General features: G+C 38.9%; 1 protein-coding gene across 1 annotated transcript; it reads right to left on the bottom strand.

Moving 5' to 3' along the window:
* Window positions 1–15,056: 15,056 nt before the first annotated feature.
* Window positions 15,057–51,565, bottom strand: wnt4 (wingless-type MMTV integration site family, member 4). The gene is made up of 6 exons (XM_059330032.1): window positions 51,360–51,565; window positions 21,581–21,662; window positions 20,516–20,669; window positions 18,579–18,710; window positions 17,052–17,194; window positions 15,057–15,941 (listed from the first exon to the last, which is right to left on the bottom strand). Exons 1-6 carry the CDS (start codon window positions 51,563–51,565, stop codon window positions 15,471–15,473), a joined length of 1,188 nt encoding a protein of 395 aa, XP_059186015.1. The 3' UTR covers window positions 15,057–15,470.
* Between the last annotated feature and the right edge of the window lie 20,524 nt (window positions 51,566–72,089).

Below are 72,089 nucleotides of genomic sequence, written 5' to 3'. Positions count from 1 at the left end.
CAGCGAGGTCATCAATTTAGTGAAAAAACAGGTGTGAGTCAGGTGGCCTCTATTTAAGGATGAAGCCAGCACTTGTTGAACATGCATTTCTCTTTGAAAGCCTGAGGAGAATGGGTCGTTGAAGACATTGTTCAGAAGAACAGCGTACTTTGATTAAAAAGTTGATTGGAGAGGGGAAAACTTGGAGAGCAAAACCAGAGACACATGGCAGAAAACGGAAGACAACCATCAAAATGGATGTAAGAATAAGCAGAATGGCAAAGGCTCAGCCAATGATCAACTCCAGGATGATCAAAGACAGTCTGGAGTTTCCTGTAAGTGCTGTGACAGTTAGAAGACGTCTGTGTGAAGATAATCTATTTACAAGAATCCCCCGCAAAGTCCCTCTGTTTAAAAAAAGGCATGTGCAGAAGAGGTTACAATTTGCCAAAGAACACATCAACTGGCCTAAAGAGAAATTGAGGAACATTTTGTGGACTGATGAGAGTAAAATTGTTCTTTTTGGGTCCAAGGGCCGCAGACAGTTTGTGAGACGAGCCCCAAACTGTGAATTCAAGCCACAGTACACAGTGAAGACAGTGAAGCATGGTAGTGCAAGCATCATGATATGGGCATGTTTCTCCTACTATGGTGTTGGGCCTATTTATCACATACCAGGGATCATGGATCAGTTTGCATGTGTCTAAATACTTGAAGAGGTCATGTTGCCTCATGCTGAAGAGGTCATGCCCTTGAAATGGGTGTTTCAACAAGACAATGAGCCCAAACACACTAGTAAACCAGCAACATCTTGGTTCCAAACCAACAACATTGATGTTATGGAGTGGACCTTAATCCAATTGAGAACTTGTGTGGATGACATCAAAAATGCTGTTTCTGAAGCAAAACCAAGAAATGTAAATTAATTGTGGAATGTTGTTAAAGAATCTTGGAGTGGAATAACAGCTGAAAGTTGCCACAAGTTGGTTGACTCCATGCCACACAGATGTGAAGCAGTTATAAGTTATAGTTTAGTGATCACAGGATTGATAAATCATAGAAACAAAAAAGTTTGTACAAAAAAGTTTTGAGTTTGTAAAGTCAACGGCAGACACTGCTATTTTTTTTAACACACCCCTTTCAACTAGTTGCCCAATTGCACAGCCTTAATAGCTGCATATCACCAATGCTGGGTCTTGTTGGTTTTCTGAGAATCTACTACACCTACTGGTACCTTGTTTACCATGTAGCAATAAAAATATACTAAAAACCTGGATTAATCTGGTTAGTCACATGGGACTGCTATTATTTTGAACACTACTGTATGTACACTCACTGGCCACTGTAGTGTACACCTGTTCAACTGCTCCATAACTCAAATCTCTAATCAGCCAATCACATGGCAGCAACTCAATGCATTTAGGCATGTAGTGGTGAAGATCAAAGTGAGCATCAGGATGAAGAAGAAAGGTGATTTAAGTTACTTTGAACGTGGCATGGTTGTTGTGCCAGAAGGGCTGCTCTGAGTATTTCACAAACTGTTGATCTAACAACCATCTCTAGGGTTTACAGAGAATGGTCCGAAAAAGAGAAAATATCCAGTGAGCCTTGATGTCAGAGGAGAATTACCAGACTGGTTCAGCAGCGACTGAAATAACCAGTTACAACCAAGGTATGCAGAAGACCTGCAGAAGAAGAAAAAAGGGCTTAAAACTTTTTTGTTGAGGCAGGCATCTTTAGTGTCCCTAGATGTTTTTATTATTGTCTCTGCACCTTAATCTCCTCCTTTAGCTGATTTCTTTAATGTACGTTATTATTTATCTTCTGTTTTTCTGTAGAGGAGGCGTGGTCTACGATCATCCAGAGCTGTTTATTAGGGGCAACGAATGTCTATCATAAGCGTCTGTACATAGCTCTTAGCCAATCGTATCAGTTATACGACAACGACCGGGGTCTCGCTAAACCTCATTAGCTTAGCCACTAACGGGGCTAGTTGGTAGATTAGGCTTTCGCTAAATCCTGTTGGAAGCAAGGCTAAAACATCCTTTTTGGTAGGAGTGTAAAGCCAAACGTTGTTCTTCTTTAAAAATAAACTTTCGCTCTAACCTATCTAGAGTCCGGAGCGGACTTTATCAGGACTTTTTTAGTCCCTGTAGAAGAGCAGGGTCTTTTTTCTCCCCTGAAAACAGCCTGGTTACTGATTGGATAGATCGCTAAGTAGGATGTGACGTAATACTCTAAACGACAACCATTTGTAAAAGCCGGCAAAGCAGTGTTCCCAACTTAGCGACTTTGTTGCTAAATTTAGACTCCGTTAGCGGCAGTTAGCTACAGTTAGCTCTGTAGCAGTACAGTGTGTATGTGCTGCTGCTACAGGAGGTGTTCACTTAGCGATCTCTGTTTGTTTACAACAAGCACCGGACACTCTGTGCACAGTTAGCGAAGCCGTTAATTCACAATCACTATGTTTATGATCAGTGGAGACTCTGTGCATAATTAGCCATGCTGCTTTCAGCTGCTGACGTTGTGCACAGTTAGCGACGGTGAAAACGATACGTCACCTCCAGAGTCTCTAAATACCTCTGGGGGCTAACTTGTAGTGGAGACACACACAGAGTGAGAGGACTTTTGAGAGGGTGTGGCCTGAGACTTTCCCTGTGGCCACTTTCCCCCTAGTCGAAACACGGCTATTTTCTGTCAATTTGTGGAGCGCCATGAAAATGTTCATAATCTGTCATCAGGGAGAACCATCAATGAAAATATGCTGCTATTAGTTTGCGAATCAAATCAGTTTAGTGGTCCAGCTTACTTATCCTTGTAGAACCTGATAATGTAATAAATTCCCGATAATGTAATAACCCCGATAATGTAATAAAAATCTGCACTTGAGTCCATTGAAAATGTAATAAAACCTGATAATGTAATAACTTCCCCATAATGTAATAAAGTGCATTTCCCAATAATGTAATACACTTTTTACCAATAATGTAATAAAGTATAACACCAAGCACCTTTAGATTTCAAGAAGCTGTTGAATGCATTTGTGTGTCATGGATACCTCGTTTGTGAAAAACGGATGAACGGGTCAAAAGTGAATAAACATTCAACTTTGACCTGTTGGTGGCGCTAGAGCTCTTGAGCTAGAGTTGCCTACACAGTATCACCACTTGAACCCAAGTAATGGGTGGTCTGCTGTTAAATTATTACAATATTGGGGAATTATTACATTATCACGAAATGAAGGCTAATCTGATAATGTAATAACCTCCCATTTATGTTATACTTTATAACATTATTGGTAAAAAAAAAAGTGTATTACATTATTGAGAAATGCACTTTATTACATTATTGGAAAGTTATTACATTATCAGGTTTTATTACATTTTCAATGGACTCAAGTGCAGATTTTTATTACATTATTGGGGTTGTTACATTATCGGGGAATGTATTACATTATCAGGTTCTACAATCCTTTTCTTCCACACAAACTCAGTCATACTTTATCTAACAGTGAGCTGCTGTGATGTTGGTGTTGACAGATCAGTATGGCTCTCACACAGCTTACGCAGATGTCCAGGAATTCCTCCAATGGCTGCAAATGAGGGTGATATCCCAGGTTTGATGACCTAGATCATCTGCAACAGACAGTTGGGATGGATGTTGCTCTGCACCCTCTCCCCTCCACCCTCATCCACCCCTGTGAGGCATTCACACATTCCCTGCGTTTCTGGAGTGCTGTCTGTCAGCACCTTCTTCCGCTAAAGAGACGCTGACAGCTATTAATTATCACACAGGCTGAACGAAGGGCATTCCTCTCTGCTGAAATATTGGTGTACACACACACACACACATGCTCTTCAGAACTCTGTGTCCATACACACATGCAGAAAGACACCACCTGGCCTCCATTGGTCTTCATCAAGTTTGACAAATGAGTCTAAATGTTTTGTCCTCTGAGGTCGTCCAATCAGCGTCCAGCTTGGCGTAGTGTCTCCTCTGGGTGGGACGAGCAGGCAGAAGGTGGGGATGTAATGACCAGGCCACCCTCCAGGACACACACATACACACACACACACACACACACACACACACACGCTGCTGTGTGTGTGTGCTGCACCCACTTTTATGAGACAATTTTATGATGATCTGCCTGATACTGACTTGTGATGAAAAACACGCTGAGGATTTAAACAGTTTATCGGAGCTCTGCAGTATATCAGTGTTCAGGCATCCCAGCTACTCTGCCCTACAAAGTCTAACAGCAGTAACTAGCAAAGGGTAAAACTGAGAAAAACTGCTTTAAAGTTTTTTAATGTTTTTTAATTGGCCAGCGAAATGGGTTATAGGTATGTCAGTGATATGACACTTATTTCTCCATGTATTGATTATGTCATTTTTATGCTCAAAAATCATGATGATTTATTTGACCTTTGACCCCAAAAATGTAGTTACTGCACTCTGGTTTTGCTGTAAAAGGATCTAATAGTAATGATAAACAGAGTGCAGTAACTACAATGTTGTTGTCTTCTTTCATCTTTTATATTTTGTTTTCAGTGAATAAACATTTTCAAACTGATTTTGTTATCAGTTTTTAACAACTCTATTCAAAGATTTGCATATTTTAGACTTAATATTATAAAGAAATGTTATATTTCAGTCTTAATATGAATTGATCTCATTTTTTTACTTCATAACTATCTAGTAAATATAGTATAATAATTTCCCTTTCAAATAAACTTAGAACTTCTATTATTTTTATGTTTAAATTAGTATATAAATCCAAAGCAGACTGTGGTAAGTACAATTACTGCTCGGTTTTGAGTTGGATTTTGTGGTTTTTAATATTTATTTCTCTGAAAAATAAAGCAAAATTGAAATCTAAAACTTTGTCACAAGGTAGACCAGACATCAAGGAGTTCATTTTTAGTTATAACTCAACTTTTACGAAAAATGTAGTTACTGCAGTGAGGCTTTGTAGGGCAGTATATACTGTGTGAGGGCATGGCTGCTATGTGTGTGCATGAAAATAAATGTGGGTGCTGGTTGGAGTTAGGACGCAGCCTGCTTAGCCGTGCCTGCACTGAACCTTTGACAGTCTCTGCAGTTCCAGTGTCCAAAGCTCCTGCCAACACATGGAACACAATGTGGTTTTCATGTAGATGTTGGCTGTGGTGTAGAGGTGCAGGTTTGGCTCAGTCCACCTGGTCTAAATGCTCTCCAGCAGGTAGGAGGAGGTGAACGAGTAAGAGAAAATGGAGAGGGGCCATCTCTATTTTTAACTCATTGTAAATCATGGGGGGAGAGTTATCTCTCCACTACAGTATGAAGTGAAAGATGTCCAGTCCTCTGAGCTGTCTTACATCTCACATTACAATGTGCATTTAAGTTCGAGAAAAGCTCTGTGCACTTGGATATGTTGCGGTAGTATAGTTGTCCTACATCCCTTCAAATCAAGATGGCCTCGCAACCCACTGTGAAGCTTTGGCAACCCGTAGTTAAGGTTGGGACCCTCAGGTTGGGAACCAGTGCTTTAAGGTATCGGTAACACTTTACAATAACCATCTAAGTTATGTTTATAGATGGTTTATAAACCAAATATTAACAATTCTACAAATAGGTCTACATATTTAATCTTTATAGATGTTTTACAACCAATTTCTTAAAGCTATATAAATCATTTGGAAATCAAACAATTGCTTCATATAGTGTTAAAAATGTTAGGAGTGCAAACCGTTGATAAATAGTCCATTACTAAACATTATTAATTATAATTTAATTGTTTGTTAATGGTAAAGTAACTATTAACTTACATTAATATACTATCTATTTGCCATTTATAAATGATGGTTATTGTAAAGTGTTACCAAGGTATCCCTCTCAGAGATTCAAATATAGATAATACATGTGAGGAATGATTTGTTATTTGTGGTGCTCAAACCTGTATGTCATGTTTAATCAACATGAAAATGGTTTCTGACGAGAGATTTTGCTGTTGATTCTTTTTCAACACTGTTAGCAACACAACAAGGTTATTATAGTTAACGAAAACCAAAGAAATAAGGGAAGCTAGAATTGAAAAACATATTTTCGTTAACTGAAATACAAATAAAAACAAGAGTTTAAAAAAAGAAAAAAACGATAACTAACTGAAACTGTTTTGTGTGGTTACTAAAACTAACTAAAATTATAGTGAAAATGTCCATTTTCCTCTTTGTCAACTTTTTTCATACGTAAACCTTTTTGGTTGATATCAAATCTATTTAGTCTATCTATTTTTTATGACTTAATAAACTTATTTATTTCCTTTGTCTTATCCATCTCAGCCCCAATAAGGTTATTAAGTCATAAAACCAGATAGATGAAATAGATTTCATATCAACCAAAAAGGTTTATGTATGAAAAAAGTTGACAAAGACAAAAACTGAGGACATTTTCACTAAACTTTTAGTTTTTAGTTAGTTTTGTAACCACAAAATACATTTTCAGTTAGTTATTGTTTTTTTAAAAACTCTTTTTCAATTTTTTTTTCTCAAAATTTTTATTTCAGTTAATAAAAATGTTTTTTCAATTCTAGTTTTAGTTATTTCATTAGTTTTCGTTTACTATAATAACCTTGCATGCTACACATCAAATAAATGTTTCCCAAAGATGGTTTCTGTCGATAGTTCTCATTTCACTGTGTATGGTTTTTCTTACTTCTGGCTCTGGCTCCAAATGACATCCCAGTGCAATATGGCAGTGGCCATATCCTGGATATTTTGGCTTCACTTTTGAACAGTGGAAGGAAGCGGAGACACATTGTCTATGCTTTATACAGTATACGATTTTGACATGTCAGACATTTGTATGAAATATTGTCATAATTAGCACATGATTTTTGAGCTATGGCCAAAAACTAATAATGTGAGGTCATAGCGACCCTGACCTTTGAACTCCATAACCTTATCAGTTCACTAAGGAAATCCTGGATGTCTCATTCACAAGAATGGATGAATGGACAGACGAACAATCTGCTGTCATCGGCATATAAAATCCCTTCATCAAGATGAAAGGCAGTTTGTTAGATGTGTGTTCTTTCCTCTGCTATGTGTGCCTTATATTAGCCAAATAGTCAAGTGATGCCACATGAAAACCCACTCGTATGCTATATTTAATTAGATTTTCTCAACTACTGTTTTTTTGCACTCAATACATTCATGCTGTTTATTCTTCCATCTCCAACTTTTCTTTCTTTTTCTTTTTTTAAATGTAACAATAGTGTTGTGGTTGTGTTTGCATTGTGTTGCTGCTGTAAGAGAGATGTTAATCTTTGATCCTTGTCTCATCATGATGTCTTTACATGTCTGACAAGCAGGCAACCATCAAGTGACACTGACACTGGTCACTGCAAGGATTATTTTGACACGGCAAGTTGCTGTTAGCGAACAGATACATGTAACACACACGCTCCAACCCCTTTCACCCGCATACACACACCGGCATGCACACATGTTCAGGTAGGTGTGTATGTGTGTGTGTCCAGGTGTTAAGGGAAAGTTCTTTGCAGTTCAGTTGAAATCTCTCTGATGACAGACACATGGCTATAACCATCAACAGAGAGTGTGTGCTAGTGTGTGTGGAGAGGTAAGCTCACAGTGATCCTCTATACCAGCATCCAGAGATGAAGCTGTGGCAGCTAAAGCCCTCATCAACAGCCTGATCCACCGTGTGTCACTTTCACTCCTCCTGACCGATCTGTTCTTATCTGATCTGTCCATGCTGGGGTAGAATGTTGCCTGAGCCTCAAGATGAGTGCTTGGAATTCACCAAAATCAGAAGCTCCCTGAGTTTGTATGGATAGATGTGAAAAACAGAGCTGCTTCACTTTCAGTCAGTGCGTTTATATGCACAGTTTAATCGAGCTATGCTTAAAAATCAATATTGGTGTCTAACAGGACTTCTGTCCTTGACCCAGTTTACATGCAACTGAGAAAATCTAATAACTGATGGGAATGTGTCCTCCTCCTCAACACTGGGTGGCAATTTGCGTTGTTTTAGCGGGATAATATGGCGCCCTTTCTGTTGACCTCAGTTCAACACTTTGTGCCATCGCTACTGACCGGTGAGCGGCTAATGCGACCGGTTATTGCGACCAGCTAATGTGCGACCGGTTAATCCAGATGTTCTTCGCAGAAAATTTAAATTGAATTTTACGAACTGAATTTGAATTGTGAGAACTGAATGTTCAGTTCCAAACTAATAAACCAAATTCAAAATTATAATTCAGTTTTTCAATGCAATGACTAAAGTTGAACAATACAAAATCATATAATGTGATTTTAATTCAGGTTTTTTTATTGCAATTATTCAAGTTAAGCAATTCAAATTAAAATATAAATAATTGAAATTCAGTTTTTGGTGGCACATATTTCAGCTCATAGAATGCTGCTTACATAAATGCATCAATAATGCAATTAATAGTGGATGGAATGCTTCAGGGTTAGGGCAAACTTTTTGTTTGGACTTGTTCTACAACTGTAACTTACCATTCTTTTTTGTGTGTGGCATTTTTACAGCTTTATTAGATAGTGACAGATAGAAATGGGGAGACAGAGGGGAAGACATGCAGCAAAGGGACCTGGTAACACTTTACAATAACCATCATTTATAAATGGTAAACAGATAGTTTATTAGTGTTTAATCATCATTTATAAACCATATATAGGCAATTTAGAATGGTAAATACATCATTTATTAATGTTTAACTAACTAAATAATTTATAAATGGCAAATAGATGGTATATTAATGTAAGTTTATAGTTACTTTACCATTAACAAACAATCAAATTATAATGAATAGCTCATCAGTAGTTTTAGTTGCACTCATAACATTTTTAACACCTTATTAAGTATGTTAATGATTTTGAAATGATTCATAAACCTTTAAGAAATTGGTTGAAAACATTTAAGTATAGCACTTTGTAAATGGTTAATAATTGCTTTATAAAGCATCTATAAACATTACTTAGTTGGTAAGTGTTACCAGGGACCTCAGAACGGATGCAAACCGGGGTCCGCCGCAGCAAGGACTCAGCCTTAATGGTACGCGCTCTACCAGTGTGAGCCACTTGTCTGTCTAACTGCAGTAACTATGCACAAGGTAAAACTGAGAAAACCGCTTTAAAGTTTTTTCAACGTGTTTTAACTGGCCAGCCAAATGGGCTAAATGTAGGTAAGTGATATGACACTTATTTCTACATGTATTGATGATGTCATTTTTATGCTAAAAAATAATCATGATTTATTTGACCTTTGACCCCAAAAATGTAGTTACTACACTCTGGTTTTGCATTGCTGTAAAAGGTTCTAATAGCAATTAAAAAACAGAGTGCAGTAACAACAATGTTTTTGTTTTCTTTCAGCTTTTATATTTTGTTTTCAGTGAATAAACATTTTCAAATAGATTTGTGTAGTGTATTTAAGTGTAGTCTATTCAAAGATTTGTGTATTTTAGACCTAATATTATGAAGTAATGTTAGGTTTTAGTCTTAATATAATTTTATCTCACTTTTTTACTTCATCACTATCTAGATAATTTCCCTGTCAAATAAACTTATACTTTCTATTATTTTGATGTTTAAATTAGTTTATATATCGAAAGCAGACCATGGTAAGTGCAATTACTGCTTGGTTTTGAGTTAGATTTTGCTGTTTTTATATCATTATTTCTCTAAAATAAAGCAAAATTGAAGTTATGTGACAATAACCCTTTTTCTCCATAACATATGATCATATGCAACTAATCAGTGTTTGTGAGTTACCTGTGCAGCTGCAGGAAATGGCATCATCCGTATAGCTCATATCAAGGTTCAAGGTTCATGTACTTGTTATTTGTGCTCCCAAAATATTTTAATAATGCAAACTGTAGCGTAATAATTCATCGATAATGTTGTGTATGCAGGGATAGAAAAGATTGAGAACACTGGAGGTCCCAGGTTGCCCACCCTTTGATTGACTGAATGTGCATATACATATAACTTACAATGTAAAGTACAGTCAGTGAATAAGAAGTCCTGTGCACCAGTATGTTGGCATGTTAGATTCTGGTAGAGCCTGGTGGAGCCTGGTGTCCGCGTCTCATTGCCCACGAGCCCTCCCGACCGATCCGCTCGTGTTGCACAACGTGGCTGTTTGAGGGCAAAGAATGGCTGGGACACCAGAGGAAAGCCGAGAGGGAAGAAGAGGGGAGGAGGGCTGGAGGAGAAAGAATTGCAACTGTCATCACAAACAAGAACCATCTGTCTCATTTGTGTAACTTGTTTTCTTTTAATATGAGAAGTATGCTGAAGAGATCTGGGAGTTTGAGAGAGGCCTGGGAGGGCCGGGCCCTGGGCTAAAGCCAGCCTTCTCTTGGGTTCTCTGAGCGAGTGGCATTAATATCCAGCCAACCTGCACTGTTAACCCTTCACACTCACACCACACCGACAGAGAGACAGCATCAGAAAACCTTTAACTTGAGGTATGCGGCGGTACCTGAGGTGTCATTTGAACTATTAGCTGCCTGTCTGGGAGACGGATTGGCTGGAAGATTTATGTGAAGGGTGAAATCACACCATCGTTAACTCATTACCTGTCAGCTGCAGGAAGTATTTATTAGAGAAGTTCAAATGCTTCTGTGGGTTGTGAAGAACACATCATAATTAGAAGAAACACCAGCCAAATTGTATTTATTTTGTTCTCAATATAAGGTTTGTGTGTTTTATGTATGGTGCCACCCTTATATTACACACCATGCAAATGAACAATGTTTAACTTCATGTTGCTGGCACCCAAAGCACCCAGCTTATTGGGTAACATTACATGAGTAATAATAAAGTAAGTTTGACTTGATTGATTTGATTTGATTTGATGAGGGTTAAGTTAAACATAGCATTGTACCATTTAGCAAATTGCACCAATTAGCAAAGTTTTCTTTCACTTTTAAAAAAAGGTAACATTTAAATTACAAAGGTTTCAACAGCAAATGGTGTAGGGGATTTTTTTTCTGAGAATATGGACCGTTAAGGATTAATGCTGTTTTACTGTGTTTTTTTGTTGCAGTTCCCTCTACAGTTAATAAAGAACATTAGCCTAAAATCCCCATTTGTGGCAACAGTGGACGCCGTTTACAAATTTTAGATTAGCCCACCTAAATCAAAAGTTTGAGTCGATATAAGTGGCTCTTAATATATGTAGAGAGGTTATAAATAATTCCAAAACACGTATCCCCGGGTCCTATGTTCCTCTCTTTGTATGAGACTGGGGAACATAGGACCCTTTTCCCCTGCTTTTTTCAAAAAGGGTCCTATGTTCTATGTGCTCAGTTACTTTTTCCACCATTACTGCCAAATTCCATGGCAAATAGGCCAATGTAGACCTCTGGGCTGTTTGACACGCATATGCAAATAACCTAACCCAACCCTAACCTAACCTAACCTAACCTAACCCTAAAAGGAAAAAGCTAAGCCTTGATGCAAGACAATATGACTAGGGGTGGGAATATACAAACATGAGTAATCCTAGATTTAAAAAGCAAAAAAATGAACTGCAAAGATGCTGAGAGTCTACCGTAAAGATTGATAGATTGCGGGGAACATAACATAACATAAAAACAAAATACTTTAAAAAAAAAAAAAAATCACCTTATTTTCTATTTGTATATAGTTTTCCTGTTTACAGAAAAGTGTTGAATTCATTATGAATACAATATAGTCAGGAATTGTGTTGCTACAGTTGTATGACCACGTATGACCTGGTGAGACCATTAGCTAGTTGCTGGCTAGTGTTAGCTCACGTTAGCTTATTTAAGGTATGTAGGGAAAGATGTCCCTACATACATCCCTATGTACCCCCTGTAGGGAAATACGAGTAGAGAAAAAGTCATAATGTTAGTGAACTGGCACAGTAATGTCAATTACAAAGCAATACCTTAAGTTGAACTTTTAAGTACCTTTAAGAATGTTATCCGTATGGATGCTAGATATTAGCACAAAATGCCGACTATGAGCAGTTTCATTCCACAAATATTTGTACCAGCCTTCATAAAGCCATATTTGTTGCATCTTAATTTTGACACGTTTACACACACACACACACACACACACACACACACACACACACACTAAGTGTTAAAACCCTACTGTCAGCCTCATGTCTCTGCCACAACCGCAGCAAACCACAAAAAGCATTAGCGTTCTCTGACTGACTGTACGTTTGGCTGTCTGACTGTCAGACTGAACACACACACTCACGGACACACACACACGGACACACACACACACACACACACACACACACACACACACAAGCCCACAGACATTCCCAATCAGTGTGGCCACCACCACCCACCTCATCTAGGCCATCATGGTGGCTTAATGAAGGACAGATCCCCACCGTCGCAGACCCACAGTGGTTAGGGTTACACTTTCCACAGAGGGGGAGCAGACAAAAACCAGTGTAAGTCAAAGATATTACAAGAGAAAGAGCAAGAAAGCTGGAGTGGGGGTAGTATAGGTGGGGTGGGGGCCAGTATGATATTGATAGAGACAGAAGGAGGGAAAAAGCTTGTGCCATGTGGTCTGCATTTCGCTGTAATCCCTGTTCTAGCCCGGTGTTCCTGCCTCTGTTCTCTCTTCAGCCCAAACCCAACGAGGCAGTCTCTGAAACCTGAGCGCCCACTCTGGTTCTCCCCGAAACTAGACTACCAGGTTCCCATCGCCGCGGGAAACACATCCATTTGTCTCTGCTTCATATACTGAATGCAGTGATATATGGTGCATAAATTGTGTTTATAGGTGTCAGGGGTGCAGGGAAGGACCTCAGGGTGTAATGTACCTCACACAAACAGCACACACACACACACACACGCACAGACACACAGAATGCTGCACTGTGGCCACATAATAACGCAGCTGAAAGACACGGGAAATGGACGATTTTATTGAAATATGTGTATGTCTGTCAGCTGGGCTATGTGTGTGTGTGTGTGTGTGTGTGTGTGTGTGTGTCAGGGCTTGGTGGTGGAGAGAGATCTGCACTCACTCTCACTTTCCATCTTTCTATCCTCTCATGTTCTTTCTTTCCTTCTGGGCAACATTGTTTTGGTGGCATTCTTTCTTTCTCTCACTCTCTCTCTCTCTCCCACACACACACACACACACATACACACACACACACACACACACACACACACACACACACACACACAACACAGTATCTTTTAAAAGAAGTGACAACAGTGATTTCTGACACAGCATATATTCCGTATTAACATACATTCATAGGCAGTATAGTCTTCTTCAGTGTATAAGTCTTTACAGATCTACAGTATGTCTCTATAATGATAGCACGTTATTATAGGAAAGCTTGGCTTTATGGTGGTGGGACAAGACAACAATAGAGTCCTGGCAGTGGCATGGGAAACTGTGTGTGGATGTGTGTGTGTGAGAGAGAAAGAGAGAGAGAGAAAGATAGAGGAACAGAGAATATGTGGTCAGATGTTTGTTACTGTGGGGCGAGGGCTCTATGTGCGCTTGGAGAGAAAGTGCTTAAGTCATCATGCATGGTGAACATGCTCGGCAACCCTCTGGCAGACCCCTTTGTATATGTGTGTGTTTACATTGTGTGTGTTTGCTGGTGCATGCACGTCTCTGAGTGTTTTCTTGTGTCTGCATTTGGCTGATGGCAGGAGGAGCCATGATCAATTTTAACAATATGATGTTCTGAAATGGTAAAAAAATGATGATAAAATGTGATCTGAAAATGGTTTGGTTCCATGGTTTCTGGTTGCAGGTAGCAGCTGTGGATGAATACAGGTGTCAATTCGGAGCAATGTCTGCTTGTAGAACCTGATAATGTAATACAAATCTGCACTTGAGTCCATTGAAAATGTAATAAAACCTGATAATGTAATAACTTCCCGATAATGTAATAAAGTGCATTTCCCAAAAATGTAATACACTTTTTTTTACCAATAATGTAATAAAGTATTACATTAACGGGAGGTTATTACATTATCAGGTAAGCCTTCATTTCGCAAGTCCTGATAATGTAATAATTCCCCAATATTGTAATAATTTAACAGCAGACCACCCATTACTTGAGTTCAAGTGGTGATACTGTGTAGGCAACTCTAGCTCAAGAGCTCTAGCGCCACCAACAGGTCAAAGTTGAATGTTTATTCACTTTTGACCCGTTCATCCGTTTTTCACAAACGAGGTATCCATGACACACGAATGCATTCAACAGCTTCTTTAAATCTAAAGGTGCTTGGTGTTATACTTTATTACATTATTGGTAAAAAGTGTATTACATTATTGGGAAATGCACTTTATTACATTATCAGGACCTGGGAAATGAAGGCTAACCTGATAATGTAATAACCTCCCATTAATGTTATACTTTATTACATTATTGGTAAAAAGTGTATTACGTTATTGAGAAATGCACTTTATTACATTATCGGGGAGTTATTACATTATCACATTTTATTACATTTTCAATGAATTCAAGTGCAGATTTTTATTACATTATCTGGAATTTATTACATTATCAGGTTCTACACTGCTGGCTATGTGTGTGTTTTGTGTGTGTCATGGCCGTCACCTGCCAGTGCTACGGGTCTACAGGAAAGACAGGAAGGAGTTGACAGTGGCTTTCACCTGTCCATCATCATCCTCCCTGACGAAAAGACAGCGAGTGTGTGTGAGTGGAGCAGCATCAGGGCATTGCAGGGGGCAAAATAAATGACTCAACAGCAACTGAACCTCAGCGCAGCACATGTACATGTCCATGTACGGTCAGGAAGTGAATCACAAATAGTCCGTCTGTGACGCGCTCCTCTTTGATGTTCAAGTCCGTCCTCTGACAGACTTGGCGTCTCTTTTGTTTTTTTTTTGTTTTTTTTTTTACATCAAGCACTCCCAGTGAGTCCCCAAAGCAGCAGCAGCAAGGATAGAGGGCAAACAAGCCTCCTTTGACCCCACCCCAACCCCTTAACCCCACCCACCCATCTGCCCACCCATGGGTCCAGTTCATCCCTTATTGTCTCCATTCGTCTGTCCCTTTCTTCTAGGTCCACCTCCCGTCAATCTCCTCAGTCTCAACAAATAAGTTAAACATTACAAAAATAAGAAGCATCAATGACAAAGCAAATATGAGAGTGAGGGAGGGAGACAGAAAGTGAAAGATGCTCTCTACATGAGAAGAAACAAACTGCCTCTGTAGCTTTGTAGGAAATCCCATGCATAATCTACTGAACTGCATTAAGGTGGCATTAAATGAATAGGATGACATTTGACTTCTAAGCCACTCAGTCTGTTTCCGCTGACCAGTAGTAGGAGGGTGGGGTGGTTTCAAGCCGGAGAAGAGGGAGGTCCACAAGTCCTCCTTGCTCCCTCTGTCCTTGTAATTGAGCAGGAGTGTGGGGCGTTTGTTTTGTTCATCAGCAGTGCTCTCTGTGCCCCCAACTCCCATCACCGGCAAGTGTGCATCTCCACCATTTTTCGGCACTGTTTGCATTTGACGTAACAGCACCAGTGGAACTTGCAGCTGCACCTGTCCACCACCTCCACCTCCTGCGTCTGGAAGCCGCGGCCGCAGCACATCAGCTCGCAGCCGTCGATGGCCTTCGAGGTTCGGTTACACTGGCGTCCCACCGTGCCCAGCATGCCCGGCGTTCGCGGGTCATAGTCGCAGAAATCTGGACTTGGATCCAGGTAGACCAGATCTTCATCTGTGTGAGGTTTGAACTGGGAGTTGCGAGGCACCAGGACTTTGGTGGTGCCCACCTTGCGTTGCTCCACCTCAGTGGCACCATCAAACTTCTCCTTGATGACATTGCCCACTTTGCGAAAGGGTGGCATGGCTTTCCAGCAGGTCTTTACCTCGCAGGAGCCTGACACGCCGTGACATTTGCACTCCACACGCATGTGGGACAAGATGGCCTGCAGAGATGCCAAAGAAAGGACTTGAAATAATGTGATGACAAAGCAGAATACCCATAAAGAATAGCTGCTGTGAAAAGCTGCAGCATCCACACTGCAAAAAAACTGTCTAAAAACCAGATAAAAACACTAAATCTGAGGGAAATGATCTTGCTGCATGGACAGATAATTTCACTTGACAAGATTTCTTAAATTAAGATTATTAAATCTAGAAATAAGCATGTTATACGCTTAAAATAAGAAATTAACTCTTAAAACAAGATAAATTAAAGCTGCAAGCAGCGATGAACTGGCCCGAGCAGAGTGACCTGCACATTATTTCTTTCTTACCAAGATAAAAAAAAACTTTAGATTCTTTTATCTGTCCATGCAGCAAGATAATTTCCCTCAGATTTAGTGTTTTTATTTGTTTTTAGAAACCCCTTTTTTGCACTGCATCTCTCAGTTGCTGACTGTTTTTGCTTAAAGTAACAACTATGACCACATTTTCTACTGCTACCAGAGCTGAAGACTTGAGACTTTAACTGAAGTCAGACTTGAGTTACAAAAATGAAGGATTGCTGTGATACTAACATAACTAACATTCTGTACTGTAATTTATTTTATTTTGAAATTCCCTCGTTTCCACTGACTAGAAACTTGACTTGCACTTATGTTGAATGACTTGATACATGCCTTGGATGCTTTTAAATTACTTGATGACTAACTTGTCAATAATTTGACAATGGACTTCCGGGTAGACTTGAAACCTATTTTTGATTATTGTTTTTTTATTATGACTTTATTCTCAGATTTTTTTTTTATAAATCTGACTTAAACAAAAGTTAGAACTCCAAGAATAAAGTCAGAATTCTAAATTTAAAGTCCCAATTCTGAGATTCTGAGAATTAAGTCAGAATTAAAAAACATTTTTCACAAGTGGCCATGATTGTTTTCTGTATGGATGATTTAACACCATTGAACTTGTCTCAAATAAACAGAGCAAGGAAACTTCAGAAGTAGTGCAGCAATTTTTTTTTCCCAATATGACCCTTTGGTTGCTCCGTACTGAAAGAAGAGCTGTTCTACAAAAAGGCTAGTTCACATTAGACATAAAGGGCAGTGAGTTACCTTCCTGCCAGCCTCGTTGTTGTGCAGGTTCATGAGAGCTCGACTGGAGGACTGGCCTTTACTCCTCTCCCTCACATCCACAAAGGACTGGGAAAAGGCCACTCCATATGCAATGTTATCACTGCAGCCCGACCACTGGAACCCTGAAAATATATTAAGGTAGAGACAGGAAGTCAGTGGTGGACTCAGACTGTTAGAAGGGCAGGGGCGAAAAAATAAAAAGGGCACATTCTGCACAACATGGTGCCCCACCAGCAGCAAAAAGCGTTGATGAAATATTCCTCACCCTTTATTATGATTAGCATTAAGTTAAAGGAGATCCAGATCAAAATAATTAATGATATGGTGCTGACAATTAAAAGCATCAAACCCAACCATTTAGGGGGGTCCGGGGGCATGCCCCCCCAGGAGAAAATCTGTACATTTTTAAGTAAAATGCATCAATTATGTGCACTTTGAGAGCTAAATGAGCAAAAACCTCACATAACTTTTTTCACAGTTGGGTGATACTGTATTATAGAATCTCTAAAAGGCACATCATCATAATTTAATGTATGAAGGGGCACCCTAGAGGGCACCCAATCATTTTTTGCCTGTGTAAAGGGCAGCCAATAGGGCACTTCCTCTCATTTTTACCGCTCTAGAGGGCACTTTAACACGCTTTTTCAACCATGGAGGCAGGTAGAGGGCCCCCCCCCCCCGAGTGCGCCACTGGAGGAAGTGGTCATACCGTATTTCCTCAAATAGTAGCCGGGGCTTCTATTAATAAAAAATCAGTTTGGGACCCGGCTAATAATAGGGGCAGGCTATTGTTTGAAGGAGGCTTTTATTTAAAAAAAAAAAAGCCCAGAAGAACGTGTGTAAACAGCTGGACTTTACAGAGAATGACTAGGACAGCGGGAGAAACAACCATATTTACCTACAGTACTAACTCGTGTGGCCAAACTTCAAAATACAGGTGTTGTGTTGAAATCTGTTACCGTCAAATGATGTTTCCTGAATGGTGTTCTCCGTAGCATCACCTCCACGGTTGGAGTTAGGATTTCAGTTTAAGGTTAGGCCTTGTAGAGAGAACTGTTTGGGGTTAAGGTAAACTTGGGCTCATGTTAACAACTTAAAGGAGGACTGGTTGGGGTCAGGGGTCAGGTTGGTGCAGGTAAAGGTAAGGGGGACACATATCGACAGGGGAACAGACTTTGACATAACACCGGTAGGACACCCGGCTTATAAAAGAGGCCGGCTTTTATTTACTAAAAATAGTTTTTACACCCGGTTACTAAATGAGGCCGGTCATTAATAGGGGCCCGGCTTTAAATTGAGGAAATACGGTATGTATGGCACTTTAAACATTGTTTAAACGCTACACTATTTAGCTGCCACTTTCAAAAGAGAATAATTACATTTAAGTTTAAAATGATTAGTCTTAAAATGATTGTATTAAAATCTACTGGATCCGTTGGTCCTTCTGTTTCCTTTGCATGTATGTGTGTGTGTTTGTGTGTTTGTGTGAAAGAGAAAGAGACCTACCCTCTGGACTGACTCCATGTACATTGTGGTCGCAGCCACATTTTTCCAGCTCTCCGCTGCTGCAGGCTCTTGTGACCGCAAACGCCACACTGGCTGCTGAGATGGCATACACAAAGGCTGCCTCACGGGTGCCTAACACACACACATACACAAACACACAGTCATATTGTTTCACTACGGTACTGAAAAGAGCTTCTCGTTCTGAATGGCAAAAAAACTTCTACAGATAAAGAGTGTATTAAAGTGTTTGGGAAGGAGGCCAGACATTAACTTGCAGGAGCTGCTTGAGCCAATACAAACGGAAACAGCTCAAAGATGTCACAATATTTTACAATGTAATATGATAATCCACAGCAAATCTGCTTTGTTAAATGTTTTCAAGTGATATGAAAGATATCTGTGAGGAAGCATCAACTCCCTCACGAGCTGTTGCTTAAACCCTTTTTTCTTTAAAGGAACACTCCACCGTTTTTTCATATTAAAACATGTTATTCGGGTAAGTAAGACGAGTTGATACAGACTTCTTGCGTCCCAATGCGTGCACTCAATCGCCCTGGTGCGCGGAGCTACTTGGCTAGCACTTAGCTTAGCCCAGTTCATTCATTGCGGTCCAAACAGATGGACAGTTAGAAGCGACCAAACTCCTCCACGTTTTCCCTATTTAAATACAGCTACACGAGTAGTTAAACGACCAAGTATGGCGACACAAAATAAAACGTGGCGCTTTTCGAAGCGGATAAAAAGGATAACTATAATGCAGTAATATCATCACTCCTGACGGAAGTGAGAGGGAGCGGAAGTGATGATATTACTGCGCCGAGTCGAAGTGCTCCCAAGTGCTATTCCGCCATACATTATAGTTATCCTTTTTATCCGCTTCGAAAAGCGCCACGTTTTATTTTGTGTCGCCATACTTGGTCGTTTAACTACTCGTGTAGCTGTATTTAAATAGGGAAAACGTGGAGGAGTTTGGTCGCTTCTAACTGTCCATCTGTTTGGACCGCAATGAATGAACTGGGCTAAGCTAAGTGCTAGGCAAGTAGCTCCGCGCGCCAGGGCGATTGAGTGCACGCATTGAGACGCAAGAGGTCTGTATTAACTCGTCTTACTTACCCGAATAACATGTTTTAATATGAAAAAACGGTGGAGTGTTCCTTTAACAAAAGTGCACAGACTCATTTTCTTTATTTCCTTTATTTTGTATCAAATGGTTAGAGGATACATTTAGAAATACAACTTATTTATTTTTCATAAAGCTCAGTTTTAAGTGAAAGCCATAACTGTCCTTTGACTCCTTTGTGGAGGCCATCTTGTGCTGGTGCTTAAAGAGGAAGCATGCCTCCGTTGCAGCCCTTTTATCATGTATGTGAGTAGGTGGGTACCTGCATCTGATTGGTCAAAGGATGTGTAATGAAAATGACAGCTAATTAAGATAAATCTTGAATGATAAAGAAATGTTTCACTTAATTTGAATGTATGACATTAATGATCACATATTGAAGAATGTATATTTGTGTTTAACCTGGTAACCTCTGATGTTATAGTGCCGACCTGATAGGCCAGTTTGAACTGGCAAGACGGGCTCTCATACTACATATATGAGTGAAATGACAGAGGCAGAGGCTGATAGAGGGAGAGCCGTGTCTGAACTGTTTGAGCTGTGACCAGTTTTTTTTTAACTCATATATTATTTTGTCTTGTTCTATTTTTTTTGAGACTGAAAATAAAAGTCTGAGTTATTTTTCAGCATAACTCCTGGCTATTGTGATGGGTTTTTTTTGTCATCCCCAAGTCTCACTATGTTTCCCTGCACCTCACATTGCAATAAATATCGATGATTTTGTTAATGCATGCAGGTAGAGACACTGAGTGATGGACTTGTGTCAGGATGCTTGCAGTGAGCTGGTGACAGGAACAGCTGCAGTGAATGATCTTACCCTGGGTGACCACTTTGCCAAACACAGGCATGCTCTCCAGAGTGGAGCAGTTCCATCGGCGGTTGCGAAATTGGAACTGACACTCGTCTATAGCCAGCTGGGCTCCTCGACGCACTGCATCCATCACCTCCACACTGCGCTTACAGATCTGGACCTGGAGTGGGGACCAAGGTTATTATAGTTAACGAAAACTAACGAAATACTAGAATAAAAAAACAAAACAGCAGCATGGCTTATTATGCACAGAGTCTCCGCTGATCATAAACATCGTGATCGTATTAACCGGCATCGCTAACTGTGCGCAGAGTGTCCGGTGCTTATTGTAAACAAACAGAGATCCCTAAGTTTTGTTTGATGCTTGTTCTGTTTGTTGTTATTTTTTTTAAATAAGACAAAGCACTATAGAGATTTGCACCCATTGTTATTTAATTCTCGGGCTGTTTGTTGATGTATTTTTTTATTTCTATTTTCTTATACATAAAAGGTTGACTTGAAATAATAAGGAAAATAAAAACATGTAATGAAAAATTATGTAGATGCTTGATTATTTTAGAGAGTAAAGACAAGCTTTGCAAAAAAAATAAAAACTGAAAGGACAAAAAAAATGCAAGATGCAATAGAAGAGCTGTTTAAAATCCTCCTGTAAAACAGAATTGGTTGAGCATTTAAATGTGATGGCTGCATTTGGTGCTGAATTCTTATGCATTAGTATTTCTTAAGCAGGTGTCCAGTAACCTAATCTGGAACATGTTTCACACACTGCACGTGACTTGGCTGTAGCGCAAATAAAATTTCAGTCAGAAGATTTTTTTTTACTTTAATACATGTATATGTATTATGAAGTATGAATGTGTGTGTGAACGGCTGAATGAGCGCAGTCTGTAGTGTAAAGCGCTTTGAGTGGTCGCAAAGCGACTAGAAAATCGCTATATAAGTGCAGGTCCATTTACCATTTTGCTGCCCATTTCTTTATAACCATTAAGCTAGGTTTCACAATATTTTCATGCGCCATCACTCTTCAAAACACTTCATAATAAATAAGGGGCTAAAAGTGGAGGTATGTACCTGTCTCTGGATGAGGCCTCGTAACCTTTCGCACGTCTCCTCATCCCTGATGCTTCCCACTGACGACAGCTTGGCCAGGTACCTGACAGAAAAACACAAGCAGCAGACATCTTTAGGTGGCCTGAAAGAACATGTAAGTTGTAAAGGGACATTCAGGAGAAGAAGTTGAAAGAAATGAACCTGAGGACACACAGGCAGGATAGAGGCCACATGATATCATCTGACCCGTACCGTCACTTTCTTAGAGTATTTGTCACAGATAATGTTCCCATTGAAACCAGAGATGACTGAATTTGGCGAATTTGTTCAGATGAAGCAGAGCTTGTAAACAGACGGTTGGTTCCCATGACGTTGTGGGAATGTTTTGGATAAATGTCTCCTTGTGAGGACACTGAGAGGAGGGAAAGTGGCTTATCATACACACCACCTCCAGGCCAGACAGGTCAGGGAGATATACCGCAAACATACACACACAATCTAAGATGTGTGAGAAAATGGCATGAGTCTGGATGCCCTGACCCTTACACATCCACCTCACTTACTTCAGTCTCATATCTCCAGTCCCAGCTGCACCTTACAGGAATAGGCCTTCTCATAAGCTGGCAGTGAGTCTCCCACAGAGGGAGCAGGCCTGATTATGTACTGTCTACACTACTCACAATGTAATCATTTAAACACATGTTGAGTCTACAAATCTTAGATTTTTCAAACAATGGAAAGTTTTGTAGATGACATGGGATAACTGCATTTCTAGTGCAGTTTCATGTAATGCGGAAGTGCTTATATCTTCAAACAGGGCAGAGAAACATAGATCACTCTTGATTCAAAGAAACGCTTGCAAAAAGTTTATGTGCATAAAGTGAATTTTTTTTTTCATTTTATATTTTATATTAAGATTAACGACTTAATGCTGGACAGATTGTTGAGATAGATGAGTTTAATGTAGCGCCAACACATTTATGTTGGCAGTTAGGTGTTAGCATTCCTCACAGCACGGAGCCTGGCAGGTGTCAGGGATTCTTTGTCTTTTTTGCACACAAAGTATTACTCTGGGTTATAATGCACGCTAGGGCTGGGCAATATATCGATATAAAAAATATATCGATATATTTTTAAATGTGATATGGAATTAGACCATATCATACATATCGATATAGTTAAAAATATATTATTTCTTTATATATAAATGCCGCCCTTACTAGGGTTTGTCATGTTTAGTTCTTTTGTAATGTTCTCATATAAATATATTTATTTCGGCAAAAGATTGGCCTATTTTATTTCATAGGCTATTTTTATTAGATTTTATTTATATTAGATTTATTTTTTTGATTGATTAGATTTTTAGAGATTTTTTTTTTTAGAAAACAGTATTTATGTTCACTTAAATAAACAGTTTCAATAAAACTACTTGACATGTCATATTTGGCTTTGACATTTGCTCTCACTTTGGGATAAAAATATCAGGATATATATCGTATATCCTTATTCAGCCTAAATATATCAGGATATGCCTTTTGGTCCATATTGCCCAGCCCTACTACACGCTCTTAATTTGTACTCTTGAATTACCAGAACACAGACTAGGATCTTTATGCTAAGCTAGGGTAACCACAGTTTAACAGTAAAAAAATTCTAATTTTTACCTTTTACCTGTAATGCTTTTAATCAATTGAGATTGTTTTGGTGTGAGTTGCAGAGTGTTGGAGATATCAGTGTGCCATATAGTTCCATTTTGGGGTGAACAATCCATTTAATCTTCTTCCCAAAATTTGAAACTACATCCTTTTTTAAGAGAGGATGGAGAAAAACTGTTGATTATCATGCAAAATCCAGAATACTGCCATCAAAAATATATAAACATATAAAAAATATAAATATATTATTAGGCTACACAGTGGCAAATGCTTAGCTAAATTAAAAACACCATAAAGCTGCATCCATTGTGGAATGTAACATCACATATCTGTCTTGAAGGGACAAATGCAAAAATTGCAATAACCTTACTATTTGTTTATTAACTTCTACTATTATTCAGTATTTGCAGGCTCTGCCATACAGTGGCTCTGACAGAGTTTGAATATCAAAATGGCCCTTAATAAGGCAAATTCCAACAAAATTAACTTTTAGGCTATCATTCTCTACAAGTAGACATGTTTTTCCTGAAGGTTTCTCAAGCTTGTTTTATGAGTCTTGGGTTATGAGTTCCCAAGACCACACATACCTCTGTAAAGCCCTGTTAGCCTGTCTCAATCAAGCTGTGGCACACATCCAGATTGCAGAGAATTCTGCCGTCAGATTGTTGTCAAAGCTATAATGCACAACACAAAGTCATGCTACCAATGTTGTAAACCAGCTGAGAGACATCCTCATTTTAGAAAGATCAGCTGTTAGCTACATCTCATCTCTTTCACACCATCCTCAGTCTGGGTGCTAGAAGCAGTAACAGTGCACATTTAGCATTAGTGTGTTATGTTTAGTACTGTTTGTACACTGTAAAAAATGTCTGTAAATTTTCCGGTGAAAAGCTGCTAAACCACGACAGTAAAAGACCGTAAAATGATAAATGGGTTGATTCAGTTTCAGTAACAATGAAACACTGTAAATGTATATGTCAGCCAAAATAGTATTTTTACAGTTTTGCTTTTTGAAAAATACATTACTCCACTGTAAAATACACTGTAATATGTATTAATGTAATATACATACAAGCCACCACTGTAATTTTTGCATTTATCTTTTTAAAAAATATATTTTTTCTCACTGTTAAATGTACTAAACACCATATCTCTGACAAAAATATACTGTAATATTTCATGGTAAAAAAAAATGGTTTCTTGTCAATTACATGGCAAAACAGCATTTATTTTGATGGAAAAACGTTTTATTTATACATTAAAAAATGGAATAAAATGGAAATCTTAAACGTGAAATCAACAGTGCTAATATCTTTTTACCGTAATATGACAAAAAGTTCTGGCAACCACAGCTGCTGTTTTTTTTTAACCGTAAAAACACAGTGTTTTTTTACAGTGTATATGTGGTAGAATAATCAGTACATCATCCTTCCAGAGGTCAAACAGCTCCTCCTCTCCATTCACCTCTCATCTCCTCCTCTCAACAGCTGAGATAATCTCTTTCTTTTTCTCTTCCCCTCCAGACAGTGACAGTATTTAGCACTCACCGCTGAGATAACCTCGCTCTCTGCCACTCCACCACATCTCAGCCACATCCGCTCGCATCCAACATCAGCACTGACCTCACTCGCTAAGAAAGTTGAGTCAGGACCACCAAGGCCCCATCCTTCGTCCAAGTGTGTCCAATGTTTTTATGTCAGGAACACAAATATATTAGTGGATTAACCCTCTGGAGTCCACGAAAGTGTCAGAGCACGACTTCTTCATGACGACAAAAAAAGACACAAAATGACCCTAAAAGACACAACAACAGACACAAAATAACTAAAAAAAGACACAACAGACACAAAATGACCAAAAAAGACACAAAAAACTAAAAAAAGACACAACGGACACAAAATGACCAAAGAAGACACAAAAAACAAAAAAAGACACAACAGACACAAAATGACCAAAAAAGACACAAAACAGTCCAAGACTCCAAAGAGTTAAATGACAATGTGAAATGGGTCACTCAAACCCACACAAACACACACACACACACACACACACACACACACACAAACACAGTTTAGGCCCCAGGTCTGATTTGGTGATCTTATTGCAAGTGGGTCTCCAGTTGGGTTAATTTCAAGTCAAAACCAGACCCATGGCCATTTTATAAAATATAAGTGAGACTGCATCTGGATAGAATACCTTTAGAGGTCTTTTTGGGCCCAAAACTTGAGCCAAAACCTGAACCTGATGTGTATAAATTCTGTTAAAAAAGATAGAACTGATCTGATCTAAAGACACAGGAGAATAATTAGACTTGACTCAAAATGTGATCTACCCCAATAAACCACCAACACAAGAAACAGCTATGCATGCAGTCATAGAAACTAAAATAACAAAAAAAAAAAAAAAATTTTTTTAATACAAGCCATCCGGAGCCGGCTTTTGTCAGGACTTTTTTAGTCCCTGTGGAAGAGCAGGGTCTTTTTTCTCCCCTGAAAACAGCCTGGTAGGATGTGACGTAGTACTCTACATGACAACAACACACACCATTTGTAAAAGCCGGCGAAGCAGTGTTCCCAACTTAGTGACTTTGTTGCTAAATTTAGCGACTTTTCAGACCCCCTTAGTATTTTTCAAGAAAGCGACTGGAGACAAATCCAGCGACTCCTTCTTACTCTTCTTAACGAGCCGGAGGCCAGCATTTTAAGAAGAGCCGCCGTTAGCGACAGTTAGCTCTGTAGCAGTACAGTGTGTATGTACTGCTGCTACAGGAGGTGTTCACTTAGCGATCTCTGTTTGTTTACAACAAGCACCAGACACTCTGTGCACAGTTAGTGATGCCGTTAATTCACAATCACTATGTTTTATGATCAGCAGAGACTCTGTGCATAATTAGCCATGCTGCTTTCAGCTGCTGACGTTGTGCACAGTTAGCGACGGTGAAAACCATACGTCACCTCCAGAGTCTCTAAATCCCTCTGGGGGCTAACTTTGAGAGGGTGTGGCCTGAGACTTTCCCGGTGGGTAAAACAACTTGATAATTACTTTTACATTACTGTCTGAATTGAGTTGCAGTATTTCTAAACTGCTGGGGGAATCCTAAACCCCACTGTGTGTCCTAGAGTGCTGGGAGGTTATTTCTTTTCCTCAAATCTACGGATCCTGCCCCCCAACTCCCTCCCAATGTAGCTGGAGTCCAGCTGAGCTCTGCTCTGCTCTGATTTGCTCCATTGCAGTAGCGAGGGTTTCATCAAAGCCATGTGCGCCGTTTGATCCCTCTTTGTTGTTTAGCATACCCTTGGGCAGAGTGCTGCGTTTGGGTCGTAGATCCAGCTGGGAGACCATCAGACAGAGATAAAAACAACTCATGGAGAAAACACAAGACGACAGCAGAACCTGTCTGTCTGATCAGAAAACTCAGAGACACAAACAGCTGGATGGTGTCCCGCTGCCCTGACATTCACCCTGGAAACATTTAATAAACATTGGATAAGCTGTTGTTCAGGTGATTTTCTGAATATGTGTTTGTGTGTGTGTGAATACACGCGTGGGAAAAGTTCAGGATAGGCCTTGGGCGAGTGTGTGTGAGTGATTTCAGCTCTGTCTCACTTTATCTGTTCATTCTGCTGCGTATACCCTTCACTTCCCAGAGACGCCTCAACAAGGAGACACAGGAGTCAACTAGTAGAAGGACACGGCACACACACACACACACATTCTTGTACTTCAATCTTTGTGAGGACCCTCATTGGAATAGTGAATTCCCTAACAAGGTTATAATAGTTTTGAATTTTTCATTAGTTTTAGTTTTAATTGGGTTGTGAATTTTTTTCCCAAATTCACTTAGTTTTAATGAGTTTTTAGAGTGAGTTTGCTAGTTTTAGTTTAGTTTTTATTAGTTTTAGTTTTTTGTAATGGGGTATTTGTTGGGTGGGAGATTAAAAGAGGTCACAGTAAATTTTGCCTTTATTTCCTTTGTCTTATCCATCATCATTATGTATGGAAAAAGTTGACAAAAAAAAAACGAAAGACATTTCCACTATAATTTTAGTCACAAAATACAGTTTCAGTTAGTTATCTTTTTTTTAAACTCTCATTTTTATTTTTATTTCAGTTAACAAAAATGTTTTTTCAAGTCTAGTTTTTCGTTATTTCGTTTCGTTTTCGATAACTATAATAACCTTGTTAGCCCCTTACCCTAACCTTTAACCTTCACCATCACAACTAAATACCCAACCCTAACCCTAATACATGGTTACCTTTACATAAATCTAATTTTAGCCTTAACCCAAAAAACAAAGTCTGAAATCTCAAAAAAGCCTTTAAAGAAGTGAGGACTGGCCGAAATGTCCTCACTTTGCAAAAATGTCCTCACTCTGTTGGTTAAAAACATGTTCAGGTCCCCACTCTGTAGGAAGTACACACACACACACACACACACACACACCATTATCCCACATCTCATCCTCATTCCACTCCCTCTTTCCTCCCTGTCTCTTGGGCCTCTGGTGGTTGCGTGCTGGATCCCAGGGGCCTAAGCCCAGTGGAGCCAGTGGTGTTGTGAAGGCTGCGATGTGTAATGCAACACAAACACGCGAACGCACCACAGTCCAGGTGGAATGCTCCATACCTCCCACCCAGAGCCCCCCACGGCCTCATGGGAGGCTGAAAGTGAAAATAAGAGATAATTCTAAACAGAGGAGACATTTATGAAGCAGGTTGTTATCTGGAGACAGGAAATAACATATAAAGGGTCAATGACACACAAAATGCCTTTCAACTGTTTATGCATTAGAAATAGGCATTTTGGTCAATGGACCTGCACTTATATATCGCTTTTCTAGTCGCTTTTCGACCACTCAAAGCTCTTTACACTACAGACTACACTCATTCAGCTGTTCACACACACATTCATACTGGTGGCAGAGGCTACCCTAAATGGTGCCACCTGCCACCATTGGGAATTCATTCACACACCGATGAACGCAGCATCAGGAGCAATTTGGGGTTCAGTATCTTGCTCAACATGAAATTAATCCGAATGTCACAAATAATCTATGTTTAAAGGTCCTCTTACTCTGATATCGACAGAACTGAACCCCAAATTGCTCCTGATGCTGCGTTCATCGGTGTGTGAATTAATTCCCAATGGTGGCAGGTGGGACCGTTTAGGGTAGCGTCTGCCACCAGTATGAATGTGTGTGTGAACGGGTGAATGAGCGCAGTCTGTAGTGTAAAGCACTTTGAGTGGTCGCAAAGCGACTAGAAAATCGTTATATAAGTGCATGTCCATTTACCATAAAATGTTGAAAAATATCAATCAGTGTTTCCCAATCCACAAGATGACGTCCTCAAATCTCTTGTTTTGTTCACAAACCAAAGAGATATTCAGTTTATTGTCATAAAGGAACAAAGAAACCAGAAATATTCACATTGAAGAAGCTGAAATAACCTTCACACACACACAAACACACACACACACACACACACAAACACACACACACACACACACACCTTGATATTTAAAATATACTCAGGTTCTAACTTGAGTAGAGCTACTTTACTACTTATCACCACTGCAGGTAAATTGGTAATAATTGCAGTCACACAACATGCCCTTGGATTCTGTCAACTCGTGAATATTTCCAGATATTGGAGATTAACTAGCTGGATTTAAGAGAAACTGCTAAAATGAACTGATCTGTTGAAGTTTAAGTTAAAGTTGAAGAAAAACTAGGTCAGTAACTTCTGCTACTTCTAACTACCTTCTCGCTAACATCTGTTTAAAAACCTTAAAAACTCTTTATAGCTTCCTCCCATTGTGCAGTGCTTTCCTGCCTGAAAGGTACCTGATTGATCAGATTAGGAGGCTGCACATGTAGCAGAGAGATGTTGTTACACTAGATTATGAACTTTTATTTTGATATTTATTAGGAAAATGCGGAGAACTTTTATTTTGAAGGCGTAAACTGAGAATGTTGGATTGTGCATTTGTAAAGGATAACTTCCTGTTTTCATATTTCGTTTTTACAAAGGATTGTGATGCTAATGCTAATTTTGAAAGAAATTATTCTCCCGTTGTGGACGTAAATTATTTTACCGCCTTGTGTTCGATCTGTGTTTTGGGACTTTGAGAGCCAAGGAATGTATATCTCTGCTCCGTTATTTTATTTATTTTACTTTACTTTAATACTGTATATATACACTGTAAAAAAAAAATTTGGTTGCTTTTACAGAAAAAAAATGGCAGCTGTGGTTACCAGAATAATTCTGCAAAAAATTCTGTACAAATGTAAACAACTTTATAGAACAACTTGTAAATTTTACTGGTATTCAGTGTTCAATAAATAATAAGAATGTTAATTTACTGGTATTCAATGCACAATAAGCAAAATCTGCATGTAAATTTTGCATAAATAATTAGTATAAAAGCAGCATCATCCTGTTAAATTAGCAGTAAAGGACGGTATAATCTACAACTTTAAAAAACTTTTTTTTTTTTTTAAATTACTACAGTTTTAGGATGTAAAAAAAGTTCTTCTGTAAAGATGTTGACATATGTACTGTATTTTTTACGGAAATATTCTGGTAACCACAGCTGCCAGTTTTTTTCTGTAAAAACAATGGGACATTTTTACAGTGTAGTACCAGTTCCTTACCATTGTTGGTATTGAAAGACGTGATGTTTAATAATGTCTTGTGTTGCAATTTTCACATATTCTGTCATTTCTTTTCATGCCATACCCTGTAAATAACTATTAGTCGGACACACTGAAGTAGAGTGAGAGCATTGTTAAAAAGAAAAGAAAAGCCAGAGTGATATTGTTGGTTGATAGGTGGTGAAAATAGGAGGTGGTCTCTACTGTACTGTATTACAGGTATGTGCCTTCGCATTATATTTATTTCATTTTGGTCTGAAAATGACACACTGTTATGAAGATGTAAATACTGTTTTGAAAGAAAAGTCTTACTGTTACTGTAAATATTATATATTCATATTCTCTAGAGTGAAGGTGGTGACAATAGGAGGTGATCTGTATTACTCACTACTGTCCTGTATTACAGAGCCAAGACCGTGAGAGCAAAGAGAAGGAGCTAATAAACAATCTTGTCGTGTCCTCAATTACCCAAAAACTCAACACAACGCAGAGTGACACCCGCTACACACACATCTGCATGACAGTAGTGTGCTGCAGCAAACTTCTCAAACTTCTTGCACAAATACACCCACACACAAAAAATGACACAAACGTTCACAAACTGTAGCACACTCTTTGCGCATCCATCACCTCTAATGTGTATTTATATGAAAATATCCTCATGTTTGCCTTTCCAGCACTGAGCACACAGCAGAGGTACACAGTGACAGGTAAATATAGCATGGATGGGAAATGCACAGAGGAGAGCTGCAAGACAGAGTAAAGATCAACTTCTTTTCTACTGAGGCACAGTGCACAGGTCTCACAAGACCTAACAGCGACGAGTTTTTGACTTGAAGCACGGGCAACACTTTCTGTTAGTTTTATGCCAATAAAGTAAAGTGCTGAAGAAAGCCTCACATTCAGGCCTGCAAGGTGACAGCAGAGATTTAAACTGCTCGTAAAGACACGTGTGACTGCGGCGTGACCTGAACTAACCCTCCCTGCCCCCCCTGCAGTGGACACCTTCAGTGTGTAAAACATATAATGACCTGTAGAGGGCACTGTCCTCTCAGCTTACCTTTAGTCACTTTACTACACGGAACAGCCTTCCTACCTGCTGAACTTTTTGTGGCTCTGGTGATGACTTCAGATTGCTCTGAACATGTAAAACACTGAAAAAGTATACCCTTGCCCAAACTAAAAAAAAATGATATCCAGATATCACATCTAAAATATTTGACTTCATAGAATCTAAATTGAGTAACTTCTTATGACCTGGTTATTTTATGTTGATGTCAACAATAATACTGCACTTGACTCGACCTTAATCCTTTGCCTTGATCCAAATGATTTTCTTAACATCTTTTATTTATTGAACCAAACTAATAAATTTAAATTGAACCAACCTAACATGTTCACTTTTAACTGAATCAATGTTTGCATTGACACCAGTTAATTTATTGACATATGCCCAAACTATATTTTTCACATTTTATTTGACTTAACTCATTTTTGTTTCCCACCTTATAAACTCTATAAAAAAAAGACACTTGGCCAACAGTTTACATTAAATGTATTTATAAATCTTTAACATATGAACTATATGCAACATATTACATTCACAGTCTTACTGTGCAGTGCGCAGTGCTTTCCACTCAAACTTCCAATCAAAAACGTTGTTTGGGGACGTATATTTAGTTCAGTATAAATCAAACTTGATGTCTCTAAATGCAAAAAGAATGTGTTTTACAATCAAATCAATAATGTTATCCTCTTTTAAATGGCAGTTGTTAGTTTGAATGAACAACTGCACTTTTTTCAGTGTATGTCTCTTCAAACTGTCCCTGAAAAAACACCTCTGTCCCTCCCAGACTGCACCTACAGATAGATGGGAAATTCCTTTTAAGCTGTATATTTTACAGTCATTTCAGTGTATCCAGAGAATTCTCAGAAAAGTTTATATTTATAGTATATTGTTTAGTAGCTTAGTATTTCATTTTGGATGGATTATTCAATAAGGAGAGATATTTTAATGAACATCTACAATGTGAGTGCGAAGGAGAGAAGTTTCATTGAAAAAGAGCTAATTGTGACCCACTCTCTCCTTATAATGACTGAAAGTGAAAGTGTTCTGCCTTGCTGAAGAAGTCATTGAATCTGTGCAAAAGCTGACCTCTGACCTGTGTCTGAATCACATTAGTCATTTTAACTCTCCATTACATTTGCTTATGTGTAATCTACACCAGTGGTTCTCAACCTTTTTTCAGTGATGTAACCCCTGTGAAATATTATTTTTTCAGCCAAGTACCCCCTAACCAGGGCAAAGCATTTTTGGTTGAAAAAAAAAAGAGTTAAAAACAGAGCGCTGTGCCACCAGTGTCTGATTTATTAAACTTTGGAACTGATAAACACATACAAAATTCAAACATTTAAAAAAGTAAAAAAACTATTTCAAATATTTTAAATGTTAATAATCCATGACTAAATGTATTGCAAATATTTCTCATCACTAAAATGTAGTGATTCAAACTAATGTAGTAAAAACAGTGAGCATATAAGCATTTAAAACTATAACTGCTACGCTTCAACCACGACTCCAGGTATGGGGGACACTGGGTTTTTAGGATAATAATTTTTCGAACTTATACTTATATTTTCCTAAAATATTTATTAATAATTATTTTTAAAGGATTTCTGCATGGATGCTACTTTTTAAATGTATTTTTCAAAATCTCACGTACCCCCTGGAGTGCCTTCACGTACCCCCAGGGGTACGCATACCCCCATTTGGGAACCACTGGTCTACACTATGAAAACATGTTCAACACGGACTATATAAGGGTATCTGATTGGCTGGCAGGTTTCTGTTTGAATCGTATAGCGGGACACCTCAAATAACCACAGTAAACAGTGGAAACTCTGTAATTATATTAAACAGGAAGTGACCTAAACAACAGAAAATCTGCTTCTTATTACGTCATCAGTCATTGGTGAAACTAACCTGTCCGTGCTGTAAATGTGATAATGCACTATGTTGTGTCACAGTGTGTAAATAATGGTTTCCACTGAGGAAATATGATTGCTTACACGCCCAAAAACAGCATTCTTTGCCAATGAAAAAATAGTGAAACATTTACTGTATCCAGCACAAAGAAATGTAAGGATGATGAGGTCTGGGTGCCTTAAGGTGCGTTCACTGTCAAGCATCAGGCTGCAAGTCATTTTCAATGGAAGCCGGTGACATAGAGCTACAAACTGATGCCCGACATTCGTGTGACAGACGTGATGTCATACAAATCAAAGCTGTGCTGGGATCAACATTTTTCAGCACTAAATCATGTTTTTGTGTCACCAGCTACTCTGCCCTACAAAGCCTAACTGCAGTAACTACATTTGTGGTCAAATTGGGTTATAAAAAAAAATGAACTCCTTCATGTCTGTTTTATCTTGTGACAAAATTTTAGATTTCAATTTTGCTTTATTTCAGAGAAATAATGATACAAAAACCACACAATCCAACTCAAAACCAAGCAGTAATTGCACTTACCACGGTCTGCTTTGGATATTTAAACATAACAATAATAGAAATTATAAGTTTATTTGAAAGGGAAAAACTAAAACATTGTATCTGGATACGATACTCATTTTCAAAAGTATTGTGTTATTATTAGCCATTAGCCGCAGCTAGCAGTTAAAGGCTGACGTCACATTAATGATTATAAACAACGTAAAACGTTACATAAATACAACGTTACATAAATGTTGGTGACTGAAAAGTGTTATTTTCTCTCTTGAAGTCCCAGAATGAAGCAGAGAAAAGTCGACTTATCAAGCTTGCCTAATATTGTGCACAGCATACAACCTCAAAATATTGTCCTAATTGTTATTGTTTATTGTATTTATTTATTTTTGCACTACCTCAGACCTGAAGCTTGTTATCATAGTTGCAATTTAACAGTTTTTTATTATAAATATTTAACCTGTGGTTCTGTTCATTTTTACATGTTGAATTTTCCTTGGTAATAAAAATATTTCGGTTAAATTTTGGGGTCTTTGTTTTTATCCTTGTGGTATCGAAAATGGTATTGAGTATCGAATATTTTCCTGAGTATCGGTATCGAGTTGAAAATTTTTAGTATCGTGACAACCCTAACTTGGATACACGTGGAGCGGTATAATGTCCTCCATGTTCACAGACACAGACAAGCCCATGATGACCAGGACACGTCAACGAGTGCTTGTACATCACTTGCACAGCGACTTGGTGACAGTGTCGGTTATGTACGAAGGAATACATGGAGCTAGTTTATACCCATAAAGGACTTGTTTTCAAGAACAAAAACAAGGAGAGATAAAGAAAGTAAGACAGTGGAGTAGAGACAAAAGCGTCTGCTAAAATGACATGTAAAAAAAAAAATGGAAGCAAAGCAGGAAGACAGTAAAGTGATGAGAGGAGACAGAGGTGAAAGTGAAAAGCATCTGATGAGTTCATTTAACACAGTCACTGAGCCGCTGGAGGCTTGTGTGTCGGTGTGTGTGTGTGTGTGTCGGTGTGTATTTATATGCTGCTGGCTCCACTAGAGCTCATTTCCCCCTAAAAATAACATGCTCTGCCAACACCACAACCCTAACACACACACACACACACACACACACACACACACACACACACACACACACACACACACACATATGCACGCGCACATAATAACACACTTTCACACACATTTGGGAAAAGAGGTAATAAAAGCCATGAAATTAACCTCCTGCCTGGTGTTAGTACCACGGCCCCTAAAGGCTCAGAATCAATTAGTGTGTGTGTGTGTGTGTGTGTGTGTGTCCGTATACTGTTCATCATCACCAAGCTCATCGTTTTAATGTAACTGTCATCATTGTTTGTCTTATTTCTGTCTATAAAGGTCTTTCAGGTGATGTAACAAAAACTCTGGCGGCCATGTTGGAGGTCTGTAGTCTGAAGGGAAACAATAGCTGTGAACAGCTGATTGTTTCTAAATGTAGGACTTGGCTGTCACTGATTCCTGTGCTGTGTACCTGTGACAGTGTTGCGTTTAGGTAAAGTCATCGAGCTGGATGACCATATGGGTCGCAGGGTTGCAACCAAGGTTATTATAGTTAACAAAAACTAACGAAATAATGAAAACTAGAATTGAAAAAAACATTTTCGTTAACTGAAATACAAATAAAAACTATTTTTAAAAGCGAGAAAAAAAAACGCGGAACGTTTCTCACTGGATGAGTTTCAGGCGGACCGATTATACTGGAGCACCAACTAGCGTTCATGAGTTCAGACAACAACAAACCACAGTGAACATGAAGGAAGAAGCTGATGAGACGCTTTGGTTGGCCCCGTGGATGATGGGACATTTTGTTACAAAAAAACAACGGATGGAAGCGTCGATAAGAGCATGGTTGTGTTGCTATGCAACAAGGAATTCACATATCACCCCAGCACATCCAGCCTCAAGTATCACCTCAATGCAAAACATATAGCAGCTAGCGGCTAGTGTGGTAGCTAGCGTGGATTGTGTTTTACTTAAAAAAACAAAGTATTATAGTTTACAGAAGGTCTACCTACCTATAGGCTACCTGAATTTATGAAATGTACTATATTTCTAAATATGCTACTGCTACACTTAATGGCAAAAATTGCACTGGTCTGTTGGACTTGAACAAAAATAAACAATATTTTGTTGCTTAAGCTTATGTATTCAGTCATTATTCAGTGGTATACTAAAAATCCATGTGAAAAAAAATTACTTCTCACTGTTCTCAGTTCAAATATTTATATGCGATTAAAATGCGATTAATTAATTACAAAGCCTCTAATTAATTAGATTAATTTTTTTAATCGAGTCCCGGCCCTAATATATATTTATATATTACAAAATATTGCCAGTGTATTTTACAGTAGAGAAATGTTGTTGTTTTTTTAAACTGTAAAAAAAAAAATACTGTTTTGTCTGATGTATACATTTACGGTGTTTCATTTTTACTGAAACTGATTTAGCCCATTTATCATTTTTACAGTTTTTTACTGTCATGGTGTAGCAGTTTTTCCATTGTAAAATCTACAGACTTTTTTTTACAGTGTGGAATAACCAGTATTCATCCTGGCAGTGTCATTTATAAGTGAGTAATGCCACTGGCTGCCTCAAATCAAATGAAAAACAAGTAGTTTGTATTCAACCAGCTTCCAGTGAGAAAGCTTTGAGGTGGCACATCAGATATGGAGCCAGTGTCCCTTTGATCGGACCCACTCCTTTCAGTTTGTTGGAAAGAAATAGGAGATGAGAAATGTGTCTGTAATTGTTGTAAATCTATGTTAAGATAGGCTTTAGAAAATTAGTATGGACTATTTCATCCTGTAAAAGATTCAGTAAAGAGGATATTTAGATGTGTCAACAATGCTGTGATCTGTTATATCATCAGTTTGTTTGGAAAATTATAAGGTGAAACGAATGTGATTGCATTAATAATGAGTCTTTTGACCGTGTCAAAGATTAATTTATGGCTGTTTTTATTTTCACATTCAGTTTGAGCAGATAAGGAGATAAGCCTGCTTGTAAAACTGAAATCATTCATGTGCAGCAGGCAGGTTTGGACATGCACCATTTACACTCCTGCTAACTATTTACACAGTTAACACACATGTATAAACTTTGTGTTGTACACAAGTTTGTATGTATAAAGAAGTCTCTGTTGGTGAGGTTAGTTTTCAACATTCACCTATATAGTACCTAGTCATATACTGAGCTGTTACAACTCCCTACGTCTTTATTTAAAGATGAAGAGGACATTTTGGTTGAGTAAGTTACTTAAAGGGGTACAAATATAAATGTATTGGAATTTAGACCAAAGTCAAATATGAAATATTATCCTAAATATCTTTCAATGTTTCTGATGCACCCATTTGTGCTCTCGCAATAATAATTAACTAGTTTTACCTCTGGATTGGGATTCGTACCCCATTTTTTTTGCCTAGATTTGTTTACTTTTGGCAACTTTACATGATGAAACTATTTACCCATGCATGTTCAGACAACTATCACTGGATTACTTTCACACTGAGGAAATGGCAGAGTATTCTCAGGCAAACTCTGGAGGTATAAGGAGTGTTTAAGCAGAAGTTGAGTTATGATGAACATTAGAGACAGCAATATCATCAGAGAGCACACTAAATCTGAAAATATGTGTACCATGTCTGTGCACTGTAAAAAATGCCTGTAGATTTTTATGGTGAAAAAGTTATTTAAGTTTCAGTAACAATGAAACTCCGTAACTGTATATATCAGCCAAAACAGTATTTTTTACATTTCTATTTTTATTTGACTCCACTGTAAAATACACTGGCACCGTGTTTGTAGCAAAAATATACTGTAATATATATACAAGCAATCATTATTGCATTTTTTTTTTGTAAAAATACTTTTTCTCATTGTTAAATGTACTAAACACCATATCTCTAACTGTAATATTAAATGGTAAAATCTTTAATTCAACCACAGCTGCCAGTTTGTTACCGTAAAAACACAATTTTTTTATTTCATTTTTACAGTGTGTGTCCAGTTTTGAGTTAAGTTTCCGAGAAGGAATTTGATTTTGACACAAATTGGACCAATAAGGCTCTAAGGGTTTTATATACTTGAGATGCCTCCATCGTGCTTGTTGGAGCTGCTGACCATCCCAACAACAATAACTCCCTCCAGTTGTTTTTAGAACACCAGCATGCACCTGTCCATTTCTCCACAGCAGTGATAGGTATTTGCATACGATCAAGGCAAGTTTTAAGGGAAAATGTCTGTCTTGTTTAATTTGCTCACTTGTCAATACATCAAACAGAAGCTGTTGTATACAGGGCCACAGCATCCTCCTTCTTACTCTTCTTAACGAGCCGCGAACAAGTCGGAGGCCGGCTTGTTAAGAAGAGCTGCCATTAGCGGCAGTTAGCTGCAGTTAGCTCTGTAGCAGTACAGTTTGTATGTGCTGCTGCTGCAGGAGGTGTTCACTTAGCGATCTCTGTTTGTTTACAACAAGCACCAGTGTCACCGATGCCGTTAATTCACAATCACTATGTTTATGATCAGTGGAGACGTTGTGCACAGTTAGCGATGGCGAAAACCATACATCACCTACGTATGTCACCTACCATACGTCTGAGACTTTCCTGGTGGCCACTTTCCCCCCTAGTGGAAACACGGCTATTAGCCAACTCACAAACAGCTTGTCCTAACAGGATGATCGTCAAACTTTCCTGTTATAAACATTAACTCACTTCTTAGTGAATATAGTATCATGTCACATCATACTGTAGCTCAGTTGTACAGAACTGTCGTTTTAAACATACACTGTATGTACCAGTGTTGTAAGTGTTGAAGTGACCAATGGTTAGCTCACATTTTAGACACCAAAGGGCCTTGGGGCCCTTACATTGTAGGTGCTGAGGGGGCCGAGCTCTGTTAGCACCCATGGGCCTCGTAGTCAGCCTGCAGTGTGTACAGGGTCCTGTTTACTTCCTTTGGAGGTCTTGGGCCATGCACTGTACACTAGGGGTGTGACGATACTCTCAGCTCACAAGACGAGACGAGACACGATATTGGGTTCACGAGAACGAGACGAGATTTTAAGAAAACTACAATGACACAATATATGACTGGACCAACAGACTTGGTGGCACATGCATTTTGAAATTATTTATTAGAACTCTTTACATGCATGATGTAAGCATGAGCTTTAAATAAACTTCTTCTTCCACAAATTGAAACTAAAACTAAAATTTATAAAAGTTACAATAAGAGAAATAAAATTAAAAAACCCCATAGGAATTAATGAGACTCCGGAGGTGACTTATGTTTTCGATCGTCGTAATCGCTTAGTGACAGTTTCGACCGTGATCACATACGATTAAACACGGGAGACTCAACTGTGGCCGCTGTTGCTGACTGACAACATCAGCAGCTGATCAAAACAAAGCAGCATGGCTAATTATCATAAACATAGTGATCTTGAATTAACCGGCATCACTAACTGTGCACAGAGTGTCTGGTGCTTGTTGTAAACAAACAGAGATCGCTAAGTGAACACCTCCTGCAGCAGCAGCACATACACACTGTACTGCTACAGAGCTAACTGTTAGCCTGTTAGCAGGACTGTGCTGCTTAGATTCATTCTTACTCTTCTTAACGAGCTGCCGGCCCCTGCAACGTCATTCTGGCTGCTTGCTGCTTCCTCTCCTTCTCCTCCTCTTCTTCTTTTCCTTTTACTGCCCCCACAGGTCACAAATCTCGCGAGACTGATTTTTAGCGAAACCAGAAATATCGTCGAGTTTAATCTTGCGAGATCTCATGCCACGAGATCTCGTCACACCCCTACTGGACACAGTCTGGGGCATTGGCCCCATCCATACATTCAGTCATGCAATCAGCTGTTCACCGCCATTGTTGCCCTGAAGAATAAAGCCTCCATGGTGGCCGCGACAGGGTGTGTTATGAACCTCTCAGTGGATCTGTCACATCTGTCTCCTGTCTTTCAGCGACCCAGGTGCGTCCCCGCCACCCGGAGCTGTCCGGGTGGTAATCTTGTCACCATGAGCGATTCCCCACGGCTCCAAGCGTGTCACGATAACTGTACACACTCTGGTGACAAGAGGGCTCGAAATAACATGCCACAGCTTTACCACAGTCATGTGTGTGTGTGTGAAAGAAGCGTGAGGCGCCAGTTTGTACCGCAATGCCAAGGTCTCTGCTTTCTCTGGTTACCCATCAGCTGCCATCTCTTTAGCACCTCACCATGGACATATGCATGTATGTTCACACACTCTCTCTCTCTCTCTCTCTCTCTCTCACACACACACACACACAGAAAGACAAAGAGAGACAGAATACACAATAATGTGTATGTGCTTCTTATACTACAGTATATCTAGAGCAGGGATGGGCAACTTAAATACTGGAGGGGGCCACAATTTTTCATCGACACTATCACAGGGCCACATATAGGAGAGTGCACTTCACCAGATATGATGAAACTGCAATTCTAAATATGTTTACAGTGCAGTAACTTAACATATTTCATGCTCAAATGCATGTATAACAGTATAAATAGGAATACAGAAGGTTTGAAGCAAATAAAAAAATCACCACTTACTGTGAATTTCTTTTTTTTTCAGTGCAAGAACAGCAGACCAACATTAATTGCAAGAAGTCATTTTGTGCATTTTTACACTGCACTTTTAAGATTTCATGCTCCAATGCATGTAGTTGTACTGAGGGCCACTTCAAGTGAGGGTAGGGGCCGTATGTGGCCCCCGGGCCTCCAGTTGCCCATCCCTGGTCTAGAGATATGGATGACATGCTGTTAGTGAGTTTTCTGTGAGGTGTAACACCACCATGCTACTGAAGATGTTGAGTAAGTGTAGAAATCATAACTATTCTGCCTAAACCATAACATTTAATAATAATATGAACTTCCCACCACATGTGTTTCCATGCGCTGGTTGCTGTGCTGCAGGATCTTATGCTTCATGTTGACAGTAGCAAATGGCTTCCAACCTTAAACCCACTGTTCCCTGCTGAAAGTGAAGTGTTTAAAAAGCAAACACTCTACTCTTTCTAGGTTTTGCAGGGGATGTCCTTTCTTGAGCAAATAAATGAGGATTCTAATCCATTCTCCGGAGCAGATTCATGACAGTCTAACTAAACAAATAAATGAAACTGAGCAAGGCTCCCTCCTTTTCTTGTCTTCTCTCCAGACACATGCCAGATGTAATCCTTCCTTTGCCACAGCAGCAGTGCGAATAATTATTCACAACCACGATGGTTACTGTTTCTTTAGCCAGTGTTTCATTTTTTTTAGTGACTTTAAAAACATTTTGAGAAAACAACACATTTGATTGAGTAATTTGTTTCCTGGATTCGGCCAGTTTGGTGTGTTGGTAACCAAGGTTATAATAGTTTGGGATTTTTCATTAGTTTTAGTATTGATTTTGTTGTCAATTTTTGTTTTCAAATTCAGTTAGTTTTTTTTGACAGTGAGAGACAGATAGTAAGGGGGTGACAGAGGGGAGGACATGCGGCAAAGGGAGCTCAGGCCGGATTCGAACCCGGCTCCACCGCAGCGAGGACTGTAGCCTCTATACATGGGGCGCCTGTGTAACCCACTACGCTACAGACCACCCCTAATTCAGTTAGTTTTAATGAGTTTTTAGAGTGAGTTTGCTACTTTTAATTTGTTTTCATTTTTTGTAAAATGCTTAGTTTTAGTTTAGTTTTTATTAGTTTTAGTGTTAGTTTTTCTTGTAATGGGATATTTGTTGGGTGCCAGATTTAAAAAGTCACAATAAATGTTCCCTTTATTTCCTTTGTCTGATCCATCTCAGCCCCAATAGGTTGATTAAGTCATAAAACCAGATAGATGAAATAGATTTCATATCAACCCAAAAGGTTTACGTATGAAAAAAGTTGACAAAGACGAAAAGGAAGGACATTTTCACTGTAATTTTAGTTAGTTTTGTAACCACAAAATACAGTTCCAGTTAGTTATCGTTTTTTAAAACTCTTGTTTTTTATTTCAGTTAACGAAAATGTTTTTTCAATTCTAGTTTTTGTTATTTTGTTAGTTTTCGTTAACAATAATAATCTTGTTGGTAACTTGTAGTTACCGTCTCTGACGGTTCATAATATTTTGGTCTTCTTATTTGGTGAGGGACACAGCCATGTGAACCCCTCTGCAATGACACAAACCCTTTTACTTATGTTTCACTTGTTGCTTCACTTTCATTCACATTGGAGACTGAAGAGTTAAATGCCCTTTCCTATCAGTCATCACGTATAGGTTGTAGGGGTTAATGTTGACAGTGGGGTTCAGCGAAACAAAATACTTTTTGATTCCCTGGTATTTAGGAATTGTTTTTGTATGTAAATAAGTCAAATTTAACTGAATGAAACATGAGAAAATTGGACCATATTCATAATTCTACTTTTATTTTAATAATGGCACCTCTGTGTTATTGCCCTGCAGATGGATAATGTATGGATGGATCACTGTGTAGAGTTAACTGTTAACAATGAAGAGTTAACAGCTCTGCTCTGTTCACAGCTTGAGTTTAACACTCAAGCAAGCTAAGATATGTTCAGATAAATATCAATATCAGGCCTGGAATTTCATCATTTTAGGGGCAAGGCCACTTGGCTTTTTGTGTTGTCAATTTTTTGAGGGCACAAAGGCCAAAAGCCAGGGCACCAAGGCCATACAATAAAACAATGATTTTAAGTCCATGTTCATTTTGAAACTAACTAACTATAGTAATGACACTTCTGAGGAAGATTGGAGTCTCGGTTGAAACTGTCAAGCAGATAAAGAAACATCTCCTTGTAAAGTAAAATGCATCAATCGTGTGCACTTTGAGAGCTAAATGAGAGCAAACACCTCATAACATTTTTCACATTCAGGAGATACCGTATTATAGAATCTTTGTCATCCTATACTGTGCCATTTTTAATTACTGTCAACATGCTTTCCACTAGGACATGGAGCAGCCAGCCACTGTGGAAAAATAGCTGGCTAGGATTTTTTCCATAAAAGCCCAAATTTGGTGCCTCTCACACATTCTAATGCCACTATTCCATCATATACACTGATCTTAATCAGTGTATATTTTAAGAATTATTTTAAAGGAGAATAAAGGTTCTTGTATGTTTTATTCAAGGCATCTTATTTTGACAGTCTTCTTGTAAATTCGTAATTGTAATTGTAAATGTGGTCGATTCTGTTAACACACTGCACTCTTATTTTGAAAGCTGCATGTGTTTAGCAACAGGAAGTTATTCAAAACAGTGAGTCACAATTTAGTATGATTAAAACAACTTTAACTGTTAGCTAATATTAGCTTGCGGCTACCGAACGGCATATGCATTTGGACCTCTGACCGCCCGGACAGGTATCTATAGGTATAGCTGTCTATAGTATTTAGTTCGGCGTGCGGTGATGGTAAGACACGGAGCGATCATGTGGGGACGAGTGCGTGCGTAAGTGAATGCTCGCATGTCTCGGAGGAGGACGGAGAGGTGGGTCGGGGTTTGACTGACCGACGGGTGACAGACACTCGGCAACACGGCAAAATCACTTCATAGTATAGATCATGTAAAATAACTTTCAGTAGCTTGAAATGTGATGTTAGCGCAGCACATGAGACTCTGGCGGGACAGATTAGAGTGCGTTTGATGAAGTCTCCTTTGTTGGCCAGTGATAGATTTGTGTCAAACTGTCATTATAGCCCATACGAGCAGTTCATGCCAGGCTCAAATCAAACCAACCGCTGATGATGAATGTCATCAAAAGAAGCTTGTTTTCTCAAAAGTCGTAGGTGTCAAAGCTGTGTTGACAGGAAAGAGGCAGACTAGAAAACCACAAAACCAGTACGGGCGGGGCATCAAGGCCACCGTGGCCTCAGGGCAGATATGTTTTTTAAGGGCATGAGGCCAAATTGCTAGGGCCATGGCCAGCATGCTAACATTTGTTAAACAACACAAAGTGTAAAGCATCATTGAGGCTGATGGGAATGAGAATTATGGGAATTAGGTTTGCAGGTATTATAAAGCAAAGTATGTGGAACAGGGGATTACCTAAATCATTAGGATTGATCTCAAACCAAAAGTGTTGTTAGTCATAAAAATTGAGCCTCTGGTGGTGCGAGAGTGAAAGTCAAAGAATCAATGGATCAAAGGATCCATCCCCAATTTTATGGTAATCCATTCAGTACTAATTGACATATTTCAGTCTGGAACAAATAAGGGAGTTGCAACATTATAGTGGAGCAACAAGGTCTGTAGAGGGTGGAGGTCAGTTGGATGGATGGGTTTATAAAACCTCAACTTTTTATTTCTAACCATGACCTCAATTGTTTCCTAAGTTTAACAATGTACTGTTAATCCACACCACAATGTTTGTCTAACCTCAGTATCACGTAAGTACCCAGTAAGCCAAACCATGATCTTTTCCTAACCCTAACCAAGTCTTTTTGTAGCTAAACCTAACCAAAGGTTGACCATAGAGTTGTCTGCTTCTGAACCCAAACGCTAAAAGGTGGGAGAGTGGTGGGTTGGGGGCAACATTTAATTGGTCCAATACTTTAGTATACTTGCAAAACCAATGGCCTTCAACCTATCTCCTCACATGCACAGTGCTAGTTAGCAAAGGTTAGCACACTAAACTAAGTCATGATAACTGTAAACATGCACTTGCATTTTGTATTCTTAGCATGCTAGCATGTTGACATTCTGAAGGCTCTGCTGTGGCTTAGTACAGTCAGAGCTAGCATGGCTTGTTGTTTTTAGAAATAAAGACCTAAAATATTTATGTAGAAAACGTTTATACCCATATAGTGCAGTTGCATCATCTAGATTGCTGTCCATCAAGACAGAACAGAATATTTTGCATCCCCTTCTACTGTTAAACTCCTTGAAAGTGACTGAAAGAGTTAAAATATCTGAATTTCTTCTTCTAACTAAAGTGAAGCCCTGAGTGAGTTCTCTCGCTAATTCAGTTGCTTTCTCACTAGCCAGTACATTCCTAGATTATTTGATTTGAAAACGTGGACACACACACACACGCACACACACTCTCTGCATGTCTGTGTGTGTTGGAGCATGCATGCTGCAGTGTAAGTGGCTACCATTCTCTGCGGTCAGTGTGGTAATTACTGAGTGTGTGCCACTGTTGGGGAAGATGCCAGCTTACAGGCTCGATCAAAAACATCATACACACGGAAACACAAACACACTCACACACACAAACACACACACACAGCAGCCCTGGAGCAGCATGCAGGTGCAGCAGAACCAGTCGGAGCAGGGCAAGAGGAGGAAGAGGAGGAGGGTGATGACGGACAAACTAATGAAAAGTAGCATTCAAATCTCTGTTCGGCAGCGGGACACTAAACATGACTCAGCAGCCACAGAGATTTGGCAAAGTGATCGCATCCTGGCTCACGGGCTAAAGGTGACAGGGAGAGCTACAGGTGAGGTAAACAAACACACTGTGGTTTCATGTGATGTAACAGCTGAGAGCTGTTAGAGACGTTTTAGCCTTGTAGAAGCTGATAATGTAATAAATTCCCGATAATGTAATAACCCCGATAATGTAATAAAAATCTGCACTTGAGTCCATTGAAAATGTAATAAAACCTGAGAATGTAATAACCTTCCGATAATGTAATAAAGTGCATTTCCCAATAATGTAATACACTTTTTACCAATAATGTAATAAAGTATAACACCAAGCACCTTTAGATTTCAAGAAGCTGTTGAATCATTCGTGTGTCATGGATACCTCGCTTGTGAAAAACGGATGAATGGGTCAAAAGTTAATAAACATTCAACTTTGACCTGTTGGTGGCGCTAGAGCTCTTGAGCTATAGTTGCCTACACAGTATCACCACTTGAACTCAAGTAATGGGTGGTCTGCTGTTAAATGATTACAATATTGGGGAATTATTACATTATCAGGACTTGCGAAATGAAGGCTAACCTGATAATGTAATAACCTCCCATTAATGTTATACTTTATCACATTATTGGTAAAAAGTGTATTACATTATTGGGAAATGCACTTTATTACATTATCGGAAAGTTATTACATTATCAGGTTTTATTACATTTTCAATGGACTGCAGATTTTTATTACATTATCTGGGTTATTACATTATCAGGCATTTCTTACATTATCAGGTTCTACAAGCCCTTCTGAATCAAAGTCAAAATATGAGAAAATCTACCTTCAGGAATCAGTCACTACAAATAACCTCATCAAACTCACAGGACTTTATTTTTAACACCAGTGAGAATTCCAAAGTTTCCAAATATGTCAGAGTGAATTATGGATAAAGGTGTATAAAAAGATGCACAAACATGTAGTGTTTAATATGTTGCAGCCATGGCGCTGGAGGGGCCACAAGGTTCATTCATTGTGAGCAAAATAGTTTGAATTAAAACAGAAGAGATTAAATATTATTTAGTTATATAAGTTATTCAAAGGAGATAAACACAATCTGAGAGGCTCTTTTAAGAAACATGGAACTGTATTCAAACTGCAGATTTTTTTCTTTCATGAGATGCTCAACATTCCAGTGAAAGAAAGACTATAGTGCAAGATCAAACTTTATTGATTCCAGGAGGGACATTTAGAAACAAAAGTGAATTCAGTGTGCATACGTTTATATATAAAAATATGTAAGAGACGTTTTAGCCTTTCTGAATCAAAGAATCAAAGAGAGTGTTCTTCAACTCTCAAAAGTGCAATATTAAATTATTGTAGCCTTTTTAGTTCCAAAAGCTCTGATGCTAAGTCTTCACTGTGATGATGCAGGTTCTTAAGTTATTAACAATATTTACATTTTTCACAAATAGTCGGAAAGCTGATTAATCAGCATGAATTACTTACTCATCTTATTGTTATAAATTCAGTAAAATCAGTTAAATAATCAGCTTAATGTGTATGACAGTCATGTCTGCCTTACAGTTGACATGACTGTCATACACTGTAAAAAAAAAAAAAAACCTGTTGTTTTTACGGTAAAAAAACGGCAGCTGTGGTTGCCAGAACTTTACCGTTATAAATTTGAAGCAACTTTTTCTAATATTACGGTAAAATGATATTAGCACTGTTGATTTCACGTTTAAGATTGCCATTTTATTCCATATTTTACCATAAAAAAAAAAAAATTCCATCAAAAGAAACGCTGTTCTGCCATTTAATTGACAAGAAAATACTTTATAAATGCTGCATAAATTAAAGATTTTACCATTAAATATTACAGTATATTTTTTGTTGGAGATATGATGTTTAGTACATTTAACAGAGAAAAAATATTTTTTACAAAAAATAAATGCAAAAATGATGGCTTGTATATTACAGTATATTTTTTGCTACAAACACGGTGCCAGTGTGTTTTACAGTGGAGTAATGTTTTTAAAAAATAAACAAAAATTTAAAAAATACTGTTTTGGCTGATATATACATTTATAGTGTTTCATTGTCACTGAAACTGAATTAACCCATTTATCATTTTACGGTATTTTACTGTCATGGTTTAGCAGTTTTTCACCGTAAAATCTACAGACATTTTTTACAGTGTAAGTGGAGGTCTGGGTACTCCATACCTTTAAAGCACAGACCAAAATAACCTAGTACCAAGTAGTATTAACACTTCTCCATTCAAATGACATACCTGCATTTAATCCTTTTTTTATCACCAGATCTAAAAAAAATAGACTGGGGATCCAGGAAGGTAGTGGGTGGCAAGCCATCCAGAGTTTACACCTTTTTATTTTTATTTTGCCATTTCAGACATTTTGTAAGTGAACGGTATTATGCGGATTAGAAAATTCCACTACTGTATGATCTGTTGGTCCACTTTCATCTTTCTGTTCAAAATGCCCCGTAAAGAGGCCTCCTGCTTCTGCACGGAGAACAACAGGTTGGTTTACAACAACTGGGTTACAATGGATTATTTTTTATAAATTTCAATAAAAACATGCTGATAAACACTAAAGGACTGGAATGCTATTGAATCAGTAATATTAAATGGAATTCAATAGAAGGATTAGAATTGTATTTTTCTAGAATGGTGCGTTGCTGCCATATGGAAACAATATACTAATAACCACCTTTGAATAATTGTTATTTTCTTTCCATTATTTAAGCAATTTTAGGTAATAAAATCACTTTCAAATATTTCTATCACAATCAGGTAATAACTCATGTTTCGTGACTTGGAAAGAAAGGTATGAAGTACTAAATGAGTACTCAAATGAAGTACTCTATTTGAGTACTCTATACTCTATCTCTACTTTATACTCAGAAATCATGATTTATTTGACCTTTGACCCCAAAAACGTAGTTACGGCATTGCTGTAAAATGTTCTAATAGTAATGATAACCAGAGTGCAGTAACTACAATGTTGTTTACTTCTTTCAGCTTTTATATTTTGTTTTCAGTGAATAAACATTTTCAAATTGATTTTGTTATCAGTGTATTTAAAAGTGTTTAACAACTCGATTCAAAGATGTGCGTATTTTAGACTTAATATTATAAAGAAATGCTATATTTTGGTCTTAATATATTTTTATCTCACTTTTTTCCTTGAACACACATTCCCTTTCAAATAAACTTATAATTTATATTTTTTTATGTTTAAATTAGTATATATATATATCCAAAGCAGACCATGGTAAGTAAAATTACTGCTTAGTTTTGAGTTGGATTTTGTAGTTACTGCAATATTTTATAGAATCATTTCTCTGAAATAAAGCAAAATTGAAATCTAAAACTTTGTCACAAGATAAAACAGACATCAAGGAGTTCATTTTTAGCTAAAACTCAATTTTCGACCAAAAATGTAGTTACTGCAGTTAGGCTTTGTAGGGCAGTATTGGTATTAGTATCACTGTAAGGGTATTTAGACTATCCCCAGCTCTACATAAGAAAGAAGACAAACTCCTGGATGTCTGCTGTATGTTTTATGCTCCTGGCAAAGAGAAACAATCTGTCTCCTAATTGCCTCCCATCATGTGACCCTGTGTGTACCTGCTGCTGTGTGGAGGTCAAACTGAAGCTTGAACAGATAGTTTATTCATGTTTAATCATCATTTATAAACCGTATATAGGCCATTTAGAATGGTAAATACATAACTTAATGTTTAACTAACTACATCATTTATAAATGCCAAATAGATGGTATATTAATGTAGGCTTATAGTTACTGCCCTGTTTAGTCTGCTGCTCCCGCGACCCTGCCCCAGATAAGCGGAGGAAAATGGATGGATGGATGGATGGATAGTTTATTAATAGTTTTAGTTGCACTCATTATAACATTTTTAACACCATATTAAGAATGTTAATGATTTTGAAATGATTCATATACCTTTAAGAAATTGGTTGAAAACATTTAAAGATTAAATATGTATAGCACTTTGTAAATGGTTAATAATTGGCCTATAAACCATCTATAAACATAATTTAGTTGGTTATTGTAAAGTGTTACCAAAGTTACTAATGAAGTGGCAGGATGCATGAATAAACAAAACAACCTGAGTGAACTGGTAGATCTTAAAGAAACACTGCATCAATTTAACACGCAGAGATTCTACCTGCTGCTGTGTGGAGGTCAAACCGAGGCTTGAGGGTGTGTTGAGGACTGAGATACAGTCGGAGCAGCTCCACTCAGATTTTCCTCAACAGTGTAATCCCGTGGAGCAGACTGGCAGCTCGGCAGCCTGCCTGTACATGCCTGCTGTGTGCTGCTGTCACCACGCCTTCAGCCCCAAACAGCACAATTAGCCTGCACTCAGTGACAGAGTTCAACGCAGACAGAGCTGCTGGCGAGGCTGCCATTTGATTTATTCTGATGGATCTGTCAGTGATATCAGTGAGAGCGTCTGCAGCCATATCCTGATGTCAAACACAATTATAAATCTTACAAATACAGACACATCAAATATTAATATGAACACGCAGCCCCCACAGAAGCTTATGAGGAAGGAAATTGTGTCACATAATAATAACTATTAATGTCTGGTAGAATTCGTATGACCCGAGCCTCAATTCTCTGGCACTTCTCAGGAAGGTTGCCCTTAAATGATGAGCGCAGCTTGTAAATTTGCTGGAGCTGAGAGGAATGAATGGCAGCAGAAAATGGAGCGGAGCCTGCGGAGGAATGCAGAAACCCACCTAACCACCTCCCACAGGCTGCCTGCAGAGCAGGCACACACATGCGACCCAACCGACCGGCCCCAGGAAGAGGTGGCACTGTGCACTCCAGCTACACAGTCGCACTGTGTGCTCTGACTGCTGCAACACCTCCAAACATCAAATACACTGTAACAAACTGCTGTAAGAAAACAGCCAAATTGTGACAGTAACATACTGTTTTCCATTAAAAAGGTATTATACTGTAGGAAACAATGCATTCTGGGCAATATTTGTAGGTAGCTTGTCGTTTCCCATAAAATATAAGTCTCTTCTTGTCCACATATTAATGGCTGTATTTTACCCACTAACTCATTCAGTATATGGTATATTAAAATTACTAAGGTCACATTGAAGACGCTTAATTCATAGTAATTGGCTATCAGACATTAATATGCTCTATTTACAAAAAATGACTGCATTGGATACTGCAACAATATTTCAACTAGCTTCAGCACTATAATGTGTTTTAGTCTACTGTAAAAATCAATGAAATGCAGGATTTTACTGTAATTCAGTATGTGGAATCACAGTAACATACTGTAAAGTAAATAACAGTAGAGGAACTGTAAAATTAACAGTAGAATACTGGCAACCCTGCTGCCAGTATTTTACTGTTAATTTACAAGACAATTGTTTACAGTATACATCAAATAATGACTGAATACCCCTATATGGCTGGTATTTGTCTGTTTGCTTGTAAAGTTGAACCTTTTTCCTTATCTTGTGTATGTGGGGATGGGAGGGTGGGTTTCGTCATTTTTATTGTCTGTTTTTATTCTTATTTTTTGTAAAGCACTTTGTGTTACATTGATATGTATGAAAAGCGCTCTATAACTAAAGTTTAATTTGATTTGATCTTCCATTTAGATATCCTTTTATTTTCACTGTTATGTTTTCTTGGTAAACAGGTGGTCTCACTTCACTTCTTATTTAGATATTTTAGTATCACTGTGATATTCATGTGGCATTGAAGCACTGAATCTTTTTTTAATAGTTTCTTAAGGTCAAATGCAGCTGAATTGTTCCACACCTGTCTCATATTAACAGAATTAAGCTGTTGGTGATGGTAAAATATGAATTTAGGATATGATTAAAAGGTTTTTATGAATGCAGGTCAGATGTTCAATTCGTCTGTGAACTCCTAAGGGGTGAGGAATTGTTTGGTTCCACAATTTGTTCTCACCATTTACAAGGAAATTAGCACATTAAGTTTTACAGGCTGCACTATAAAACAAACTTCATTCTTTCTTCAGGGTATTTGCTCGGATATCATGGCAAAAAAATAGGCTGTTCATTTACCCATCTTAGGCAAACTCTTTTTCTTCAGGCTGTACATGCACAATACTGCCACATTTCCACCTGCCATTAAATATATTAGTTTCATACATAAAACTTTTCACATGAAAACTTTATCAGTCAATAATATGAAATTTCACCTATATGGAAACCTGCACCTTTCCAGAAAGAACATCTGCTTTTTCACTTGTGGGTGACTTTTTTTTTGTTTTGTTTTAGGGGTCTTTGCGGGGGGATGTAGCGGTGTTGGTAAAATATTAAGTCTGAGAGAGAGAGAGAGAGAGAGAGAGAGAGAGAGAGAGAGAGAGAGAGATGGTTGATAATTAACCTGTGTCCACTGAGCTGGAGGGAAACAGGACGGAGAAGATGAGGAGGAAGAGAAGGAGGTCAGGTGAATGACAACAGTGGAGGTGAAACAGAGATTAGAATCGTGGAGTCACACTTACAGCCAGTTACTCGCGTTGGCCGAGAGCAGCGCGCAGCAGAGCATCAGGACGCAGCGCAGAACATATTCCTCGGTCATCTCGAGAGAGGAGGTCAGGGAGGTCGCTGAGAGCTGAAATAATCCCGAGGTGCACAGGGGGTCGGCGGTGAAACAGAAGCGGCGGCGGCGGCGGGCTCCGGGGAAGGCTGTTAATCCATCGTCCCGCATCCAGTGGATCATCCACCGGGGAGGCGCGCAGCTTCACGGTCCGTCCGCCCGGTTCTCCCGTCCCTCCCTCTGCCACTCAGAAGGGACGGGGAGAGAGGGGAAAAGAGGGATGCTAAAAATACTAAACTCTGGAGCCGCTCGGGCTGAATCGGACCCTTCTTCTTCTTCTTCTTCCTCAGTTTGCAGCAGCCGGGACAGCGCTGGATAAATCAGTCAATAAAAGCCCCCAAAAAATGCAGGAGCTCTCAGGCGGCTCTTCCTCTTCACTGAAGGCTGGTCAGCCGCTGCGGGGTCCCGCTCTCAGACAAGCCGGGTCTCTCCTGTCTCCAACTCTCCCCGGACACATGCACACACTCTGAGCGTAAATACGCACGGCCGCTCCGCACACGCCACCGTCTCTCGGTGCGTCTGGCTGAGCAGGGATGTGTGCTGACTTTAGTGGAGGGGCGGTGCGAGGATATAGAGGTATGGCAGCGAGATGGGAGTTTTTTGGGGGATGAAGGAGGCGGGTTTTAGTGCGCTGCGAAGGTAGTGTGTGTATGTGTGTATGTGTGTGTAGACGGGACAATGTGTGTGTTTTAGAGGTCTCCTGGGAGGATGCAATAGCACAGCCATTCACTAATGCCCTCCCCAGCCACCCCCACTCCTCTCCAACACACACATAAACACGCTCTCTTTCACACACACACACACACACACACACACACACACACACACACACACACACACACACACACACACACACGCGCGCGCGCGCACACACACACACACACACACACACATACACACACACACACACACACTCATCAAACCGCACACACTTCTTGGCAGCACCTCACTCTCCCTGTCACACACTCAACCAAATATTCTGCGGTCAACAGGCTATTTAAAGCTTGGCTGCAAAATGTCTGCATTTGAAACCAGCAAATCCCAATAATATGACAAATGTCAGCTACACACTATTGATTGATGAAAACGTTGTAGGAGGATAATAAGGTGAGGCAGCCATGCTGGCCTCGTGTAACACCGCTCAGGACTTTATATATGACTCACCTGATCCTGGAAGAACACTGAAACCTGCAGCATGAGATTTTATTTACATAGCAAAAAATATGTAAGATAATCTACCTTATTTATTGTACAGGAATCAGTCACTACAAATAACCGTTTCAAACTCACAGGACTTTATTTTTAACACCAGTGAGAATTCCAAAGTTTCCAAATATGTCAGAGTGAATTATGGATAAAGGTGTATAAAAAGATGCACAAACATGTAGTTGTGTTTAACATGTTGCAGCCATGGCGCTAGAGGGGCCACAAGGTTCATTCATTGTGAGCAAAATAGTTTGAATTAAAACAGGAGAGATTAAATATTATTTACTTATTGAAGTTATTCAAGGAAGATAAACACAATCTGAGAGGCTCTTTTAAGACAGATAGAACTGTATTCAAACTGCAGGATTATTTTCTTCCACAAGATGCTCAACATTCCAGTGAAAGAAAGAGTATAGTGCAAGATCAAACTTTATTGATTCCAGGAGGGACAAGTGTAAAAACATTTATACATATGTATATGTACATAAACTATGATACAATACATATCAAGATTTCAGGGAGTTTTGTTTCAATATATTGTGATGTATTGTGTAACAGTAAGCAAAGCCATATATTGAGATTTTATGGAAACATATACACAACATATGTTTAAAAAACTGATTTATTTAACGCAATCAGAACAGTAGAACTGCATTTATCACTGTATATCCCTGTGCCATCCTATATCATAACTTTTTGTTCAATTTCTTCTGATATAAATCTTTGCAAGTAAAGTATTAATTAATTAATTAGTTCATTCATTCATTAGGCTGAATGTCAGGAGAGAACCCCCACTGACACATTGAGAACATGCAAACTCAACACAGAAAAAGCACAAGCTGGATTCAAACCCACAACCCTTACAGCCCCCATACATAACCATATATGTTTTATCCTCTGTTATGAGTGATTTAGACGCACAAATGCCAAGACAAAAAAAACATATAGAGAAAAAGTGAGAAGGAAAGAAGTAGAGTACAATAATAAGAGTTGAAGAAAAGATAAAAAAATAACTGTATAAACACAAGTAAGTGAAAAAAGCAAGCAGTGTATGGAGAGTGCTGCATATATTATCATATATTACATAAATTAAATTATATTGGATATGTAATGTGATAATATGCTATATCGTGTTATAATATTATTTCATATTATTATATGATACAAGTAGCACCATACACAATATACGAATATATACTAATATGATGAGGAATCTGTAATATACAATATAATGTTATTTAGATTATAGAATAATATAATAGATATAATAAAATATGTTGAATATTTATCAATAACAGTATGAGAGCTGCTTCATGCAAAGATGCACAGCAAGAGTATGAAATAATGAGTTAATAACAATGATATTACGACACCTCACACTATATACATATACTGCACATTACATACATTATAAGAAATACACAATAAAAGCCAATAATACGCATGCATAAATGGAAACAAACTAATAAGGTGTAGACAAAATGTCATGAATGAAGAGAAACAAACAAATCAGAGCAAAAACAGACTTATATTTTATATATATTATATATATTATACTGCTGTCACCCTACTTATCTGGTGGTGAGCCAGTAAGTACAAACTCTGGTAACTTTTTTCCTCTAGAAATAACTACAATTTAAAATAAAGTTGTGTTTGTGTGAACAAAGATACTGATTTCAGGCTGAATTTGGAAGAAATTGCATATAAAATAATGTCAAACAGTTAAATGGAATGGCACAGCCCTCCTTAATAAGGGGGAAATAAAGAAGGAACAGTGGATGTTGAGTGGTTAAAGACGATCAACATGTATGTTAATGTGTGACATCAGAGCTGCTCCTGCCTGCAGATGTGGAAAGATGGAGAAAAAGCCTACAGACAGGAGCCGCTCTGCACACACACGCTCAGTCTAAAGCTTGTGTGTGTTCATGTGTGGGTGGTGGTGATGGTGGTTGAGGTTTGGGTTGTGTGTGCGTGTGTGTATGTGTGTGTGTGTGTGTGTGTGTGTGTGTGTCGTCTAATCTCATTTCACTTACTGGGTTTTAGGGAGCTAAGAATACACCCTGCTGGGACGAGACGCTGAGCCGTGCCACCAGCTGTGTGCAGTGTGGCTCCTGGCTGCCCGACACACACACACACACACACACACACACACACACACTGTATTGTATTGAGTAAGACAAGTCGTCTGTCTGATCTTGGATACTTAAAGATAAGATAAATGTGTATTTCTCCCTGTGGGCAGATTTTGTGGCGGCAGCCAAACTAAATGAATTCAGCAGTGGAAAAAAAGTTGAATAAGAGCCCAAAAACAGAGTATCAACTAAACACTGAAAACAGTAACTGACAAGGGGCTCTAAAGTTTTCTCCTGATCTGAGCGGAAAGTCTGCAGGTTCTTTAGAAAAAGCCGCAGAGGCGAAGCTTCTGGACAGCAGAGCGAGGCTGGTGTGGGAACCTGCTGACCTACATTCTGGAGCTGACAGTTTCTTCCAAACTTCTGCTCCCACTGAACCCGTTTCTGCTTCACAATGAGACAGATGGCACCTGCAGCGAGCTCAGGGAGAGTGTAAAACTCACGGTGCATTACAGAGCGAGGCTGAGAGCTGCCGCCATGCAGTCTGAAGGAGATGTGGAGGCTGCAGAAACCAGAGGAGGAAACCAAATGAAGTGGACAACATCTCAGTGCATCCAGGTTTCCCAGAGGTCAGTGCACCAGCTCTGCCGCTCACTGGCCAACAGAGGGAGGAAGTGAGCAAAGGAGCCTGTTGATGAACAATTCATACAGTTCTCTTACATGACTGGAATTCACCCCATTACCATACCACCACTACACAGAGAAGGATGACCAATCCTTGTGGAGACTTGTGATATTAAGTTTAGCTTTAAAAAAAAGTTTCTGTAATTGCATCGCCATAAATGAAATAAAACATTTAGGAAGGCATATATTTAACCCTTTTAATCATCCAACCAATAATATAAAGAAAGGATTAAAAAATGATCTTACTTTCAATACTTTTCATACCTTTCTCTGCATTAAAAAATACTTACACTTCTCTTTTTATGGACAGAGCCATGCATACAACTTGATAACATATTTTACGTATAACATAAACACAAAAAGATCTATTAGCCACATATAACTGTTCCTCCCTTCTCTGCCTGCTGCAGTACTGCTGACCTCTTCCTGCAGGAGCTGGCAGTCAGGAGGCTCGTTAAGTTAATGTGGTGGCACCTGTGTAGGCCTCCACCAGGCCAGAAACACCACAGAGCTGTTGCACAAAAGTAGGATTAAGACATCCAGGATAGGGGACTGAGCTGAGAGCGTCCAGGCTTACTTGTTTGCACAAAGACCAAGCCAGGATGAGCAGACACGCAGTACGTTTACATGGCACTTAAAAAAACTGAATTATTGCCTTAGTCTGACTGTAACTGGACAACTGAAGTGCATGTAAACGTGTTAGTCCGACTGATGTTGGAGCTCTCCAGGTCTGACTAAGGCTGCGTTCAGACTGCAGGCGAATCTGATTCAAATCAGATTCCTACTCAAATCCGATTTTTAGGGCTGACTGTCCACACTGTTTTTAGCAAGTGTCCAAATCGGATATGGCTCTGTTCAGACTGGGCCACATTATCGAATGATCTGACAGGTTGCCATAGTAACGGCGTCAGAGCGTCTGACGTCATAAAATTGCGACAGCGACAAAAACAACAAACATGATGGAGGCAGGTCACCTCAGTATATTGGCCTTATCACTGTCCAGTAGAGGTGCAGAACATCTCAGATGCACCAGAGGAGAAACCGGGCGGATGGACGCCCCTGCCGGTGGACACCGCGTCTCCGCGTGCCGCGTAGAGTGACGTCACGGACAGTCAAAACCGATCTGAGTGTTTGGAGCGGTTCAGACTGAGACGCATCTGTCCAAATGAGATTTGAAACTACCTCCTGAAGGAGGTTTCATGTGATTTGTGACTGTTCAGACTTCAAAAGAACCACCCAGTTCCAATCTGGATGGGCTAGAAATTTTGGCTGGCAGTCTGAACAAGGCCTAAGACACCCAGATTGGAATTGGATTTTTGCCGGCAAGACAACGCATGTGCGCATGCTCCACCCCCCACACTGGCGTATGACCCCGGAACAAAAACAGAGAAGAAATCCTCTACATCTCTAACCAGACTCTTCTCCTCTGTAGAGCCCCGGTGGTGGAACCGACTTCTAAACTCCATCCGTTCTGCTGAGTCCTTCTCAATCTTTAAGAAGAGACTGAAGACCAACTCTTTACTGAACACCTTCACTCTTGATCTACACTGATGACTACGACAAGTATCGCACTGACCGCTCTTGCGACCCATAAAGCACTTGTGTCCTAATTGTGGATGGTGCAATGGTGCATGTAAACTGGGACAACTAATTAGACGCTATAATCGATTTTTAAGTGTAGCTCGATTAAATGGTGCATGTAAACGCAATGACTTCATCAAGACAGGGGCCCGTCGCACAAAACTCTCCTTGGATCCACAGCTCCAGGGTTTATTTGGTTTGACAGTTTTGTTTCCTTTAACCTTTGCATAGACATACCTCACACATCCATACACCCCACTTACTCTCCACATCCCATATTTTGGATTTGTAAATAGTTATATTATTTTATGTTTCACTTAAATTATCAATTGGCACTTAAACCTGACTTGCTTCCCCTCTTTGAAACACAGATTGAGCAGGTGTGTGACAAGTGGGCGCTTGTCCGGGATTTGAACCTGGGACCTCTTGAACCGGTGTGTGAGAAATCCTTGTGTCTGTCCAGTCTCTGTAGATCAGATTTTCTCATTTGTGTGGTCGAACACCTGCACAACACCCTAGACAGGTCTCAGACTATCACAGGGCTGACACATAGAGACAGACAACCATTCACATGCTCATTCACTCCTACGGCAAATTTAGAGGTATTAATTAGCTGCATGTTTTTGGACTGTGGGAGGAAGCCGGAGGAGCTGGAGAGAACCCACGCTGACACGGGGAGAACATGTGAACTCCACACAGAAGAGCTGCAGGCTGGAGTCGAACCAGCGACCCTCTAGCTGTGAGGCTAGAGTGCTCTAAGCATTTCCTATCCGTCTATTATCATCAGCATGACCATTTATTCACTTGATTAGTGACTGTATCATCATTGGAGAAATGATATGATAATTTAACCCCTTAAAGTCTGTGGGCTCTGCTGAGTTTTTTCTTTCAGAGACTGTAGCACACTCCAAAAGGTCCACAGGGGGTCGTGAAGCCCTCTTGATTTTAAGGAATGTAATAAATCTAATGTGTTAAATATAGATGAGTCACCATTAAATCCATTAGTGTGACAAAAAACAACTAAATAAGGGCTGCATTAAATATTTATTTATTTATTTATTTAAATAAAAATCACTATGGAAAAGTTTAGAAATATTGACTATATCGCGAGAATAAGGGCATGTGTAACATCCCTCCTGCAGTAGCTATGCACAGAGGTAACCTCACCTAGCGGTAACCTCACCTAGCAACAGAGACAGAGAGCTAATGGAATGGCGAGACAAGAATGCTGAATATCTCAAAAAGAAAAAGAGAGGGTACCATGAAAGTCACATTGAGTTCGGCTTCATAGAAGCAATGGACAAAATTAGAGCCAAATGCATCTTTTGCAGTGAGAAACTGGCAAATGAAAGTTTGAAACCCTGCAAGCTGAAGCGACACCAGACAACTAAACATCCTGAGACGGTGAGTAAACCCAAAGAGTTTTTCCTCAGAAAAAGGGAACTTGTTGTCACAAACAGGCCCCAAAACATTTTGGACAGTTTTAATAAAGCTGGAAGCGACCAAAAGCAGTCAAAGCTTGCGTCTTTTGAGTACTCTCTCCTTATTGCGCAAGCCAAAAAGACACACAACATTGGGGAAACACTGATTAAACCTGCTTGCATTAAAATGTCTGAGATACTATGTGGACCGCAGGTGGCTTTCAAATTTAAGACTGTATCACTGTCCCATAACACAGTGGGGGGGTCGCCAAAGTTTACAATGGTAAAAATGAGGGTCCCTCAAGAAAAAGGTTGGGAACCACTGGTCTAAACGCTTTTGTCGTTTTTACCCGCAAGCGCCCTCTTTTAAACGGGGTCTGAGTGGCACCGACTGATGACCTGCTATCTCCCCTTAAAGAACCCTGTCCTCCACCCCCCATTCTCATTAAAAACTGCAGTGCACAGCCTGGAAATCTTTTTTGGCTCTAAAATGCTTGAAAGCAGTGCCGGAGATAGCTCAATCAGGTTGGGAGGACTATTAAAGGGTTAATGTTGTAAGGCTTTCCCAGAGAGGAAAAAAAAATCGATTAAAGAAAATCCCGACAATAAATTGAGTTGCAACAGAAACACATATGAGAACGTCAAAACCAAACTAAATGGCTTGTTAATGGATACAACATGTGCACAACATAAAACGGCAGCAGCCAAACCAAAGTGAAATGAAGTGCAACAGACAGAGTGTGCCCACTGTGTGAAGCATTTTCAAATAACACAGCTGCTTGTGTGGTACTTTAACTCACAGTGATCAGATCCTTTACTCAAGGAAACACAGAAATACACACAACCAAAACACACCGCTGTCTGATGATGATGATGATGGGAGATAATTTGACCTTGTACAAAAACATTATCCCTTGTTTTATATATTTTCTTTAAATTACTGCTGCTGTCATGGAATAAAGCAGATCGTCTTACGACCACATATCCAGAGGAGCTACTATTCTGTCTTTTTTCTCACTTTGTTGCACAGCTACTGTCCAAAAATTCTCAGGCCTGGCATCTTTGTCTGCTCAGAGAATGGTTCTTGTTCAACTGGAAACTGTATTTTTTGTGTACCTTCAGGTCTGATAATAATGATTATTACGATTAATGAGGGGATATATGTAATATATCTGTATATGTGTACATATGATGCATCATGTTTTCTGTAAAATAACAGTCCCTCTCTGATAAAAGCTGAACACAGCACAGCAAGCTCTTCTTCTACACTGTAAAAAAAAAAAATGTTTTTACGGTAAAAAACCGACAGCTGTGTTTTCCAGAACTTTACCGCAACGGTAGAACTTTTTCTAATATTACAGTAAAATGATATTAGCACATTTAAGATTGCCATTTTATTCCATATTTTACCATAAAAAAGAAAATACATTATAAATGTTGCATAAATTAAAGATTTTACCATTAAATATTACAGTATATTTCTGTTGGAGGAATGGTGTTTAGTACATTTAACAGTGAGAAAAAGTATTTTTACAAAAATGAAATGCAAAAATTACAGTGATGGCTTGTATATATATTACAGTGTATTGCCAGTGTATTTTACAGTGGAGTATTTTTTTTAAATGTAAAAAATACTGTTCTGGCTGATATATACATTTACAGTGTTTCATTTTTACTGACACTGAATTAACCCATTTATTATTTTACATCCTTAATGTCATGGTTTAGCAGTTTTTGACCGTAAAATCTACAGACATTTTTTACAGTGTACATTTAAGTATGTTTTTCAGTTCAAATTTAAATATAGAAACAAAATCTTGAATATCTTGGGTAGAGTTTAGTTATCTCAGTCATATTAGCTATTATTCTTATCTTCTTATGCAAATAATAAATCTTACAAAGGAATTCTTGACTAAAATATGAAGGAGAAATGGTCAATAAAATACATATTGTTGCTGTGAATTGTCTACAACATCATTAAAGCAGAATACAATAATTTTCTAATCCTTTGTGTGTGATATTCAATTGAAAACTGTACAAAAGACATGTTAAATAACCTTTTTTGTTGTTGTAAATATACACTGATTTTGAATTGGATGCATTCTGTTTTGTTTATTTTTTACACATTACCCAACTTTTGTTTGGAATCAGGGTTGTACTTGACTGGTGTTTCTTCTCTTTTTATTAAAATGAATAATATCTGCATTGGTTGTGTATTTTGGAGACTTCAACCGCACACACAGTAGCTGTCAGTACACATGTTGGACTGAACTCCTGCTGTGTCCTCAAGTCTCCTCTGCTGCTCACAATCACCATCAAATCTAATTTATACAAAACACACAAGCATGCGAGCCAACACTCAGCAGTTTCAACCCACTGCTTCCAGAAGAGCTGCAGGCTGGAGTCGAACCAGCAACCCTCTAGCTGTGAGGCTAGAGTGCTATAAGCATTTCCTATCTGTCTATTATCATCATGACACAGTCACTTGATTAGTGACTGTGTCATGATTGGAGAAATGATATGATAATTTAACCCCTTAAAGTCTGTGGGCTCTGCTGAGTTTTTTCTTTCAGAGACTGTAGCACACTCCAAAATGTCAAAAGTTTTTGATACTAAATCACAGCATGAATATTCTCTATGGTGTTCCTCAAGGTCCTGGAGTCTTACTGAGGTATCATGGAGCGATTTACATTTACATTTTACTTTGTTTATTTTTATCTTTATTTTATCCTATTGCATTTTACTGTTCTATTGTTTACTACATCTCATTGTATTGTGTTATCTATTTATTGTTTGTGCAGCACTTTGGAAACCTTGTGTTTGCTAAAATTGTGCTATATAAATAAAGTGGATTGAATTGGATTTATGACAATTCTTATTGATTCTCGAGTGAAAAAAATGAAAAAAATGTAGCACCAAATCTGCCTAACTAATGGTATGGCCCAAACCATTGCTGCAATGACATTATTAATCATGGACTTCATATTTCATACTCATCGGACTTCATACTCATCATAATCAATTAATTATTGATCAGTTCATTCATATTTGTCAAATTTCAGATGTATTGTTATTTGCGTTCCATCTCAAATTAATCTTCAGGTTCTCAGCTTTCAGGTAAGACAGTTTAAGCCTACTGCTTCCTCTCCACTGCTGTGTGTGTGTGTGTGTGTGTTCTTTTTTTATTTTTTAGATGAGATCAGATTAGATTCAACTTTATTGTCATTGCACATGTCACAAGTACAAAGCAACGAAATACAGATAGCATCTAACCAGAAGTGCTTAAGCAGTAATTAAGTGAATTATATTGCAATATATACAGGAATGAATTCTATAAAATTGCAGTATATATAGGTATAGATTATATAACAGATCTAACTGTGCATTAGTGCAAGTAGATGTATATATATATATATATATATATATATATATATATACATACATACATACACACACACACATATACACCCATATATATATATATATATATATATAGATGTATATATATATATATATATATATATATATACATAGTAGTGCAAATGAAGGATACATTATGTTCATCAACATTATGTGCGCTGTGTGTGTGTGTGTGTGGTTGTGTGTGTTGTAACTAAGTCCCATTCACTTTGTTGAGGTGAGATCGCCACTGTACCACTGCTGAGGGAGACACAAGCTCTTACTCTGACACACACACACACACACACACACACACATACAAACACACCGTTGCCTGTGAAAGAAACCATTATCCCCCACAGAGCCCCAGACATCTGGGCTGGCTACACACAGCGTGCATGCAGCCCACACACTCACATCTGTGCAGGACTGTGTGACAGATAAAGACAGTGAGTGAGAGGACAGACAGGCATGGACGCTGTGTGTTCTCGTTGGACACACAGTGAAAGGGGGGTCATGAGAGAATAGGTCTGAGTCAAGAAGTGTTACCCTAACTGCACCCCCACCCTGTCCCCCAATCCCATGGCAACGGGAGCTGGCACACACGCCCGACACAAAGGCATTCTGGGAAAGCACAGGTTTTATATTGCCCCTGGCTTTACACTCCTGCGCCATCACCCCGGTAACACTAATGCTGCTCGGCCACCTAACATTTACTCTCGGGCGAAAAACACAGTGTCATGCACAAACAAATTGTTGCACACACACACACACACACACACACACACACACACACACACACACACACACACACACTTCTATCTTTGTGAGGACTCTGTATTCATGAAATGCATTCCCTAGACCCCTAACATTAACCATCACAACTGAATGCCTAACCCTAACTGCCTAACCTAAACCTAAATATAACCAGAAACTTAAAATCAAGTCTTAACCCTCAAACAGGCCTTTAAAGAAAAAATGTCCTCAGTTTGCTGGTTAAAGCCATGGTCCTCACTATGTTGGTAGTACGAGAAGACACATCCTTGTACTTCTATCATTTTAATGTAATGAATTTGTAGCCCCTGACCCTAATCTAAACCTAAACCTGAAACTGAAACCAAGTCCTAACCTTCAAACAATTTTAGGGCCTTTGAAGAAGTGAGGTCCACCTGAATTGTCGTCACTTCACAAAAATGTCCTCAAAAAGTTAGTTAAGAACTAATTCTGGTCCCCACTATGATTGGAGTACAAGTACACACACACACACACACACACACACACACACAGGGACAGTGTGTGACCCCTGGAAGAGTAATGACAATTCTGACAAGTCTTTTCCTCTCTCACTCTGTTTCCTAAATTATATAATGGTGGTCTAAAAGCAAAAATAAATGTGACAGATTTTATTTTCCAGTTCATACCAAGTTGTGCTGAGTGGCCTACGAGATAAATCATCTCCACCACCTCCAAGCAGGCTGCTGGACTTCACATCGCTTCGATTTTTAATACCAATGTGTTATGACAATGTAAATGTGATGCAGCAGACGCTTCCCTAATAATAATAATTATGATAACAATATTATTTTCATCAGCTGACATTAACTATGTTGGTAGGATGAAGATTAAATCTTGTGGTTACTAAAGATGTGCTCATAAGTCATTTAGCATGAAAAAGGCATAAAAAATGACTGAGTGACTATGATGTTAGTTGTCCGAAACCAAAACCACAAATGAGCCCTGTATGTTTCTATAGCTTTATGTTCCATAAAAAGGCATATATTCTAAAAATGATTTAAGAATAAAAAGGTAAACTCTTAAAAACAGGATGCTAGTGTGTATGTACACACTGAGCATTCAGTGGCACACACACACACACACACACCAAGTGCAGAGAGAAGAAGAGCATGATGTCATCATTGATATCTACAGTCAATATTGAACCGCATTGATCGAGTTTGTGTTTGTGTTTGAAGAGAAACAGGAAATGCACACAGCATTCTTTTTTCGAACTCCATAAGCCATTCATGATCAATGTTAAAGTGCAATTTCTCTCAAAATAAATGACAGAAATCTGCCAAAAGAATAATCACTTCCCAGTACAACATCAACTTTATAATAATCAGAACAAATAGAGAAGTTTACAGGTGGACGCAGGGATAATATTGAGACTCCTGATGATTCTATCTTCCTGAAGTGATTTATGGCTTTATTGTATTTTCAAACAGTTCCTCTGCTTTTAGTCCTGATGAATTGTTACTGTACTTTCACTGCTCTAGAGACTAAATGCCCAGACAGACACTGTCTGTGTTTCATTATGACATGCTTACACAGTATAAGTAGAATTGCTAATTTCCTGCATTTCCAAATGATCTTTTCCCGTCACACAGATCAGATTTACATCGGACTGAATTTGGTTGTGCTTCTCTTCTATTTGTGTCGTATCTAGCATGTAGTTACTGATTACCTTGGGTTGTTGCGTCCTCTGACCCCCCTGTGCCCCAGCCACAACACAAAGGTCAGAGGTCAAACGGCCTTTGGCCTCGCCCCTCCCCTCCCTCGCTTTGTTACCTTTCTTCTCATCCTCCTTTTCGTTTCATCCTCTTTTCTCTTTTCTGAGATTTGTGGACATATTATGTGGTAAAAGAAGTAGAGAGGTGCAATGAAGTAAAAGAGGATGATGTTGGAGATGTGTGTGTGAGTGTGTGTGTTAGGTGTCACGAGGGCTGTCTGGGGTTAGGCCAGTAAATGAACAGCTGAGAGCGGTGATTTAGTCTGTATAAAAGCAGCCCAACTGTCATAACAAAGACACTCTGACAGCAGGCCAACCGGAGACAAAGAGGAGTCACCGACCCCCAGGAGGCCTCCAAAGACCCCTTTGGACACACACACACACACACACACACACACACACACTTACACAGACAATGGGGAGTCAAAAGCGGGCTCCCAGAGGCCTTGCGACGGTCCAGGGGCCAGACTGAGCTGGGTTGAAAGGACCCAAGAGGCTTCCATTACAAAGCTAGGCAGGCGTCATAGGACCACTGCAGTCACCCATGGGTCCCATCACTGGCACCCTCATTCAGCATCAGAGGTGATGCTTGTTCAGCAAATATCTTAACCAATGAAAAATATCCCCAGCTACACTGTAAAAAATGTCTGTAGATTTTACGGTGAAAAACTGCTAAACCATGACAGTAAAAGAACGTAAAATGATAAATGGGTTAATTCAGTTTCAGTAACAATGAAACACTGTAAATGTATATATCAGCCAAAACAGTATTTTTTACATTTAAAAAAAAATAAAATACATTACTCCACTGTAAAATACACTGGCACCGTGTTTGTAGCAAAAATATACTGTAATATATATACAAGCCATAATTTTTGCATTTATTTTTGTAAAAAATACCTTTTCTCACTGTTAAATGTACTAAACACCATATCTCTAGCAGAAATATACTGTAATATCTAATGTTAAAATCTTTCATTTATGCAGCATATATGTAAGTATTTTCATGTCAATTATATGGCAGAACAGCGTTTATTTTGATGGAAAAATTTTTTTTTTTACGGTAAAATATGGAATAAAATGGCAAACTTAAACGGTAACATCAACAGTGCTAATATAATTTTACCATAATATTACAAAAAGTTGCACCGTATTTATTACGGTAAAGTTCTGGTTTCTCGTTTTTTACCGTAAAAACAACAGTTTTTTTTTTAACAGTGTAATGCAGCATGCTGTGATGTTCAGTACTAGTTTGTTTGCGACTGTTTTAGACTTGAGCCAGTTATTCAACAAGGTTGTCGGTTAATTGACCTTCTGCTAAGTCCTGCCTCCCTTGGTTATTGTTGCAAACAAACGGCAGAGTTGCAGCCAGGAGGACAGTGTTGATGTCCCATATGAAAACAAAAGTTAAGCACTTTTTACATAACTTCTGTTTTTTACGTAATCTCCGTAGCTCATATCACCCTTGTAACTACTGTTTTTTTTACTGTTTAAATTGTCTTTTATAACGCCTAAATTCACAGAAACTGCAGTCTTTTTTACAACCGCAAACCGTGTGTGTATAATGACGTGTGTGCTATTTTTAGAACGCATATGAGTCATTTTGACATATGCTCATTATGTGTTGTTATGGGTGGTATTGACCAATGGTCTATTCTGTCTTTTAGGTTGGAGATCTTGTTGAAACTTTTAGCTGTACAGCAATAGCAACACCTAGTTACACGCACGCTAGTGTGCGAGTCAGTCAAACTATGCCGAGCGTAAATTAAACAGTGGAGCTGGAAGACCTATCTGTGGTCAGCTACAACCACAACGGAGAAAAATTAAAGCTGCAAGCAGCGATAAACTGGCCCGAGCAGAGTGCACTGCAAATTATTTGTTTCTTACCAAGATAAAAAAAAAAACTTTTTAGAAGTGTTAGATAAAATAAGAAATGAACTCTTAAAACAAGATCAACTGTGTTCAACATGCTTATTTCTAGATTTGATAATCTTAATTCAATAAATCTTGCCAAGGTAAATTACCTGTCCATGCAGCAAGATCATTTCCCCTCAGATTTAGTGTTTTTATCTTGTTTTTAGACACACCTTTTTTGCAGTGTATAATTCAATATGTCTACCTTCCATATTTAGTGTCAGTGATCCACAAAATATGACTTTCCCTCCTTCTTCCTTTCAGTGACAGTTACTGACTTTCTTAATCGTGATCAAATTAAAGTGGCAGGAATACCTCCGGCTGGGAATAATTTTTCCTCCTATCATCAGAATAGTAATAACTGTCTCATTAGAATAATACTTGACATTGTTCTATTGGGGTAATTTTTTGTCAGTCTCATATTTAACCCATAAGAATCCATGGTGACACCCGTGTAACAAACACTTTAAATTTTCTAGAATTTCCCATATTCATCTTGATGCTTCACCTAAACTCATTAAATCCCTAAGCAACACATACTCAACACCCTGGTGTGGTGGTCATGTGACTTTGACAAGAAGTGACTTCTCCAAAATGTGGATGTAACTGGAAACACAAATTTGAAAAAGTGGCTAATTTCTAAAAGCTTATTTTTGTTACAAGGCTAAGTTTTAACCCATTTATCAATTCTTTTTTTTTTTTTTTTTTTAAGATATTTTTTGAGCATTTTTGGGCTTTATTGATAGAGACAGAGTGAAGGGAGAGACAGAGGGGAGGACATGCGGGAAAGGGCTCCGAGCCGGATTCGAACCCGGGCCGCCCGCTTACGAGGACAATGCCTCTATGGTATGCGCTCTACCAGGTGTGCCACCGGGAACTGCAGTCTGGAAGTATTTTAAAGAGAACGAAAATATCACTGCGATTGCAAACTGTGAGGTATGTAAACTGGGAATTTCAAGAGGTGGCAAGGAAAAGACTGCATTCAATACAACAAACATGATGTCATGTCAAAAACAAACACCCGGCACAATACACTGAGTTTACCCTGGCAACCCAGCCGAAGGCCAGTCAGCCCACGCTGCAAGACACTTTAAAGAGGAAAGAAAAAATGCCCCGCGACTGTGATAAGGCGCAGGGGGTCACGGCTAAGATTGCACAAATGATTGCAAGTACTGAAGTACAAGGTGAACATTTTTATTTGTAATTATTACTTGATTGTTCAAGCTACCTCCGAAGAAGTGCTCAAAGAATGTATGTTAACCCTTTATCCCAACATGGTCTCACATGAATCCGTGAAATAGCCACGGATTTGCTTAACTCAAAATCCGTGGAATAGCCACGGAATCACTCAAATTTCTGTGAAACTGACACGGATTTTGTTACAATGCAAGTTAATGACAGTCATATCCTGTGGCTATTCCAACATACAAAGAAATTATGTACATTCATTGTAAATATTTAGAAAATAAAACATATATTTCTCGCTAGAAATGTGATCAAAATCCATTTTTATGCAGAAACTAAGTCAAAATATTGATTTTTTTCACTAAAAATTAGAGAAATGTCCGCCATGTTTTTTGTTCTGACCGCCGGGACCTTGAAAGTCACGTGACTTGGAACAAACCAATAGGAAAAAATATCCACGGGATATGACATTAACTTGCATTGTAGCGAAATCTGTGTCAGTTTCACAGAAATTTGAGTTATTCCGTGGCTATTCCACGGATTTTGAGTGAAGCAAATCTGTGGCTATTTCACGGATTCCTGTGAGACCATGTTCCTTTGTCTGGTAAGGAACTATATATGGTCACTTCCGCGGACATCCAAAATGGCGTTGCTATGCAGCCCAGTGAGGTCGGAGAACCTTGTGACTTCTCTCAGCCAATCAGCAAATATTAGGCTATGTCACAGATAGTGACATCACACCATCAGACCAATCAGTAGCGGCCATGAGCCTTTCTAATTTCCCTCTTTCACCGGACACGCGAAGTATGGCTTTTTTTACACCTCCTGCTCCAGGACCGACATTATATATTATATTATATACGTTATATTGTTATATATCACATAAATACCAAATATATACATACATGTGTTATAAATGTCCCATAAAACATTTAACAACATAAAAATCAATGTTCCTTTAAGCTTATATGTGTCTTTCCTATATTTACATACACCTTTTAAAAAAAGGAACCATATATGGTCACTTCATTGATCTTGATTTTCAACATAAAAATTTAATATTTTTAAAAATGTCACAAAAGTAAAAAAGTCTTGTAGTGTCCTGCAATGACACTTTAGGGTTGAAATTGTGAATTACCAAGTATTTCAATGAGTGCCTGATAAAGGGTTGAATGATAAAATAAAAAAGGCACATCAAGGATCTGTTTCTTTGCTCTTCTTCATTTTTTTTATGTATCATAGAAGTATCTGATCGGGACTCGGTATCGGCAGATACTCAAAATCAAATGACTCGGACTCGGGGGCAAAAAAATCTGATCGAGACATCCCTAATAAATAGGTTTGGGTTCTTATGGGTTAAAGGATGTGATGAAAACATGACTTTGCCATGCATCCTGTTGGTGTAAAACCATCAAACTATGAGAAGTTTCTCTCCTGGCTTTCTTGTCTGTTGTTGTGTCCGTCAGCCGGTGTCCTGCCGGCCTGTCCAGCACCACTAAAAGGATGAGTGTGGCCCCTCCATCCTATTAGGCTCCGATTAATCAGCCTTTTCTTCAGAGTCAAGGAGCGTGATGAGGAGAGCCATTGAGCCCTCTGTAACCCTGCACCCCCTCCCCCTTCCCCTCCACCCTGCTACCCATCCACCTGCTGTGGCTTTGTCTGTGGCTTTGGAAGAGCTTTGGCTTTCAGCAAAAAGCCAACACTGACCACACACTTCAACCAATGTGCACACACTCGAGCTGGCATAAAGGCTGGAAATATCTCTGCCACAGAGTGCTCCTCTTGTCTGGGTGGAAATGCCACCGGAACAAGGTTTTGACCATGAAGGGACACTTAAACTCTCCTCTGAAAGTCATACTGTTGAAATTTTCGAAGTTATGATTGCAGACAGGGCGAGGCAAGTTTCCTTGCAGGTTTTATAGACTTTGGAGAAAAATTCTCCCACACCACAGTGGAATGATGTCTCTGCTCAGACATCTGATATAAAAATAATCAAAACACAGTCCTGCACAGTTGGGTGGAATCTGATCAAATTCTAATTAGATGTTGAAAATGACTTCTCTATGAGATTAACGAGCATGAAGGAGGTCTGGAGACAATCTTGACAGAAAATGTGATATAATGAGCCTTTTTACTGCCTCTGAGTACTAAAACAGTGATCTGCCACACACCCTCTTAGCTTTCCAACATTAGCTTCACTACAATGCTAACTTCAATTTACAGTTTTATGAAGTAAAGGCTCCAGTGTTCTCCTTTTAATGTTTTTAAAACTTTCCTCCAGCTGAGAAAAGTAATTGAAACATCTGTGATGACATTGCAATGAAAAGTCTATGGGCAGAGTGGGAAAAACAGTACTGCGCATATTCAGTGGGCCGCATAACACGGAGGTATGCCCAGAAGCATACATCCATGACTCCACTCAGGGATTTTTATGCACAAATTGAAATTAAGCATAAAAAGAATGGATCGAAATGCACCTATGTGATTCTCTCTCTGAGTATCACGACTGTCTGTATGGCATGACAAATAGTTCACTGCAAAAAAGGTGTGTCTAAAACAAGATAAAAACACTAAATCTGAGGGAAATTACCTTGCTGCATGCTTATTTCTGGATTTAATAATCTTAATTTAATGAAATTATCTGTCCATGCAGCAAGATCACTTCCCTCAGACTTTTTTTTTTTTATTTTGTTTTAAATTTTATTTTATTTGATTGGGTCAATGCAGTTAACATAGATACAGGACATGCATCTGATGTGCTGCATATAGTGATATAGCTTCAGCACCGTTAGTGCTTGGTCCCTATTAATAAGAAACGGACCAATTACAATAGGGTCCTCGCACCGTTAGTGCTGGGTCCCTAATAATAGACGGACCAATAACAATAGGGTCCTTGCACCGTTAGTGCTCGGTCCCTAATAATCATTGATAAATACAATAGGGACCTCGCAGGTTGTTGCCTGCTCGGGCCCTAATAATAAACTAGGCCTGCAAGCAGGACTGAACGGGACCGAGCAGAGTGGAGCCGTCGGGGGAGCACGTTGGGAGCGGCGCTGAGGGCTCAGTCCCTATGCGTACCAAATGGCATTTCTCCTACCAGTGTGCTCGGGGTAGGTGTAAAACATGTTACTTCCTGTAGCCAGCAGAGGGCGCTATAACTGTGTGTCAACAATCACGTGTGTGAAATTTGGGACAGATTGGACAATGTATGGGCAACTTATACAGTCTCGTATTTCTGGGGAGACGCCATATTTTGCCGCCATGCCACGCCCACATAGTGTGACATGCGATAAAGATTTGGATAACTTTTGATCCCAGAGGCCTTGTGATGGTACTGACCAAGATTGAAGTCAATTGGGGGAAATCTGTAGGAGGAGTTTGTTAAAGTATGCAATGTGGAAAAGGCGAAAAACGCTGTATTCGATTAAAGATGGCCGACTTCCTGTTGGGTTTGAGGTTTGGGTCCAAGAGGCTTTTTGGTGCGTCTCCACATGGTTAATATGTGTAGCAAATTTCGTGTCTCTACGTGTAACCTGCAGCCTGTAACCTCTGAAAACCATGCCCACTTCATGAAGTGTTGCCTTATCTGCAGGCAGATGTGCAGTCAAGGTAAACAGTAAAATCAGCATACCCAAATCAACACTGTAAGAGTTGATCTTAACACTTTTAAAGTGTCTATATGGGTCCACACCTTCGAGTGTTGGTACCTTTACACTAAGTTAGTGTACATTTGACTCTTTTTGGAGTTAAAATTTAACACTGCCTAACACCAACCAGTGTTTGTTTTTTAACACTTCTATGTAGTGTTAGCAATTAACTCTCTCAGAGGACTATTTCTTAACTACACAAGTGTCAGTAGTTCTCAACCTTTTTGAGTTGCGACCCCCAATTTAACATGCATGTTGTCTGCGACCCCCGCTCACTGAACACAATCTCACAGTTCAGATCATACAAACTCAGTTGATACGACAAATTTTGGACAAATAATGAAGCAGACAACAACTAAAACATCTCTCTGTCTGTGCATTTATATATTTTTTATATTTTATTCTTACTTTTAATCTAAGTCCTTTGCTATCAGTTTAAATGTCCATTCTGACCTCCTGAGTGTGTAACAGTCAGCTTTAAGCCAGAGACTCCTTGGAAAGTAATAACTTCCTACTTTGGCATTTGTCAGAAAAGACACAAAATGACCAAAATAGGAAACAAAATGACCAAAAAAGACACAAATTGACCACAAAATGACCAGAAAAAACACAAAATGACCAAAAAAGACACAAAATGACCAAATAAAGACACAAAATGACCAAAAAATACATTAAATGACCAAAAAGACTAAAACACATTTACACATGACTCTTTAACACAGTGGAGACAGAGCTGACTTCCAAAATGATTTGGCGACCCCCAGAAATCATCTTGCGAGCCCAATTGGGGTCGGGACCACAAGGTTGAGAACAGTTGCTTAAAACACTTAAAAGGTGTCAATATACTTCTTATATATAACACTTGAGGTGTGAAATATAGGATCAGAGTTTAGAGTAAGAAGTTTGGAGTTAATATTTATACATTTACACTTACAGGTTTGATTTAGTGACACTTCCTTTTTACACTCAGTTTTTGACAACTATTTATCGACTGAGAGTTAATTTTAATGGATTAAC

Source organism: Centropristis striata, chromosome 3 (genome assembly GCF_030273125.1).
Source record: "Centropristis striata isolate RG_2023a ecotype Rhode Island chromosome 3, C.striata_1.0, whole genome shotgun sequence".
In the NCBI taxonomy this organism is placed as follows: domain Eukaryota; kingdom Metazoa; phylum Chordata; class Actinopteri; order Perciformes; family Serranidae; genus Centropristis; species Centropristis striata.
Note: the sequence above shows the minus strand (reverse complement) of the source record. Positions and strands in the feature narration are given on the sequence as shown.

What these genes read in the sequence shown, in the direction of transcription:
- wnt4 (XM_059330032.1), bottom strand. Translation starts at nt 51,565, where the DNA reads ATGCGGGACGATGGATTAACAGCCTTCCCCGGAGCCCGCCGCCGCCGC. An exon ending in ACATGGAGTCAGTCCAGAGG is followed by an intron (nt 17,195 to 18,578) that starts GTAGGTCTCTTT and finishes ATATATTTTCAG; the next exon opens with GGTTCCAGTGGTCGGGCTGC. An exon ending in ACAACGAGGCTGGCAGGAAG is followed by an intron (nt 15,942 to 17,051) that starts GTAACTCACTGC and finishes GCATCTCTGCAG; the next exon opens with GCCATCTTGTCCCACATGCG.